Source organism: Diaphorina citri, unplaced genomic scaffold (genome assembly GCF_000475195.1).
Source record: "Diaphorina citri unplaced genomic scaffold, Diaci psyllid genome assembly version 1.1 scaffold592, whole genome shotgun sequence".
NCBI classification, from domain to species: domain Eukaryota; kingdom Metazoa; phylum Arthropoda; class Insecta; order Hemiptera; family Psyllidae; genus Diaphorina; species Diaphorina citri.
The window spans coordinates 96,355-159,800 of NW_007378026.1; the positions used below are offsets into that span (position 1 = coordinate 96,355).

The following is a 63,446-nucleotide window of genomic DNA, read 5'->3' on the forward strand; positions in this document are numbered from 1 at the left end:
ATCACTACGAGCACATTACTACATTATTTGATTTTCATACGACTCAACTGAGGTAAAATTTTCACACCGTTTGGCGATTAAGACTTTGTTTTTCATATGTACGTAGACTATTAGTTGCTAAAGCTTATCTTGTTTCATTAAGACCAAGTACCTGTTGAAACTTCTGAGGACGATAGGTAGTACACTGTTGTAAAGAAGAAGAAGAAGAAGAAGAAAAAGACGAAGAAAATCCGTCTGGACAGTTTGAAGTTTACATCCGGTAGCTCTGATATTACAAGCTACTAAATCTGACAACAACTTTATTCTTCAAATCAGAAGACATCACACATCATGTCTCACAAAAAACTTCCACTAACTACATCTCAACTGGGAAGAGTTTCAAAAGGTCAGTCCAACCCTGAAATGATTACGTACATTTGTAGACAAATAATGATACGGTTTTTTTTCTGCAACATTCTAAACAGAAGCGGTTTCTAGTAATGAGACACACTCTCATTCAGAAGGGAGCGCACAGGGCAATAAATAAGAGTCATTTCCCTCCAGGGTACTCTTTTAATAGCATTTGCCTTGTGAAGAACAAGAAGGCCTAATGAATGGTAAGGTACATTACTAATCAAATTTAGAACACATTCATTGTCCATTATGGTTCATATGAATGAGTACATTTCATATTCTTCCTATACCGTTGGTACGTTTGTGTAGAATAAAACTCACTGGAGAAAAATTTTCAAAGGGAATGAAAAGTTTCCGAGTTTTCAGGAAAACTTTGGGAAAAGGAAAAACATAGCGTATAAAACCCCTGGAAATTGTATCTGTGAAGTTTGTGTAGAATAAAACTCACTGGAGAAAAATTTTCAGAGGGAATGAAAAGTTTCCGAGTTTTCAGGAAAACTTTGGGAAAAGGAAAAACATAGCGTATAAAACCCCTGGAAATTGTATCTGTGAAAATACGTTGAAGAAGTATGCATAAAAATATTTCCAGGCGTTTTATAATAATAAGTTTTGAAGAAAGGAAGGTGAATGATGTTTGAAGCTTTTTAGATTATTTATCTACGATGGTTTCAATATGCTGATCTTATTTTCATTACGACCTGTAATTATTTTATTAATAAATTTGGAAGAAAAACGAAATTTAGATGATCTAGGCTCAAAAACCAGATTTCCAAACCAAAGAAGTACCTATGGGTATCTACATAATTCTTGGAATTAAAACTTCATATTAAGTAGGTACAAACGTAAAATTATCTGTAGGTAGTTCCTAAGAAGCGAATGTTGGAAATTACCAAAACTTGCAAATGAAGATTTTTTTTACGAGGATTTTATTTAATTGCCTAATATTAATAATAAAACTATTAGTTGTAAACTGTAATGATGAGAACAGTTATCGGTGGTTCATAAACTCTTTGTTATAATTTATTATATCACTAATTATTTCTGCATGCTCACTGATTTTATTTGAATCTTGTAGTTGAGTTATAATTGCCCTTGGAAGTAAATTTGACGTATGTTATGGGCATGATAGGTGGAAAAATGAAAATTGGAGATCGATGATTATTTATCTTTCAGTTTTGCCTAAATTTGTTGCAGTACTGCTAATATTTCTTGGGTCCCAGTTTGCGTTAATTGAGGTTATGTTGCAATGAATATTTGGATATTACCAATTCTTTTTCTTTTTTTAGAGTGCTCTGAGGGATATCTTGTCCAGTGATTCTTAACTTCTCTATTCTTTCCCTCAAAATCCTGCTCAACCTAACATCGCCACCTCAGTTTTGGTCCCTGTATTTTCAAACGTTCAATGTAGCTAATGGATAAGACATTTTGAACAAGAATGAGAACTGTCCTCGTATCCCAAACGAAAAGCTTGCACAATAGGTTAATATGGGAAGTGAAAGGGTCATAGGTATGCCGTTAATATTTTGGCGCCAAAGCACGAAGGGACTGAAATTTATACTACGGGGGAAAAACCTACTATAATTGTTTCCAGTTTTGTGGGCATGATGTGGAATTTGTAATGAGGTGTCCTCACTTCAGGCCCTAGTATATCACACTTTTGTATAAAACGTCTTAGAACTCTTGGAAGAGGTACCTACTTGTCAATTTGTGCGATGAAAATTGCATCTTTGAAGTCATTGCATAAAATTGGGGTATTGCAATTGGGTTGCATCCACTAATAAAGAATTCCAAATAATGCGGGCATGATGTGGAATTTGTAATGAGGTGTCCTCACTTCAGGCCCTAGTATATCACGCTTTTGTATAAAACGTCTTAGAACTCTTGGAAGAGGTACCTACTTGTCAATTTGTGCGATGAAAATTGCATCTTTGAAGTCATTGCATAAAATTGGGGTATTGCAATTGGGTTGCATCCACTAATAAAGAATTCCAAATAATGTTCCATTACACTAGAATCTAGAATATCCAATAACTAAGTAAGTAGATTTTCCTCTAATAGCATTACTACAAATCTCTCTGGACCATTTTGTCAGTGGAAAATGGTCTATATCAGCCCTAACCACAATGTCGCATTTCGTCTACATAGATTCTTTGGGTCACATCCTGAGAAGAAATTGTCTGCAGAGAAGAATCATGGAAGGAGAGCTGAGAGGAAAGAGATCAATAGGAAGAAAGAGGTTATATCCAATAACTAAGTAAGTAGATTTTCCTCTAATAGCATTACTACAAATCTCTCAGGACCATTTTGTCAGTGGATAATGGTCTAACAGCAGCCCTAACCACTCCTAACCACAATGTCGCATTTCGTCTACAGTCTACATAGATTTGTTGATTGACGGCCGTCAACTATGTTTGGTCACAGCTTAACGATCAAAATTCATAACAAATCGACACAAGTGTAAGGAAGTCCTCGCACCGAATTTCTACCGATTTCTCCCTCTGTCCGTACCAAACAATCGAGGAATTCTCGCTAAATAGCTATTTTACTAATTTATCTACCGGCTGCATACGGAACTCGCTACTCTTTTCATGCATATTTACCCACCACATGCTTCATGCTACCTATTTAATGGCCAGTGATGGTGATGACTGTAATAACTTTGTCTTCTCGCGAACGACTCGTCTTGGGAAATGTTCTATCCAGACTAATTCGTTGGAACATCTGGTTGGCAAATGTGAATGACTAGAGTTTCCCGGTGGTATAAAAGCCGTTCGCCTGATAATCGGGAGGTTGAGGGTATGAATTTCAGCAAAGGCGCGGAATCTGAGTAAATACCAGGCTAAGTTCCATTTTATCTTCAATTCGGGATTTGAAATTTTTAGAACTCGTCTTAGGAAATGTTCTATCCAGACTAATTCGTTGGAACATCTGGTCGGCAAATGTGAATGAATAGAGTTTCCCGGTGGTATAAAAGCCGTTCGCCTGATAATCGGGAGGTTTGGGGGTATGAATTTCAGCAAAGGCGCGGAATCTGAGTAAATACCAGGCTAAGTTCCATTTTATCTTCAATTCGGGATTTGAAATTTTTAGCAATTTTACATTAAATAATCATCTGGTTGATTAATTATTATACTTGGAGTTTGCCCTCTTGACTCAACTCCGTTCACAAAAAGCCCACTCTTAGGCTTAGAAGGTCCTTCAAATTATACTTACATCTAGAGTGAAGTAACTTCTTCAAGTCTCATTATAGCAGTTTAAATGAGCATTGAGCACTCATAAGCAGTAGTGTTTCTTAGACTTAGAAGGTCCTACGAATTATACTTACATCTAGAGTGAAGTAACTTCTTCAAGTCTCATTATAGCAGTTTAAATGAGCATTGAGCACTCATAAGCAGTAGTGTGGTAGGTTATTAACTCGTAATAAATTACTCCAAACAACGGTACCAAGGAGTCTCAAACAAACCACCCTGACCCTTTGATGACGAAGACAACCCCTACCCCCAGTCTGCAACGGGAGATAACAAGTCCGCCGTCTGGTAGAAAAAAGGTAGGTCATAAATAATATTTTTGGGTTAAAAAATCTTTTTCGACGACCCAATTCTTGTAACACAATCACAGCAATATTTTTTAACCAGTAATTGGCTAATTACTGGCGCATAGAGTTACTCGATTACCCTATTTAAATGTTAGACGTAATCCAATAGTCTTAAAAAAGCAAACAAATTAATAATGATTCTCCTTTACATGATCTTTTTTTTTGGGCAATAGAAAAAATCATAAATTTTGGTTAATATTTAACCTTGTTTCTGTGGGGCTATTATGTTGTCTACCTAGATTATTTTTGGGGATACCATTTTTGTGCCTAAAGAATTATACAAAAATAACAGTTAATTAGTATGCGTGCTACTGTTTGGATGTTTTTTAAGAAGTTGAAGAATTACTGAAACAAGATAATACTAGCAGAAATACGAGTGGGTAAACTACTGTGGACTTCAAAGCTCTCAGCCGTTCGAAAGAGATTAACTATTTCTTGGGCAGACTGTAGGGTTTACTCCGTAAAAGTTATAAGGAACAGTCAAGTGCAAAGTCTACGTGGGCATTTTCTACCACCTAATCTGATGAAGCAAAGAAGTCCCCAATTTTGGTAAAGTTGGTTTTGAAATCGGGATTGATAAGTGGCACACTGATAAAGTAAGAGAAAATAAAAGTTATATTAAAAGCGTGGAAGTTTTATATTAACTTGTAGCTTTAAAATTATAAACAATTCTGTGAGTCGGACAACAGCAGGTACTTCATGACTACGCAACATTGACCAATTCCCCAATTAGGAATATTCAAGGAATGATTCCAATGTGATTCAAAATATGAGCTACGGAATGAATGAGAGATTGAACAAAACATTCGCAATTCCAATTTTGTTCGAATTCCAAACACAGGTGATTGCTTTTCATGTTCTCGAAATAACAATCCTAAGGATTGCAAAGTATTCATTAGGAAGATATTAAGCCCAATTATCGCCATCAGAATGATTCATCAATGAGAATAGAATGCTAGAAATCCCCAAGCACCAATTCATCAAATTATTTCGTGAAATTTCCGTGATTTGACGGACGATTAACACCTGTAGTCTGAAGGTGGTAGATTGACTATCCCCTAATAAGAAGCTGTGGGGTTAGGGAATCATGGAATTTTGGGCATAGAGTTTTGACATTTAAATTTAAACCCACTAAAAATGCTATAATATACATTTTATTAAGCACCGATATTTTTAGTAGGAACATACCTAAATATCAAATAAAATACATAAGGATATTACTATCTTAAGGATATTATTATTTGTACTATCTCATAATTTTACAGACATTGCCTTAGATTTCTAGTTCTAACGTTCACGTGAAGAATGCTCAGATTATGACATTATTAGATAAACGGGTTAAAACGATTTTCCGCGGAAAAAAGCAATTTAAAATGGTTTTGCTTCTAGACGATTTAAAAACGTTATTAAAGAAATAATTAGAGAATAATTATATTTTCAAATTAAGTTCCTATACAAAATAGTCAGTGACCGTCCTAGAGGACCCTAAATGTGGCAGGGCCGAATATAAAATCTTTTCAGGGGATCTTTTTAAACGTGATCACAGAATGACTATTATTCGAACACAGAATAATTATGACATAATCCTTATTCGTGTGCGTTTTCGGCAGTGGTTTAGGTCCCAAACTCGAACCACCGACCTTCAAATTAGGAGACCATGAACCACCTCGACTTCTGACCTCTTGCGTTCTGCATATAGTCGTCATCGTCAGTCGTCACCAGAATGGTACTTCCAAACAGTCAGATGTCTGCAAATGTACATTAAATGATATGCCTGCAGGACAAGAACTTCTAAAAACCAATATTTTAATGCAATTATTTTTTCGAGGATTTCTTTGAATGAAATGTAAAGTTGAAATTAAATGTAACTTCTTAATACCAGGGCTGGTCTCTGCTTCTACAACCAGCTCAAGAAGCAAAAGCAATATTTGAATGTTTTTAACCCGATGCCTTTAATTGTTGGAAGTTTGAATGAAATGAAGGTGTTAAGCTGATTAGGTGCGCCACACATTGGGAAAATTTGTCTCAACTCTTAACGATTTGTGAATCGCTTAATAGAATCCCTTTACCACCTAAATGATAAGCCCGAGGGGGAAGAAGTTCCTGATATGGACGGACAAAAGAAAGATCTATTCTCATTTTTTCAGTTATGAAATCAAATCAGAAGACATCACACATCATGTCTCACAAAAAACTTCCACTAACTACATCACAACTGGGAAGAGTTTCAAAAGGTCATTCCAACCCTGAAATGATTACGTACATTTGTAGACAAATAATGATACGGTTTTTTTTCTGCAACATTCTAAACAGAAGCGGTTTCTAGTAATGAGACACACTCTCATTCAGAAGGGAGCGCACAGGGCAATAAATAAGAGTCATTTCCCTCCAGGTGTCAAAACAATCAAGATGTTCCTCTTGTGTCTCAAGTTTAAAAAACAGGAATTTTGGCGCCGTTCAAGAGAGAGAAAAAATTTCAGAGATAATTAGGCGCTAGGCGTTAATCAGAAATACTTAGGACAAATATTTATGCCTCTTGTGTCCCGTAATTATTAAATCTGTTTGGTGCATTCTTTGGTGAATCTTCTGTGTTAATGTCGATGTCGTTTGAATCTGTGTATTGTATTCTTTGGTGCTTCCAATTTCGGTTGCAGGAGTTCGAGCACGGGTAATCTTTTCGAAGAAGATGAGTTTTCTTCGAACAAACTGGCTGGAGAGCCACAGATCAGATGAAAAGATCCACTCAGTCTAGTAAGAACAATAGATTGTTTAAATTCTAATCAAAGTGAACGGCCTCGGCAAGATTTTCCGATTTGCTGAGGAAAACCATTAAACTCTAGAAACTGGAACACCAAAGGTCAGAACAGTAACCTTGTGTTATGCCAGGAAAGTCAGAAAATGAAGATTCTTCTCACCAAAAATCTCACACCAACAATGGAGGAGACCTCATTAGAAATTCATAGAAAAACCTCAAATTCTACATCCATGGCACACGAGAACCCAAGTATTAAGCGAGAAAACCAAAGTCTGTGTATTGCATTCTTTGGTGGTTCCAATTTCGGTCGCAGGTAGTTCGAACACGGGTAATCTTTTCGAAGAAGATGAGTTTTCTTCGAACAAACTGGCTGGAGAGCCACAGATCAGATGAAAAGATCCACTCAGTCTAGTAAGAACAATAGATTGTTTAAATTCTAGTCAAAGTGCACGGCCTCGGCAAGATTTTCCGATTTGCTGAGGAAAACCATTAAACTCTAGAAACTGGAACACCAAAGGTCACAACAGTAATCTTGTGTTATGCCGGGAAAGTCAGAAAATGAAGATTCTGCTCACCAAAAATCTCACACCAACAATTGAGGAGACTTCATTAGAAATTCATAGAAAAACCTCAAATTCTACATCCATGACACACGAGAACCCAAGTATTAAGCGAGAAAACCAAATGTTACGCCTGTATTCATGACAGTATTTAGTGTAAATAAATAATAATATGTTTTATTATTATTATGTTAAGGCGGTCTCTTCCTGATCCCTAATGTGCCGCGTCCATTTTAGTTTAGGACTATTGCACTGCACTCAGTCTAGTAAGAACAGTAGATTGTTTAAATTCCAGTCAAAGTGCACGGCCTCGGCAAGATTTTCCGATTTGCTGAGGAAAACCATTAAACTCTAGAAACTGGAACACCAAAGGTCACAACAGTAACCTTGTGTTATGCCGGGAAAGTCAGAAAATGAAGATTCTGCTCACCAAAAATCTCACACCAACAATTGAGGAGACCTCATTAGAAATTCATAGAAAAACCTCAAATTCTACATCCATGGCACACGAGAACCCAAGTATTAAGCGAGAAAACCAAATGTTACGCCTGTATTCATGACAGTATTTAGTGTAAATAAATAATAATATGTTTAGGATGAAACCATCAGATTTCAAGATAATTAAAATCCCTAATTATGAAATAAAATGAGGAGTAGTTTGTGTTGGGGTTGGGGGTTCTGGGGGAAAGAAAAGATAAGAAATCCGGAGTGTTAAGAGCATTTAATATTTTAAATTTTCTGAAGCACAAGGGACGAGATTATCAACTCAAAGCAGAGAGTAATGGAGCATTCACGCTAACCATTGAAAGCTCAAAGCATAAACATAACACCTGGTTTACAGGTCATTTTAGATTCAATTTTTGCCAGATTTTTCCCCTGTTGTTGACTTTTCTTCGGGTCTGTACTTGAAATTTCAGATTGCACTCAACTTCGTGAGGACACTCAAGCTTCTTGTATGTGTTTGCGTGGTGTGCCCTGTGCATCATATGAATCTTTATCAAGCGTCGCCTCAGACTATTTTCTAATCCCTTAGTATAAATATTTGCCAGATTTTTCCCCTGTTGTTGAATTTTCTTCGGGTCTGTACTTGAAATTTCAGAGTGCACTCAAACTCGTGAGGACACTCATGCTTCTTGTATGTGTTTGCGTGGTGTGCCCTGTGCATCATATGAATCTTTATCAAGCGTCGCCTCAGACTATTTTCTAATCCCTTAGTTTATCATTATTATTTTCATCCCTTTAACTTCTCAACTTTTGATGAGACTAAAGTCTAGAAAAAGTCAAACAGTGTGCTTTATTTAGATTGTCAGATTAGAACAAGACATCCCATCTCGAAAGATAAAATATGCGGTTTTGGGCCTTAACACTCTTAACAGCGCAAATCAAATAGGTATTTTCAAGCTTTCATGAATGGATCTGGTCTTCTAATGACCAGGACCACAATTTGACTGGTTGATTTTTAACTTTTTAGCCAATCAGATTTTCTTAATCTAATCGTTTATCTTAAAGCAAGGTTACATTCAGATTTTAATCCTGGCCATTAAGATCTTCAAGAACTGTCACCTCATTAATGAAAGGGATTTCCTACCACTATCCACGGGACTATGAGCTGCTATCTCCATGTTAGTGTAACTAATGCCATAATAAGCTCTAATGAAATGTTCTCTTTCGACTTTAGAAAACATCCTTTATTCAAACATTAAATTTCTTCATCCCATTTATTTTTCTCTATTGTTCACGAGATTTCAGACTTGTGAGTTGTGAGTCTTTTTTAATTGTGTCTATTAAATCTTTAATCGACCCCCTAACATCGTAACCACAAAGTTGAAACTATTATGGCTTCTTTAACTTTATTAATTGATCCTTTATTCAAACATTAAATTTCTTCATCCCATTTATTTTTGTCTATTGTTCACGAGATTTCAGACTTGTGAGTTGTGAGTCTTTGTTAATTGTGTCTATTAAATCTTTAATCGACCCCCTAACATCGTAACCACAAAGTTGAAACTATTATGGCTTCTTTAACTTTATTAATTATTTTTTTACATCATCAACTTGATACTTCTTTGTCTACGTTTCATCTTCGTCTTTGAACAGCATTGGTGTTTTGTTTTCTTGATGTTTAATAAGTTTAAAATGGTTTAATAGGTTCTTGATCGTTTTTATTTGCTGTTCATTGTTTATAATTTTTTTGTAATGATAATGAATAAATTCGTATATTGAGGGTTGATGTTCGTAGCTGTAGTTTCATCCAGGAATTCACAGACATGATTTCAAAAACCTTATTTTGATACTTTCAGAAACCATAGACACAAATCATGTAGTTTTTTTGTAATGATAATGAATAAATTCGTATATTGAGGGTTGAAGTTTGTAGCTGTAGTTTCATCCAGGAATTCACAGACATGATTTCAAAAACCTTATTTTGATACTTTCAGAAACCATAGACACAAATCATGTAGGCATCGATTCATATTTGACTGTACCAGTATTCGAACTCCAATACCCTTGCCTAAACTGTCAAGTAACCAATACCTACAAACATTATTCGCTTATTCTTTACCGAGTGATCTCTTCGTTTTTCCCTAATAGCTCTTCAGATATTGACATTAAATAGTTTCTTTGTGTAAACAAGTTAATTCAATTTGACCAGCAGAAAATTGGTAATGAAAGATAAGAACATTGGAAACAATATTTTATCTCTTGAGACAGCCAAGCCAGCGATAATAATGAACTAATGAAGAAAAACACCAAACGACAAAACCATTTGAGACTATAAATAAAATTAATTCACCAATTATCATACTAAAATATAGTATTATTGCATAGGAAAGAGAATAAATACATAGAGTTGACTTGGATTTTTATCTATTTTTTCGTGACGAACAGTATTGACAAAATGTGACATCAGTCTCTTAAAAGAACGAGTTCATGTTGTAAATACCGCTATGAAATGTAAGTTATCGTGGTTTACTTGGGACAAATCCTGGCTTAATTATGTGTCTCAGATATCATAGTTTCTTGGTTTGGTCATACCTAATTTATGATGAGAGATAAAATCGAAGAATAATGGAACTCTGCATTTGATAGATCCCTTTCTATCAACAAAACTGCTGCAACTTTGTTGCGAATCATTGATTGTGTTATAGAATTAACTTTGGACTTTTTTGAGGCTTTGTTAGCTCAAAAATGTTTTTCACATTTACCTATTTCTTCATTTCATGAACTTTTCATTGAGTTTCCATTATGTCAATTGTAATTCGCATCTTGCAGTCAACTCTCACTAATGTTCTGTATTTATTTTTGGATTTTCTGGCCAATTATTTTGTATTATATACGAATGTGTACAACTTTGTTGCGAATCATTGACAAATTGGTTGTGTTATAGAATTAACTTTGGACTTTTTTGAGGCTTTGTTAGCTCAAAAATGTTTTTCACATTTACCTATTTCTTTATTTCATGAACTTTTCATTGAGTTTCCATTATGTCATTCGCATCTTGCAGTCAACTCTCACTAATGTTCTGTATTTATTTTTGGATTTTCTGGCCAATTATTTTGTATTATATACGAATGTGTTCAGTCGAGTAGGACGGGGAAGATTGGGAAGAGCCAAGGTGAAGACCTAGTTCCCACCCTAAATTATGGGTATAGGGCGTCAGAGTAACGCAGGAGTTAGTCAAAACGCGGAAAATTTAGAAATCAGCCTTTCATAGGTGACTTGATTAGGACAAATTTAACTTCTTCTGAAGAAGTGACTATAAGGGGAAAACAGACAAGATTTTGCATGGACTTTGGATAAAATCAGTTAACGCAGAAAAAAGAAAAGGTGGTCTATAACCTACGAGTATATTCGGACAAAAACACTGACAAATGGAGATGAAACTAGTTCAACTTATTAGAATCCAAGTCAATTTTCATTTTAGCAAAAAACCCAGACCTCACTTTCACACACGCCTCTGGTACACACGCAGATCAAATTATTATACATTATCATTCGCTGGTATTATATCATTATGTAAGATTTTTACTCTAAGCTGTTTATAGAAAATTTGATGCTTTGAGTTTCGAACCAGAATGTGTCTTGACAACTTTTGGAAGTGTGGAATGTGCCAAGTTGGTTAAATATTTATCCGAAAAAAGAATGTCAATGTGTGGGCTATTAGGTTTTGCCAGCTACTGAAACATTGTAACATTTTTGAATGGGTCCACTTGCTACTTGAAGAGTGAAGGCAGTGGGTTGAGATTTAGCTCATTTTAGTGAAAGAAGAACAGATTTTGGAGAAGAATAGGTGTATTTTCTTTGGGGACACTACACCGCTGGAGAATTGACCACTGCTCCATTCAATTTTTATTGGAGCAGTGGTCAATTTTCCAGTGGTCAGTGGTTATTTTTCCGAAAGGAATACACCTAAGATAACCTAAAAATTGAAAATAAAATAAAATCAGTAAAAAGGGTCTTCTTTAAACCAAATAGGTTCCCTCATTATTTCGACCTAATTTCACAAATTCTACGAGTATTAGGTGCCAATTAAACGTCTGAATGGAAGAAGAATAAGTGCTGATTACCTTCATTACTCAAATACTCATAGATCATAGAATCCCCCATCTGCAAGAAAATCTCGAGATAGTGAACATACCGTAAATAAGTGGCTAATAGACCAAGGGAAGTACTCACATGAATATTGCTCATAAAATGAAAGTGTGTACGTCTTAATTATAGAAAAATAAATAATTTATTTTTCTAAAACAAACGTAAAACTGTCTCCTTAATATGTTATTTAAATTTGTCACCCGAGGTAATTGCTGACACACTACATATACTTGAGGGCCCTATACTTCATACCTCTTTAGTTTAGATAAAGATACGAGAAGAGCTCATTTTGAAATCCCATACCGGGTAGCTTCATTATTTGCGATTGAAAAATATTTTTGTCATAACTCATATCATACATACATATTATGACCAAGGGTAATGCCTGAGGCATAGTTTGTCATTTTTGTGTGTACCATTCAATTTTTACTTTCCTTATCCTATAGGAAGGAAAGTAATATAATCGGGTCAAATTTTCGATGGTCAGTTTTTAGTGCCAAAACACGTTTTGAGGTCCCTAGAGCCTAAATACAGAGTTTCACCATTGGTCCGTGTGTCTGTCTGTCTGTAAACAAAATATCTCGAGAACGGTAAGAGCTAGAGACTTGAAATTTGGCAAGCAGCTGTCAAATGTGACAAGGATGCGACACGAAACTTTTGGTTAAGATCAGTGCATTTCGGCCGCTTTTTGGCGGTTTTCGGTGTAATTCATTAATATCTCGGGAACGGTGTGAGATAGAGACTTGAAATTTGGTACGTAGTCCACAAATATGACAAGGATGCAACACAAAACTTTTGTTTAAGATAGGTGCTGCGGTTGGCGGTGTTTTGACCGCTTTTTGATGGATTTCAGCTATACTGACTAAACGGTTAGAGATATTGTAAAAGTTACAATAGATTTAATAGAAAGTCGTGTGATGTTCACACCAGATTTTTTTTTTTTTTAATTTCATCAACTTTATTCAGCTTATAGACGTGACGTCCAGTGTCAAGTTATGTTAGATCAGTACCAAAAAAAAAATAATAATAATAAAATAAAATCAGTAAAAAGGGTCTTCTTTAAACCAAATAGGTTCCCTCATTATTTCGACCTGATTTTACAAATTCTACGAGTATTAGGTGCCAATTAAACGTCTGAATGGAAGAAGAATAAGTGCTGATTACCTTCATTACTCAAATACTCATAGATCATAGAGTCCCCCATCTGCAAGAAAATCTCGAGATATTGAACATACCATACCGTAAATAAGTGGCTAATAGACCAAGGGAAGTACTCACATGAATATTGCTCATAAAATGAAAGTGTGTACGTCTTAATTATAGAAAAATAAATAATTTATTTTTCTAAAACAAACGTAAAACTGTCTCCTTAATATGTTATTTAAATTTGTCACCCGAGGTAATTGCTGACACACTACATATACTTGAGGGCCCTATACTTCATACCTCTTTAGTTTAGATAAAGATACGAGAAGAGCTCATTTTGAAATCCCATACCGGGTAGCTTCATTATTTGCGATTGAAAAATATTTTTGTCATAACTCATATCATACATACATATTATGACCAAGGGTAATGCCTGAGGCATAGTTTGTCATTTTTGTGTCTACCATTCAATTTTTACTTTCCTTATCCTATAGGAAGGAAAGTAATATAATCGGGTCAAATTTTCGATGGTCAGTTTTTAGTGCCAAAACACGTTTTGAGGTCCCTAGAGCCTAAATACAGAGTTTCACCATTGGTCCGTGTGTCTGTCTGTCTGTAAACAAAATATCTCGAGAACGGTAAGAGCTAGAGACTTGAAATTTGGCAAGCAGCTGTCAAATGTGGCAAGGATGAGACACGAAACTTTTGGTTAAGATCAGTGCATTTCGGCCGCTTTTTGGCGGTTTTCGGTGTAATTCAATAATATCTCGGGAACGGTGTGAGCTAGAGACTTGAAATTTGGTATGTAGTCCACAAATTTTTAATTTCATCAACTTCATTCAGCTTATAGACGTGATGTCCAGTGTCCAGTTATGTTAGATCAGTACCATAAACATACAATTCCTCTTTTCTATTCATGTATGAAAATGGCATCAAAATGTTCTGAAGTGTTTATACGAATCATTCTTTGGTAATGCATATTTTTTTTTTTTTTTTTAATAAGTCACCTAAAACAACTTTGGATGGATAGTTGATAAACCTCGTTTTTCTCACCATTTGTAATTTTTTGAAACCTAGATATCAGGTTTCAAAAACAGACTTATGATATTTCTGAGACATTTCATTTTGTGGTTTCTTTAAAAATATCGATACTTGAATGAAAATGCTTCAGAAAAAAAATACAAATCCGCTTTTTTTGCCTTTTATGTACTATCTCAGTGCCCGTAATTTGAAAGTTATTATGTTGTTGTAGTGGCTTTAGCTTTAGTTGAATGGTGATAGCAATTATGCTTTTGATGTAACTTATTCCACTCAGATTAGCAGTATTAGACATTTAATTGTTCTACTGCTAATTTAAATGACATACTAGGAAATCCCCTGTATGTTAAACTCTTAAAAATGATAACCAGATACAACTGCGTTCGAAAGAAAGTGTGTGCCAAAATTTTCAACTCTTTGTTAAAACCGTACCATCACTGGTGTATCTTCCTGTGACAAACTATATCTGTGTATATGAAAGGCTGATGAGTTATTACGGTGTAACATAACACATAAATCACAATACAAACATACGGCGTGTATTTCTCATATCCTATTCGTTTACTGGGTATTACATGGTGCCATATTGTCATCCGTGTTGACTGAATTGTTAGTGGAGGCGCTAAAATTACAAAACATATCTTCAAAAGTTGGTTAATTTATTTAAAACTTTGTGAAAGCATTGGCCTTTATTGACATTAATTAGTGTTTCGCTGGAAGATACTTCCGAATATCTCTGAGGTAAATACCTTTTTTCCCCAAGTATTCTCAGAGAAAAATACCGTGGAAAACTATCTGATCGTTCACATCTCAGTACTTATAAAATCCCTACATTTGAAGTTTTAGTGGAGACGCCAAAATTACAAACACCAGGATATTAGAGATTATAATTATACGGGCACGATGATAGGTAACTCCTAATTAGGATTTTACACAAAATTGTTGATTAGGTTGTCAATGTCATTGGTGTCATCTAATGAAGAAACAGGGACACAAACATGGTTCATTAAAAGACACCCCACCAAATAATATAATAAACAATTTTGGTCCCCAAAAATAATACCCTGTAGTTGGAAATAATAAAATAATATGAGTAGGTGAAAGTTCTCAATAAATCGAACTTCCTTAAATTTCCATAAATCCTAAACCAACTGCTCCCAGTCATCCATAATATGGTTCATCTCCACCTGACTCACGCCGTATTGTAATACGGCAGGTATCCATATAATATTATTACAGGTCTAGTTAAACCAAATAATAATACTCTGATTCATCACATTGTAAGGAGTTCCATTTCATGTAAACTGTAACATTAAACGAGATAATTCTTTTATTTGAGTAAGTAAATTGTAAATTGGAGTCAATAATGTTTGAACCGCGGAGGAAAATTGTTTTCAAACCATAAAATGTAATAATGGTGGAGCTATCGCCGTGGACGCTTAACTTAATCCAGTTCACTGCAAGCTGTAATTTCGCTCAACTGTTAACCGATGTCGAGACAAATCTACGGGATCAATAAATTACTTGTGTCAGATAGAATTTTATTGGATAAAGTGACTGTAAAAGGACATAGTGAAAGATGTAAATTTAATGCCATTGCATAGCCCAAACTTACCAATAACTTTGTCCCGTAATGGACAGAATACACTGGCAAAAAGAAAGTTCTCAATAAATCGAACTTCCTTAAATTTCCATAAATCCTAAACCAACTGCTCCCAGTCATCCATAATATGGTTCATCTAAGGATATTAGAGATTATAATAATTATACGGGCACGATGATAGGTAACTCCTAATTAGGATTTTACACAAAATCGTTGATTAGTTTGTCAATGTCATTGGTGTCATCTAATGAAGAAACAGGGACACAAACATGGTTCATTAAGAGACACCCCACCAAATAATATAATAAACAATTTTGGTCCCCAAAAATAATACCCTGTAGTTGGAAATAATAAAATAATATGAGTAGGTTGTTTCATAAATGCATAAATTATACAATTTAAAAATCTAGAAAACCATAATTCTTTATTTTTAAATTTAAATGTCTTTTAAATACCATAAAGTGAATCTTGTATACAGCTTGTGCTGAAAAGTCAGCATTTGCCTAATAACTCGAGAAAAAACTTTTTTCCAAGTTACCTACGTAGGTGTGTCACAAATTTGGATAAATAATAATAAATACCTACCTAAAGTTATTTTGGATTTGGATAAATAAAGGGTGCGTTTGTGTTCAAGCTTTCAAATTGCATACAAACATTATTTGGGATTAGGTACTTGGTAATTTTGGCATCTCCACTAACCATACTATCTCTACACACCAACCACTCCACGTACTATCATGACTAAAAAGTTATTTGGGATTTGGATAAATAAAGGGTGCGTTTGTGTTCAAGCTTTCAAATTGCATACAAACATTATTTAGGATAAGGTACTTGGTAATTTTGGCATCTCCACTAACCATACTATCTCTACACACCAACCACTCCACGTACTATCATGACTAAATTCATTTTTAAGGTGGTATTCATCCCTCTTACTATTTAAGTTGTTTCATTTACTCCATTATTCACATACATTCTGTGTTGAAATTTTATCTAAATATTTGTTCATTTTTTTATGTATCTACTAATTCTTCTGTACAATGTTTTCCAACGAAAAAATAACAAGATAATTACGTGTTAATTTATTACATCTCATGTTCGTTTAATTAATTTGTATTCATTAAAACTAAGTAGAGTTGTTATAAGGTGGTATTCATCCCTCTTACTATTTAAGTTGTTTCATTTACTGCATTATTCACATACATTCTGTGTTGAAATTTTATCTAAATATTTGTTCATTTTTTTATGTATCTACTAATTCTTCTGTACAATGTTTTCCAACGAAAAAAATAACAAGATAATTACGTGTTAATTTATTACATCTCATGTTCGTTTAATTAATTTGTATTCATTAAAACTAAGTAGTGTTGTTTAATGATTGCACTTAGTAGAATCTAGTGGTTTAAGAAAATCATCTGCTTGAATCACTTTCTGCAACGTTATCATCTTTGTAGAGCACATCACAGCAAGCTTTAATTTCATCAATAGCATTTGGTTAATATTTTTTTTTTAATAGAATATAGAATACCTACCTACCATATAAAATCTTGAAATCAGAATCTGATGTCAAACCAGTGAAAACGTGGTATCTCAAAAAGGTTGAAGATAGAAAAAAGTCATACATAGTTGGAAAAAAAAATCCAACAGCAAAATAATTAGATAATTATTTTAGTCCTGGACAACAAAGTATAAAATTAGTGGAAATGTCATATTACCCAAACATTGAAAATAGTTTGGGTAATATGACATCTCCACCAATTCTAGTACAATGTACATTTATTCTTTTGCCACAATAATGAATATTATTGCCTCAAGAGAGTTTTCAATATTCTAAATTCCTAACCGAAAATAAATGTTCAAAACAATTTTCCCGCTGAAAGATTTTCTCTTCATTTTTCTCTAACCCTACTGTACATAGTGTAAAATACTGTAAATAGCATGTAGATATTAGTAATTATGTACTATTAGAGTTGTTTTTCGTTGGGATTTTCTCTGTTTGAAAAAGCCAAGACAGAAAAATTGTAACAAATTGGAAATTTATTTTTAACTTTTTACTTATTCAAGTCCGAGGATATGGTCATCAAATTTTAACAACACGCGAGAGGTCACAAGTCAGATTTTGAACATTTGGAAACGCTAATGAAATACAATCATAAACCGCCTTGTAAACTTTTATGGAAAACGATTTGCCAAGGAAAATAGCTTTATATTTTATTAAAAGGGAACCACTACTGTTGGAAGATATGATTGAAAATGACCAAATCCAAAGCATTTAAAAATTACAATCACTAGATTACTGAATCCATGATAAACTTCCCAAAAGACACTCTTTATTATCTTGAAATCTTGAACATGGTTTACTTGGTATAAGTTTGCAGGTACTTTATAAAGTGCGCTCTGCAACTCTACATATTATCACTCTGCATGTGTTCAGCGTATAATGTTAATTTACCCGCAGACTAGGAATGTTGAGGAGTCTAGACAATGCCGCTCCAAAGATAATAATTGGCCTAAATATGCCAAGAGGTATTTCCATAAAAATTATTTTGATTTATCATTGAACCAAAGTTCATATCACTCTTGTCTTGGTTATCGGAGAAAAGAGTATGTAAAAATTCTTTTCTTTTTCTTTTAGTAGCTACATGCCGAACATTACACTAAAGAAAGAAAAATTATAAAAGAAGAAGAAGAACAACAACAACAAGGAGAAGACTCTTATATAGGGATTATATTATGATTATCTTGACGCCAATATATGATAACAAAAGAAAAATAACAACAATAAAGAAAAATAGAAAAAAGATAAAGATGCTGCATACAAAAGGAGCAGTCAAAGATAGTTAATTAAACACAGGTTATATCTATTAAAAGTTTTTTATATAGTACGTTATAAAGACTATGTTAATTACGATTATACACACTTATAAAAGTCTTTATTTAATGATATAATCTATATATTATTCAATATCATACAAGGTGATATTAAAGTACCCGAGGTGTTCAATATCTATTGTTAACTTCTAAGAGTTTATTGAATCGTGCCTTCAAAGCGCCAACTTTGTTCATGATCACAACATTACACCAACAACATGGATACAACATTACACCAACAATGTAGGAAGTAGCCATGATTATCACGAGTTAAATAAGGTATTAACTACCTATGAGGGGATTTTAACAAACTTAAATGTAAATGTACCTACTGTATACCTCTTGGCTCTTGGTCCTTTGAATGTTTCATATTTTACTTCAGAGAGAATTATAAGCTAGTAATGTTGTTCTGTTCTCATCTGAAAAACATTGCATGATCTCATTTTCCAAATCCACAAGATACGTCTTCAAACGATTAGCTAAATGAGCGTGAAAAAGTGTCTGGCTATGTTGGATCCATAATAGTAAGAACAAAGATTCATAGGTATTCCTAAAAAATAAAATGTATCGATCTCCTAGCAAGATCATTAATCTATTTCCACACTGTATGTTCTTGGTGAGAGCCGCACTATTTATAATAATATTTTTTCTATTGATGTTTTTGTCTATTCAATAGATGCCTTTAATACATAGGAGTATAACTATTATACATTTTATACAGACTAGCTACTGCCTTCCTTACAGAAGATACCTTAGATACCCCGCCAAGACTTAATGATAGTATTGTAGTAGTCTGGATGGTGTTAATACTATTGGGCCCCTACATAAAGGTAAAGTCAAGTACAATGATGAGCTGTTCACAGAGTGATCATGTTAATTAATTTTTCAGTCTTGCGCTGATGAATTGTTGAAATTAGTGTTTAGTAATGTGGAGCTTTGAAATTTGAGTTTGATCCATCTTGGACCTTAAGATTGTTTCAGATCGTTTAGAAGGCTTACAATATTAGGTGCAGAGGATGAAAGAAACTACCGTCATTATAAATAATATTAGTAAAACTGTTCTAAAAATATGATCTGGACCTTACACCCAACTTTATTAGTCACCACAGCATAGGGAGATTTTTTGGGAGCCCATTTTTGCTTGTAATGCTGCTATTTGTTGCTAACTTGCTACTCTTATAAAATGGTGTAAAATTGTCATCACAAGACTTGAGAATAGCACTGAGACGAAACTCCTGGGTGCTAGATTAGTGTGATTAAATCACCTAGAAGATGGGTATTTATTTTACTTTCTACCAGACCTATTAAAATTATAATTATTTTATAAAAGTTTCATTCATCTAATGATATTAGTCTGTTAGCAGGAGTTAAATTTAACAAAGTATGTAGTCTGTTTCTTCTCTAAGGAATAGACTGTTCACCTTGTTCGATTGTCAATATGGTAGGCACAAGAGAAATTGCGTCCTGTAGGGTATTATTGTATTGGTTATTTATTTTATTAATCTCTTCTCAATTCGATCAATGTCATGGATATAATCTCTAATTTATTTATAACTAGCACCGTTTATTATAGTCATACAGAGATAGTGACTGCGATTTCGAGTGTATAGGTATATTAAATTTTTTTATAATGTCTATCAAATTACATCGAAGTAACGCTTTAATCAGTTCTTAATCTTGTCTCTCGACTGCATAATAAATTCAATTAAATCATTAATATTGGCAATTATGGTAGCGTATTAAGTAGTTATTTAACTTTATTATAGAAACATCTTCACGCATTTTAATCGCTCCATTGTACCTGTACCAGACGAAATAAATTGTGAGAAATCGATGCAGTATTGAAACGCTGGGAATCGTGTTTAAAATATTGTTAGACTTTGAGCCCCAAGTACCAAATGATTGCACTTAGTAGAATCTAGTGGTTTAAGAAAATCATCTGCTTGAATCACTTTCTGCAACGTTATCATCTTTGTAGAGCACATTGGAGTAGGATTTCAGTTTCATAGAGAAAAAACAAGAAAGGAGTTTTCAGTGGATGTGCCAAAAATACCAAATTTTCTAATACAACTAGGAGAGCTGTACTATACCGTTGGTCAACAGGATTATTTTGTGTAATTATGTAGAAATCAAGAGCATAAGTCACACATTCACTAATATCTCTCACGTTGAATCACTTTCTGCAACCTTATCATCTTTGTAGAGCACATTGGAGTAGGATTTAAGTTTCATAGAGAAAAAACCAGAAAGGAGTTTTCAGTGGATGTGCCAAAAATACCAAATTTTCTAATACAACTAGGAGAGCTGTACTATACCGTTAGTCAACAGGATTATTTTGTGTAATTATGTAGAAATCAAGAGCATAAGTCACACATTCACTAATATCTCTCACGTTCTCCTCTCTCATTTGATCTTATATTGAAACTCGGAAGATTGTTATTACTACCTGGTTATTAAAGTCAAGAAATGAGGTATCTCTCACGTTCTCCTCTCTCATTTGATCTTATATTGAAACTCGGAAGATTGTTATTACTACCTGGTTATTAAAGTCAAGAAATGAAATGACCATAACTTTATCGACTTTGTAAACCTACCTGTGACATATCATGTAGAAGAATCAAGAATGTTAGTGATATCAAGCTCTCCATTGAAAAACTAAATGATTGAATTACGTCTTTAGCTTGTTTCACATCAGTAAAGATTTCAGTGTAAAATAATTCCTTCATGAGAAATGGCGTATGAAAAACAAGTTTATTAGATTGAAATAAATCCATTTCTTGTAGAATTTTATAGATTTATTTACATTTACAGATTTTTATTTACACGAATATTCAGTTACATGACTAACATTTTTCCTCATTATGGTATCAAATCTGCGGTTAAGATTATCTAGTTAAGGAAAAACATTTAGTTTGTTCATTCATTCATCTAATCATTCTAGCTTTGTCCAACCATCCATCCTATATGACTCACGAAAATAATAGTAATGGATGTTTCCTGTTTCCTGCTAACTCAGGACATTGCGTCTATTGTATGACAAATTGTAAGCCTAAGAGCGTAAAAAACCGCAATTAAATTAATATTTTAACCGTGATGCCCCTGGTTTTTTGTTGTTATTTTCTTTTTACTTTTTTTTTTAATTATAATACATGCATTAATACTGTTTCATTTGACCGCTAAAAAACAAAACTAAATAGAGAACACATGCTGCATTAAATTAATTATAATACATGCATTAAAACTGTTTCATTTGACCGCTAAAAAACAAAACTAAATAGAGAACACATGCTGCATTAAACTCTTGTTTATGTGAGAGCATAGCGACTAGAATTATAATACATGCATTAATACTGTTTCATTTGACCGCTAAAAAACAAAACTAAATAGAGAACACATGCTGCATTAAACTCTTGTTTATGTGAGAGCATAGCGACTAGTGAGTAGTAGTGAGGTAATTGTATCTGTCATATTCTCTATTCATTTAGGCATTGTTATCCTACAAGTATGCACTGAACATTTTCATTTGGAGTTTAACAAATATAAATGTCAATAAACGTATTATTATACTTAATAATTGAGTTTGCTGCTTGATCGTTTTGAAAACGAGCCTTGCATCGTGAAGTTGTTAGAAATAGACTACACGTGGTTTTGTCTTATTAGCTACTTTGGGATGAAACGGGAATGTCTTGTGTGAATTGTGACACTGAACAGCATGAATCTGATGTTTTGTTGTCTTATCTCGGTATCAATATCATCAGCATTACTAGAATTTTATTAATGAATATACCTAGTTTTTTTATTTATTTTAATTTATACCTAGTTTAATTTTGAAGTCAACTGTTTACTTTTATACTCGTACCTACAATTATCCCTCTGCATTAACAGCAACAAACGGCCACCCGATTTGTTCAAAATCTCTTACAGTACATACCTCACAGTAGGGACCAAGTTTCTACTGCTATTCAAAGAAAAAAAGGAGGTCCTCTTCCACGGTCCAATTAAACTAGATCGTCACTACTACTAATAATAGAATGATAATAACCAAAGTGTGTTGATACTTCGTATTAGCTTATACTTTGGGAACAATATCTTGCCTTCGTTCCGATAGGTATCGCTTTACATGGGCTGACCTTCGAGATTTTATTATTAAAGCCACTTGTTTAATTTTACAGTGTTCAGCAAAAGTTGCAGGCTTACAGCAAGCTTTCATTTCATCAATAGCATTTGGTTAATATTTTTTTTTTTTTTAATAGAATATAGAATACCTACCTACCATGTAAAATCTTGAAATCAGAATCTGATGTCAAACCAGTGAAAACGTGGTATCTCTAAAAGGTTGAAGATAGAAAAAAGTCATACATAGTTGGAAAAAAAAATCCAACAGCAAAATAATTAGATAATTAATTTAGTCCTGGACAACAAAGTATAAAATTGGTGGAAATGTCATATTACCCAAACATTGAAAATAGTTTGGGTAATATGACATCTCCACCAATTCTAGTACAATGTACATTTATTCTTTTGCCACAATAATGAATATTATTGCCTCAAGAGAGTTTTCAATATTCTAAATTCCTAACCGAAAATAAATGTTCAAAACAATTTTCCCGCTGAAAGATTTTCTCTTCATTTTTCTCTAACCCTACTGTACATAGTGTAAAATACTGTAAATAGCATGTAGATATTAGTAATTATGTACTATTAGTATAGTACTGGTACTCTTTTTCAGTTGGATCCATTAGTGAAGATCTCGGAAGATCGTTAGAGATGAAATTTGTTACACCCCATATGTTATTGAGTTTCATAGACTAATATGATAGCCTCAACGTACAGGACAATAGAAAAGTTCGCTTCATTGTAGAAGAATATGGCCAAGATGAGACTGGGGGTTTTAAAAGTGAATACTCATTTGTTAGTTTAGTTCATTTTTTATGAAACCCCCCTTTTAAAACAGTCCCTCTGAGAATCTTTAGATTCGTTCCAAACGGCATTGGGTGGTTGGATCCATAACTCAAGAGACTGGGGTTCGAAACCCAGGACCACAATCTGGGTTTAAACTCAGTTCTGATTGGTGGATTTTAAACTTTTTAGTCAACCAAATTGCTCACAATAGTCACAATGCCACATGTAAAACTCATTTGACATACATACATTCTCAAGTATTCTTCAATTTTCCGTAAAAAAACACCCTAGTGACTGTCTGACGGATGATGTACTGACAAGCATGTCTCAAGTTGCTGTGAAGAGGTCTATTTCATTTCCTTTTTTTTTTCAAGAGTCCTATGTATGATAATCGGCAAAGAGTGGTAAAACTTTTTGAAAATGTATTTATTCTTGAAGATTCTGAATATACTCGGATTCTGCTTATTGACACCATTGGGAATCGAACACAAATTATTTTACATCTCCAATGAACCCCTTATTGTCGTCTCACATTGTGCAAAAATTTAATGTCTGAGAATCTGAAAATTAGCAAGAAATCGAAAGAGAAAATGGAATCGAATAATGTTTAGAATGATTTTCTTTTTTATTAATTTAATATTATTTATATATTTATAAAATGTCAAATCTTGCAAAGGTTTAATGTTATTTTTATCTTAGAAAGGATATAATTACTTTATAATAAATATATATAATGTAACATAAAGAAAAAGTACTATTTATATAAACAAAATTCAAATAGATTTTTCCATCAAAAGGTTTATTCAAAGTTCAAAAAATTGAACAACAGAAACAACATTTAGAAAACCTTTTAGAAATCTCCTGAGGGAATTATTTCGTTTTTTGAACAAAATGCACTGGCCTGAGAAGTTTTTCAATTTCCAATTAGTTCTGGCCTAGTGATACGAGTACTGGTAGGTAAGTAGATACCTACTTCATGAAAGCACGCACTCTTGAAAATTAGAAACAATTTTAGATTTAAAGATGTTTGAATAGTAGGCTCCTACAGTCAAGTTTTTTGTACGAGTAGGTATATTTTTACCTATGACCTTATCTGAAAGTAAAAGAGAATACTTGAGGTAGGTACCAACCACTAATTAGATAAATTGTATGAAAATCATTACTGATTCCGAAGGATTTTGGGTCGTTTATTTTAGGGAAAAGGAGTTAATCAAATATCCTTACTAAATTTCAAATTTGAAAATAATTAATAAACAAGAGGCTAAAACATAAATAATAAACATAAATTAATAAAAAACTATTTTTGATTCATTGTACCGTTGTACAAACAGTTTGTTGAGTAAACAACGAAACATAATATTTTTTTTTACCTATTTGTTCATCAATTGAAACTCACGATTTGTATCCTTTTAGCAATGATTCACGAAGTAAATTGAATTATAGCATGTCTGTTCAGTGTTCATGTTAATTAATTTTAACTGTTGCCATCATATCCCCTAGGTATTACGGTGTACCTACTTTCCAAAAATTTCTCTTTCTTTCCAAATTTTCCAACAACTTTTCTTACTTATAAAACACTATAAACCGGTATTTTGCCACCCTTTTTGTCAATTTCAAATGTTTAAATGGGCATTTGATATATCATTTGATGTTACCATGATTTTTCAAGATTACCTAACATCAACCAATAATTATGATGGATCAGAGCTAAGTAGTTAGGTAAAGCAAAATATGTACATAAATATAGTGGTTTCATTTGTTTACTCAGAATGAATTTTTAAACAACTTCCGACGTAAATTACACAGGAAAAGTTCAGTGCACACCTACACTTCACTCGAGAGTAAGTAAACAATATTATCTCTATGTTGTTTACTCTTGATAAATCGCAGGTAATTTTTGTAAACATTAAAATAATATTATGGAAGAATGTTATTTAAATGACACTTTTCCTTCTTCACTATTTGTTGTATGAAAAAGGGTTATTATTCGGTGCCACTATCTGTCGTATTTTCTTCCTAAGTAGTAGAAAAAATGAGTAGGTAATAATTATATTTTCATGGCCTCTTACCAACTGATATGTTATGAGGAAATAATGTAATGGTAACATGACAAACTAATACTTATGTTTTGCTGTTATTATTTCTTTTTGTCGTTTAACGTTCAAAATAATAGCATATAATTTTCATTTTAGCTGGTTACTTAGTAAAGCGACCAGTTTAACATGAGATGATAATATTTTAGTCGAATAACTAGTTCTAGGTCTAAATTAAAAGTTAGGAGGCAACTATTTAGTTCCATATCTTATTCAGAAAGTATATGAACCTTTTTTAATAGTTCCCTCCGTTTGAATTAATCCTAATGAGTAAGGAATATGGCCAACAATTATCTATTTTATAATTTGATTATTAGAAAGGTCAGATTTAATCTATTTTAAACTATTTTAATTGGCTTTTATGGAGGAGACCTTATTTACCACAAATTCATTGATACCTGAATGCTATTTTGTTGTAATTTCCTTTATCTTTGAATCAAAATCACAATATCATAGTTGGCCAAATGAAGTTTTTTGTATTCCGCATAATTATCTTTCGATAAAGAATTATTTGAAGGTTTAAACCATTGCGAGTTACTGAGTTGAAACAAAACCAATGTTTATTCTTCTTTGAGCTGTTATTTATTTTAATAAGAACACTGGAGACTATTAAATAAATTATTGATCATTTGTAATTGTAATGTAATGGGACCATTTTGTAATCGGACCTAATTTTGTTGGCGCTTTATTATTGCCTCAATTAAAAAAATTCGTTTTGTTAAAGACATTTTAACCTGTAGTCCTGGTTTCATTGATAAAAATATGATCTATTAGTCTTTCATCTTTATAGTTTGTGGTCTGCTAATAGGTGCTGATAATTGACTCTCATTGAGAGTATTTAACATTCTTTGTATAGTAATATTCCTGCTATTTTTTCTGTTCTTAAAATCTATTTAATTAGTGTTATTCTATTTGGAATTAAGTCATTGATAAATATGATCTATTAGTCTTTCATCTTTATAGTTTGTGGTCTGCTAAATAGGTGCTGATAATTGACTCTCATTGAGGGTATTTAACATTCTTTGTATAGTAATATTCCTGCTATTTTTTCTGTTCTTAAAATCTATTTAATTAGTGTTATTCTATTTGGAATTAATGCGAAAAAAACTCAAGTTCAGGAAATGAGCAAGACCCATTTTTAGAGCAATCGCAAACACATTAGAGCCCAACTTTTATTAGATATTACTTCAAATTGCTCTGTAGCTTTATCATTACAAATTTCAGAATCAAGATTATACGTTATTCATGTTATTCTTTGTAAAGTAACACGAAAAGTTCAGACAGAACATCAAGAGTCATACATTCATCATTGGAGGAATTCATAAAACCACACAATGGGAACGAAAAAAACACACTGGAAAAAATATTTAAATGTGGAATACGTAATGAATTACCTCCGATTTGTACCTACTTTATAAACATTATTACAATGAGAGGGAATATTAGTTTTCATATTTTTAACGTGCCTACACTTCGTACAGGGTACTGAGGAGATTGAAAATAGTTGACTGAACAAAGTAAGGTTCAAGTTTTAACTCAATACTTTTGCATTATAGTTTTCAGGTCTGTTTGTCTGATTGCCCAGGTCAGTAACGCTAGAATTGACAGTCCGATTTGGATTGAATTTGGCCGTACTGAAACTAAATTTACCATCTTCTGGTGGAAACTCTTTTGGTCCGATTTGAGCAGTTTACATTGACAATGATTAATAGTTAGCAGTTAATATATCGGAAGCTTTTGTTAAGCATTTTATAAAACTTCGATTGTAATTTTTAATAGGCGCCGGTTTTAATGAACATACGCAATCATCGATAGAATTTTCTTTTGTGTAAACTTTTCCCTTTTTCTTTCGTTTAACACTTTGAATTTTCCTCGTCTGTATGAAAAAGAACGTGCTTACTTTGAGTTTCAAAAGCTTGCCAGTTGGTGATTGGTGCCTTATTGGTTAGAATAGAAAGGTTTTTATGTCCTCTTCTGATGTAGAGAGAAATACCAACAACCTCAGAGTCGGGTAATCATGAGCAATTAGTGGAAAGTCACTTTGCTCAAATGTAGTTCGTCCTACCAATTAGGTAATAACTAGAAAATATTTATTTGTGTACCTTGGAATGAAACTTTGCCAAAACCTAAAAAATAGAACTTCTTCGTAGTAACAAGTGTGCAAGATGCAATTAGGTAAATATTTATTTACCTAATTGCTAGAAAATATTTATTTGTGTACCTTGGAATGAAACTTTGCCAAAACCTAAAAAATAGAACTTCTTCGTAGTAACAAGTGTGCAAGATTGACAACACTTTCCCACTTCCGGCCAAATATTTAAATATGATTTTATGTTACAAGAAAATAAACTGTAAGTTAGGCGATATTTCCTGCAAAAGTCTCCACAATTTTTGTATTCTACTGATTTTGATTGATTGCTTTTGTTCCCAAGTAAGCCTATAGTATAATGAGCATGTCACTATGGGAAAATTCTATAATGATTCTCTTAATCTTGGTACACATGCCACGATTTTTCTCACGGGCAGATCGCTCGAACGATTAAATCGCACAGTTTTGTCCGACTGTAGGTTAGGCGATATTTCCTGTAAAAGTCTCCACAATTTTTGTATTCTGCTGATTTTGATTGATTGCTTTTGTTCCCAAGTAAGTGTTCTTCGGAAGTAATCTAACTGGCACATGGCAGAAAGAAGTTAGCATGAAAGTTTAACTCAATACTTTTGCATTATAGTTTTAAGGTTTGTTTGTCTGATTGCCCAGGTCAGTAACGCTATGACAGTCCGATTTGGATTGAATTTGGCCGTACTGAAACTAAATTTACCATCTTCTGGTGGAAACTCTTTTGGTCCGATTTGAGCAGTATAGAATAATGAGCATGTCACTATGGGAAAATCCTATAATGATTCTCTTAATCTTGGTACACATGCCACGATTTTTCTCACGGGCAGATCGCTCGAACGATTAAATCGCACAGTTTTGTCCGGTGTACATAGCACTAAAAATTTACACAGTTTTATGTCCACACGAAAGGTTTATCGATTTTTCCGATCTAATTTCAGGATCATATCGGAAAAATCGAGACGTGTGTCGGAAAAATCCAAGCTTTAGAGTTCTGCTTGTTTAAAGCCGAATAGATTTATCAGGGTTATACCTAAGCGACTATGCCTATATTTATTTTTTTTCTACTTCTTCCTTTCTCCCTGTCCTTAGTTTCACAAAGTGGGGAAAAAATTAACCAGTTTACAGACTATCTGGTCTGTATGCCAACAAACCCTAATCATAAAAAATAATAATAATAAATAAAAAATATGGATATCATGCCTTACTGATAAGCAGCGTTAAAAATTCGCATATAATGATCAATTAAATGGCATATAAACCATTATGGGTGGGATTAAATCTTTAACAGGATCCTATACGTTGAGTTTCATACGTTATTAACATTATATTGTACGAGGTTTTGTGTTAAAATGGTTAATTAGAAAAGATGCAAGCAATTAACGTTGGGTTAGATTTAAGCGTAGAATGGTATAGAACTATACAGTGTTACTCCTACAATATCAACTACCGGCAGGATTTTTCATTTGATGTCCATGTTTTGTTTCTTGTCCCACAAATTTCGTATTAACACAGAAATGAAAATAGGTAAGTAGGTACTCTCCAACAACCAAAAAGCCTGGATGAAGTGCTTGACAGTTTTATTTTAAGCAATCGAATGCTACTAAAGGAATTCTTATCGATACATTAAAAACATTTCAAATGGTATAAATTGAAACTAATAGTAATGTAGTAATGATTCGATTAAATTAAAAAGTTAGTTATTGAAAAACGAGAGAGGTGTTTCAGTTCGATTTTTTTTAGGTATTTTTAAGAATCCAGAAATCAATCTTCTTTTCCAATTTCTAATCAGTTTTCCTCGTTTAATTAAGAACTACCTCATATCCCAGGCTTATATTACAGGGCATACAGTATACATTCATATTAGGGACCTACTTAATAATTTATAATTTGCGGTTATTATCAGCTACTAACACTTTAGAGACACTTAATCTATCATGATTTTGTGGACTTATATTTACACCTTTAGATACTATTATTTTCAGGAAAAGCTCATCACAAAATCTTCATATATTTTATGATTCTCACCTTCTCATTTGTGATTGGACAGTACTCGGAATACCTAAGGGTTAATGATCTTGATGAACATGTTTTCGTTAGCAGCATCAACAAAAGAAGCAAAGAAACCTCAACACAACGCCAGGGCATTATAGGATAGTCAATTCAATATTGTCCATTATCTACACAAATAATCATTTTATTGTGTGTTCTCCTTGTAAAGAGTCTACCGCGGTTTTACAATAATATACCTACAAGAAGCGATTTTCCTTCACCACAGTATGATCAGGCTAAGAGGTGATAAAATTGTATGTAGATGTAGAGTGTGATTGTTATTGTGAAATGGAAGTGAGGATTTCAAGAAGAGTATACATATTGGGACAATACTTTTAGCTGGAGGGAGAAAATCTACCAGTTTCATTTTGAAAATTATATTTGTGAAGCAATTTTCAAAGTGTTAAAATTTATCCTATGTAGATGTAGAGTGTGATTGCTATTGTGAAATGGAAGCGAGGATTTCAAGAAGAGTATACATATTGGTACAATACTTTTAGCTGGAGGGAGAAAATCTACCAGTTTCATTTTGAAAATTATATTTGTGAAGCAATTTTCAAAGTGTTAAAATTTATCATAAATAAATAATTTCTAATAATTTAATCTTCTCACATTAAACACCATCCTAATATTTGATCAAAAAGATCATGAAAATTATGACGGAGCGAAAAGAAAATAATTCACTTTTCTACATTTGATACAAAGTAGGTACTTTGGAGTTTTAATATTTAATGAAGACAACACCCTCCTTTTTTGAGTAGAAAGTTTATATCTTGCTTTACAATCACATTACACTTCTTATAAGTAGTTTTCTTTGAAATGTTCTGTAAGATGAGGAACAAGTAGTGGAGATCTTCATTTCTCTCTCCCATTCAGTCAGCTTCGTATATAAACTATATCCTCTAGCTGGAATAGCCCCTCCACATATCAGAAGATAAGTAGCAGCTGAGGTAGAAAGAAGCAAACAATCAACAGATGAGCGACACCCTCTATACCTACGGTCACGTAGAACAAGCAGCGAGACTAAAATCTAGGAAAAGCTTCCTCCAAACTACTCACCAGCTAAACTTAACACCCAAAGAATGCAGAATTGAACTTTGGAACCAGCAAGTACAACAGCCATTGCTTGAACTCAAAGAGGAACTACCTACTGGGAGCAGCCAACCATTCCTAACCTGGAAGGCCCTAAATCGCCTTCGGTCCGGAGTCTCCGCAGAATTGAACTTTGGAACCAGCAAGTACAACACCCCCTGCTTGAACTCAAAGAGGAACTACCTACTGGGAGCAACCAACCATTCCTAACCTGGAAGGCCCTAAATCGCTTTCGGTCCGGAGTCTCCTGCTGCAAATATAACAAAAAGCTATGGGGGTACGAAGAGGATGCAACCTGCGGATTCGGCAGTGACCAGACGCATGAACATCTCCTCGTATGCGGCCAAATGGAGACGACATGTACTCACGCAGATCTCCTTGCGGCAAATGAGCCAGACGCATGAAAATCTTCTGGTATGCGGCCAAATGGAGACGATCCGACATGCACTCACGCAGATCTCCTTGCGGCAAATGAGAGGGCAATTTACGTCTCAAATTACTGGGGAAGAAAGATTTGATGAGAAAGCTACAGCCTGAACGTTAGAGAAATCATTTAAAAATATGGGGGCTGGGGGTTCAAATGAAAATTCTTTGATAAGGTAACAAAAAGTACAATAGGTCTATTTAAGAATCCAGAAATCAATCTTCTTTTCCAATTTCTAATCAGTTTTCCTCGTTTAATTAAGAACTACCTCATCATATCCCAGGCTTATATTACAGGGCATACAGTATACATTCATATTAGGGACCTACTTAATAATTTATAATTTGCGGTTATTATCAGAAACCAGTAACATACTAAACGGAAGTATTTTGCATTCCATAATTTTAATGTTTCTTTCCTATGTTAATTTCATAACGTGATGTTTAATTATAATTTTATAATGATTGTACCACTAGTGCCTAATACGTCAAGTACCTAGTAGAGAAGGGTATACAGAGTAATTGAAAAGTTTCAGTTAAAATCAGTAAAATATGGAAGGAGTTTTTGTATAGAAATTAAATTTCTTTCTTTTTTGGAGCAAAACATAGCCCATGAGTTCAACAGTTTATTTGGTAGTTTTGGCATCTCCACTAACAAGGATTCTTCGTAGAGGGGTAGTATTTTGACGTAGGAAGTATTAATAATTCTATTATACTCAGAAGATAATTTTAACTTACACTTAGGCATGTCTTATGTAAATGATTCCGGCCTTACATTATGAGATAGAGTCGAACATAAAAAAATCTCATAGAAAAGTACAAAAAGACAAAACATATTCTTATTTTTTACACATCTATTTTGTTATTTGAAGGTGAGTCGTTCGAAGATTCTTCTACGTCTACTGATTCCGGCTGACTGTCAGGCGTGTGGGAGCCTCTTGACCCGCCCATAGCGTTGTCAGGGGAACAAGACCGCGTGAGATTGAGGTTATTATAGTAACTAGATATTGATGACAAACTGGTGGCTGCAAGGCCTGGAGGTGAGAGACTATGAGATGCATTGGCTGTGGCAGGTACCCCAGGGTATAATCTGTATGCTAGGGGCTTCTGTAGGGTACTAACTGCGGCAGCTGCCACTGCTGCTTGACGGTAATATAGATCAGCGGCACTAGGCTGAGTGGTGCCTCCACCTTGGTAAGGCCAGCACCCGTAAGTAGGACCTCCGTAGAGACGTTGAAACGCAGCATAGTTGCCTGCTTCTGCTAATAGTTCTAGACCGACGGCAGTTTGTCGTTTCCATTTTGTTCTGAAACAGAGAAAAATCAACCGTACTGATTAGATTAGAAGAACACAAAGCTTATTGATACACAAATTCGTTACCTACTGTCCTCTCTAACAACTTAAGTTGTATTGCCTTCACAAAGACTTAACTGCAGTCAGCCACATGTAGCAAAGTACTCTAGTCCTCGGCACTAATGGATGGAAACAACAACTCAAGTATAAAACGATTTTGAATGTCCTCTCTAACAACTTAAGTTGTATTGCCTTCACAAAGACCTAACTGCAGTCAGCCACATGTAGCAAAGTACTCTAGTCCTCGGCACTAATGGATGGAAACAACAACTCAAGTATAAAACGATTTTGAAGAGAGGGCAATTTACGTCTCAAATTACTGGGGAAGAAAGATTTGATGAGAAGCTGCAAATATAACAAAAAGCTATGGGGGTACGAAGAGGATGCAACCTGCGGATGCGGCAGTGACCAGACGCATGAACATCTCCTCGTATGCGGCCAAATGGAGACGACATGTACTCACGCAGATCTCCTTGCGGCAAATTAGAGGGCAATTTACGTCTCAAATTACTGGGGAAGAAAGATTTGATGAGAAAGAAGAGGACACGGAAAGTAAGTAAGTAGCTTCGTATATTTCCATTGAGAATCTTTTGAAGGCAGACTTAAACTCGCAGATATTACATATATGTAGTGGCAATAAAGAAATATATTACAAGTTTGACCTCATATTTATTATTGAGGAAACCATTACTTTGAAAGAGTTCAAGCTAATTTTAATTTGAGCCAGATCTCTATCATCTCATTGCCAAAACTGCTAAAGAACTTCTTTGCAGTGAGAGTGAGCAATACAAGCATACAGACAAATAGATATCTAAATTTATTTGACACCGTGTCAGAATATGTTGACAAATTCCCTCTTTAGAATGTTTAGAAGGGACACTAAACCATTCACTTAGTGAATTTTTGGCTCGCAGTCCAAAACTCCAAAGCCTGTAGACATAAATGTTTTCCCCCGAATTCTACGCTGCTCTGTGATTGGTCGAGATTTTATTTGATATGTTCAACTAAAATGTGAACAATTTAAAACTTTTTTCTCTCTTCAGATCTCGAATAGGTCGGTATCTATATCAAGTCAGAGAAGACACAGAAAAAGAAAATAATAAGAAGGAGAGAAAGAGAAATAAAGAGACACTTGTAATGAGCTCAGATAATGAAACTATAGTGAAAATAAAGAAGAAGATACCTACTAAACTTGTACTTTCATATTATGCCAGAAAAATGAAAATATCAGGGTGGAAATGAGAAATATTAAATTCCAGAAAGTTATGGAAAATTTGGTACATGGTCAAAATGTTGATCACATACTCACATAGGTTATAGGGAATCGCAGCTCGAAGTTAAATAGGTACCTACCTAAAACGTAGAAACTTGGCACCAAGCTACCTATCTATAACGCACAAAAAACGAAGCATTGAACTACTACGAGTCTGAAGAGGTTGTACATCTCCGCCATAGTTTAACCATTATTTTATTTTAAATTTTTCCTATTTAAAGTTATTTATTTCTACATGTAAACGGAAAGATCCAAGATGGCGTCTAATTGTACAGAATCTCGGAGCTAAGTGATGTCATTAAATTTGTTGCATCCAAAGATGCTGATGAGGATGTGCTGGAATCTTGTTTTGTATCTTGGCGATGTACGAGTAGTAACTTCATTCTTAAATTTTTCCTATTTAAAGTTATTTATTTCTACATGTAAACGAAAAGATCCAAGATGGCGTCTAATCGTACAGAATCTCGGAGCTAAGTGATGCCATTAAATTTGTTGCATCCAAAGATGCTGATGAGGATGTGCTGGAATCTTGTTTTGTATCTTGGCGATGTACGAGTAGTAACTTCATTATCATCATGTATGTTGCTCAGAAGCGGATTCTAAATATCAGCTGATGACTTTACTTTCCTTAAGGATGAGGAAAAACGGATTCCTGCTCGCCAAGGGTAGTATTTTGAGGACAATTTGAGCAGCTACTATTACCTCGGTGCTGTAGTGGTTGCTTGCCTGGTAAACAGAATGGCTGTTTGTCCAATCCCAGCCGAAGTGTAGAATTGTGTCCTCAATATTATTTGAGAATTCGACGACATTAAAAAGTTGTCTTTGATCATTAGTATTAGTATGTAAGATTACATTAGTATTAGTATTTGTATGTAAATTATGCATAATATTTTTGTAAATGAGCATGATAAATAAATAAATAAATAAATAAAATAAATAGCCTCCTGCTGAAGCTGGTGTAAAGGGACTCTTAGGTCAATTCAAGTGTCACCCACAAATATAAATAGCCTCCTGCTGAAGCTGGTGTAAAGGGACTCTTAGGTCAATTCAAGTGTCACCCACAAATTCATTCCTACTTCAAGTTGGATTGTTTGAGCACTGTCTACACCCGCTGAATCCCCTACTGATGTTGATATATCAAGGCACCTCACTATAATTTGAATCGGTTTTAAAGCTAACTTTTCGAGCTAATCTTTTCCTTTCGTATCTTACCATCAGAGTAATCTTCCATCTAAATAGTGTTGGTCAAGTTCATATGTATGATAATCGGCAAAGAGTGGTAAAACTTTTTGAAAATGTATTTATTCTTGAAGATTCTGAATATACTCGGATTCTGCTTATTATCCGTGGACGCTTAACTTAATCCAGTTCACTGCTAGCTGTAATTTCGCTCAACTGTTAACCGATGTCGAGACAAATCTACGGGATCAATAAATTACTTATGTCAGATACAATTTTATTGGATAAAGTGACTGTAAAAGGACATAGTGAAAGATGTAAATTTAATGCCATTGCATAGCCCAAACTTACCAATAACTTTTACAAGTTAGGTACTATCTACTATCTAGGTATCATTATGTCAATTCATCTCAATGATTATAGACCCGAGTATTACTTTTTGTTATAGCTAATTAATAATTTAATTTTATCTCTTGCACTCGGTACTTTGAGATTAGACCTCATCTGAACAACTTTGTCCAAAGAATAATTCTTTTCTGTTTGAAATCAACCCTTTAGTAATCACGCTTCGTGATCGTGAAAAGAAAGGAATTTATTTCATTTAATTTGAATTTAATCTTATTAAATAAATACTTGGTTATTTCCCTTTGACTCAATTATTCAACTCTACTGAGATTCGAACTTCAGCTCGTGATCGTGAAAAGAAAGGAATTTATTTAATTTAATTTGAATTTAATCTTATTAAATAAATACTTGGTTATTTCCCTTTGACTCAATTATTCAACTCTACTGAGATTCGAACTTCAGACCCCTTGGTAATGAATGAAAGGCCTTACCAACTGTACTACCGACTGAAATTGTTTATAAAATAAATTCAAATATGCCAGATCTAATGAAGTTGTATCAAGACCCCAAAGGTCCTAAGTTCGATCTTAATCGAGATTGAGAATTCATCCTCAAACATTTAGGTTCTCAGAATATAACGTACTAACACTTTAGAGACACTTAATCTATCATGATTTTGTGGACTTATATTTACACCTTTAGATACTATTATTTTCAGGAAAAGCTCATTACGGTGTACAGCCCATGGAAATTTAAATTACCCACAGAACTATGGAGGACAAAATTTTAATCAGTTCTAAATAGTTCACATTGTTTCAAATAAAATTACTAGCTTTGTGGCGGTGGGCGGCTTGGGTTGTTTTGGATGAAATGATAGCAGTTTTCCTCAATGTACAATTATTTTTAACAAATCCCATGAACAGATTTCCTTATTTTATAAATTAGTTATTATCAAGCCTCTTTAGGACCCTATACAGATATACACCCGTGGATATAAAAGTTAAAGGTTTCTGGTAAAGGTATCTAGGGAATAAATGTCGAAATTCCCCGCAAAAAGGTGACGGCTGTTTTCCTCAATGCACAATTATTTTTAACAAATCCCATGAACAAATTTCCTTATTCTATAAATTAGTTATTATCAAGCCTCTTTAGGACCCTATACCTACAGCTATACACCCGTGGATATAAAAGTTAAAGGTTTCTGGTAAAGGTATCTAGGGAATAAATGTCGAAATTCCCCGCAAAAAGGTGACGGCTATATCGTAATTTTGCTAAAAAATTCATGTATTCTGTCGAGATGGAAGTTTTAATTTTTAACTTTGTCAACGTTACCGAGCCACCTCTGTTGGTATGGTCTAGTTTCAGTTTTTATTGTTTTTTAATTTGCTTTGTTGTTTTATTCAGATTTAAGGTTAGGAGTTGTTTGTCCTTTCACCTCGACTGTACGAGTTACAATAACATCAAAGATAACTCTAACATTATGGTGTTTCTCCATTCTCCCGATTGGTCTGAAATCTCTAAGGAGGAGTTTGAGATGTTGAAACTATTCTTACCCAACATTTATTTAGAGGGGCTTGAAAAAGGGTTCATAAGATATTCAAATTTAAAAATCACAGGGATCACGTTGCTCTCTTTTCATTTCCTTTAACATGAAGGATATGGCTCCTCTGATCTCCTTATCATCACTCAAATCATATCCTTCACAGTTTATTTTTTAAGATAAATGATACATGAAATTCTCATGTTACACCCCTTCCAGTACTTTCAGAACTATAAAGAGACTTGAACGAATTAATCACAATTAGATTATCTCATTTGCTGTTTACATTCGTTGAAACCTCTCATTTCTTTCTAATTTAAAATCGATGAACGACTGCTGAACTTGATAGATAAGTACCTAATTCATTTATTAAATTTTTTAAACCTTTGTCTACTTTCATTTCACAAATTTTGAAAAATTAAAAGAAGAGTTACCTATACTTACAAAAATATTTTAAACATTTTTTAAAACAAAAAGAGTAAAACAATAATAATAGATTAAAAATCACAGGGCTCAGGTTGCTCTCTTTTCATTTCCTTTAACATGAAGGATATGGCTCCTCTGATCTCCTTATCATCACTCAAATCATATCCTTCACAGTTTATTTTTTAAAATAAATGATACATGAAATTCTCATGTTACCCCCCTTCCAGTACTTTCAGAACTATAAAGAGACTTGAACGAATTAATCACAATTACATTATCTCATTTGCTGTTTACATTCGTTGAAACCTCTCATTTCTTTCTAATTTAAAATCGATGAACGACTGCTGAACTTGATAAGTACCTAATTCATTTATTAAATTTTTTAAACCTTTGTCTACTTTCATTTCACATATTTTGAAAAATTAAAAGAAGAGTTACCTATACTTACAAAAATATTTTAAACATTTTTTAAAACAAAAAGAGTAAAACAATAATAATACTCGTAAAATCATACGAATAAGTTTACACAAACATGATTAAAACAGAAAGGCTGTAGACAAAATGACATGAAAAACTATATAGGAAAAATTACCAAATTAATAGACAGTAACTTTCAGTAACATCTAAATATTGTTTGTACCATTGAATAGTGAGTTTACACAAACATGATTAAAACAGAAAGGCTGTAGACAAAATGAGGACATGAAAAACTATATAGGAAAAATTACCAAATTAATAGACAGTAACTTTCAGTAACATCTAAATATTGTTTGTACCATTGAATAGTGAGTTTAGTTGATAAAATGCAACCTATTTGCTATCCATATTAAAAGCTTATAATATTTAGACCTACAAAGGACACAAGTTAGTAAATCATGCTCTGACTCAAATTTATCGCTTACCATAGGAAGCAAGAGCCAACGACACCTCACTCAATCTGTATACAGCCTGAACGTTAGAGAAATCATTTAAAAATATGGGGGCTGGGGGTTCAAATGAAAATTCTTTGATAAGGTAACAAAAAGTACAACGAATCGCCGTAGGAACGATTTCCATACCGATTCGAGTCCTCTTCGGAGCGATTGTATCGATTTGTCTCATCTTGTGACCGATACCGATTCGATTCTTCTTCAGATCGATTATACCGATTTGTCTCATCCTGCGATCGATAACGATTCGAGTCCTCTTGAGATCGGTTCCCATCGAAATGTCTGCGGGGCGGGTAGGGTCTATCATAGGGCTTCGCGTGGTGAGGCCGCCTATCATTCTCATACCGATTGCCATAGCGACGGTTTTCCGCGTTGCTATGCGCGTCGTTCCTGTAACCCTCTCAGGTCCTCAAACTCGTCAGCTCCCATGGTGTAGTGGTTACTGCACTCGCCTTGCACGTGGGAGACCCGGGTTCGATTCCCGGCGGGGTCAAGCAATGTGTATCATGCAAATGATTGATTCTGTGACTGGCTGTTGCGGGGCTCACTCAGCCTCGTGAGGAAAATGAGTTAAGGTTAAGGTTAGCCCCACCGACACCTACCTATACAGGCAAGGGCCTCTTTCAAGAGCCAAACAAATGTTTCCTTTTACTTATTGAAGAAATTAAATGTAATGTAATTATTTAAATGCGCATAGCCAGGGAAAATCAAATTTCCTTCTTTTCTTTCTATTTATTTATTCACTTTGGTCCCGTTTTTCCCTTTGCAGGAGATTCGAGAAGCTGAAAGCGAAAGATCCCAAGTTTGAGGAGAGGTGGGCCAAGCTGGGAACGTTGAATGAGAAAACGGAATTCAACTGGGATCAAGAACTAGACGAAGAGCTTACGGAACAAACCAAGAACACGAAATAGTTAGCGATCTACTGAGAACCAGCCTAGTAAGCTGGCAGTGTTCAAAGGGTTCTCTCTGCTCTTAAAGAACAAGCACAAGTCCTCACAATGGTTGACTGTGGTTGAGGACGAGCCAATTAAACATGGCTAGAGACCATCACCCCGGTGTATAGTAGATAAGAAAGAAGATGTGCTTCACGATAATGGTAAAATTTTAACTCAAAGGAATTAGTTTTTGGGCCTTCAGGGAGCCCCGTAGAATTCATTGAACCCCTAGCTACTTGACAAAGTATCCCGTGTTATAACAAGCTGGGCCCGTCCCTCCGGGAATTTTTTAGCCCGTAGTTTATTCGATCGTGGTTAAAGAAAATCAGTACATAGTTTTGTTTAATATTCAGTTTATTATTACTATTGATTTGATTTTTTATTTTACTTTCATGTAATGATTTAAAATCAAGACTAGAGCCCGTTCTCCCTTTATTCCTTTTAATGTTTCCTAATAAATTACCTAACATCAACCAATAATTATGGTGGATCAGAGCTAAGTAGTTAGGTAAAGAAAAATATGTACATTGTACATATAGTGGTTTCATTTGTTTACTCAGAATGAATTTTTAAACAACTTCCGACGTAAATTACACAGGAAAAGTTCAGTGCACACCTACACTTCACTCGAGAGTAAGTAAACAATATTATCTCTATGTTGTTTACTCTTGATAAATCGCAGGTAATTTTTGTAAACATTAAAATAATATTATGGAAGAATGTTATTTAAATGACACTTTTCCTTCTTCACTATTTGTTGTATGAAAAAGGGTTATTATTCGGTGCCACTATCTGTCGTATTTTCTTCCTAAGTAGTAGAAAAAATGAGTAGGTAATAATTATATTTTCATGGCCTCTTACCAACTGATATGTTATGAGGAAATAATGTAATGGTAACATGACAAACTAATACTTATGTTTTGCTGTTATTATTTCTTTTTGTCGTTTAACGTTCAAAATAATAGCATATAATTTTCATTTTAGCTGGTTACTTAGTAAAGCGACCAGTTTAACATGAGATGATAATATTTTAGTCGAATAACTAGTTCTAGGTCTAAATTAAAAGTTAGGAGGCAAGTATTTAGTTCCATATCTTATTCAGAAAGTATATCAACCTTTTTTTAATAGTTCCCTCTGTTTGAATTAATCCTAATGAGTAAGGAATATGGCCAACAATAAATTATCTATTTTATAATTTGATTATTAGAAAGGTCAAATTTAATCTATTTTAAACTATTTTAATTGGCTTTTATGGAGGAGACCTTATTTACCACAAATTCATTGATACCTGAATGCTATTTTGTATATTAAATACTTGGATACTATAACGTTTAAGTTTGCTAGAGATTTTTGGCATAGGAGTAACACGCTTCAAATAAAATATAATTATAATAATATCTTGTTAATTGTTATGCCCTTATAGGTCAATGACACTACTAACCCTTTAGTTTCTACTCTTGGAGAGTTTAACAAGATAGGCGTCAGCAATTTGGTCATTTACACACTAAAATAATATTAGGTAAATTTTTAATATGTCAAGATAAACTACTGAAGAGTTGGTCTAATGCAACAATAATTATACCAATACTATCTTTCATTTGATCCAGTAAACTGTAAAATATGATTTTATATAAATGAAATCAAGTGGATTTATTAATTACCTAATTCTTACTTTATCTATTTAACTAGCTGAATTCCGTCGCTTCGCTCCGGAATACCGCTAGTTCATCCCGAGGCATGGCCAAACTTGTGGAAAAGGCATGGCCAAGGTACTCCAAAATTTGAAAGGCAATATACCTGAATAAAACTAAAAATTCGACCCATTTATGATATTACACTGTTGAAATCTAAAGCCTTTCATTGCATCCTACAAATATGAGAGCCTTTCAAAAACTTTACAATCCTACTTATTCCTGCTGCTTATTTTCAGAGTGGAAGGAGTTTTTGTATAGAAATTAAATTTCTTTCTTTTTTGGAGCAAAACATAGCCCATGAATTCAACAGTTTATTTGGTAGTTTTGGCATCTCCACTAACAAGGATTCTTCGTAGAGGGGTAGTATTTTGACGTAGTATTAATAATTCTATTATAGGTACTCAGATTCTATTATACTCAGAAGAATTCTATTATACTCAGTAATTTTAACTTACACTTAGGCATGTCTTATGTAAATGATTCCGGCCTTACATTATGAGATAGAGTCGAACATAAAAAAATCTCATAGTAAAATGACATAGGTACCTAAGTAAGTTATTTCAATTATTAAACCTACTTGTGCAATTTTGTATATTGGACTTTCATTAAAGATTAATGTTCATCATTGTGGGTAACTTCTAACCAAACGTTGATATCTTTATAGTACGAACTTCCCTTTTCGTAACAACGTTGAAAATACAATGTTGTATACAGGTAAGTACGATTTAACAGAGAAAATGATTAGCTCGAAACATTATTTAAATGTTTATAAGAGCAATTAAAACCATAAAAGTTAACAGCCAAGTGTAAGTTTTTGTATGCTCAAGTCTAAATACTTTTCCTCATTATAGCTAACATGAGTTTGTTCTATGATAAAATATGGGAACGGCACCAGCTGTGGTCAATTAAAGCTGATTGTTATCTGCGCGAAGAAAATTAATAATACAGAAGGGTATTAAATACTTGGATACTATAACGTTTAAGTTTGCTAGAGATTTTTGGCATAGGAGTAACACGCTTCAAATAAATTATAATTATAATAATATCTTGTTAATTGTTATGCCCTTATAGGTCAATGACACTACTAACCCTTTAGTTTCTACTCTTGGAGAGTTTACGATTTTGAAGAATGTTTGATCATAAATCAAGTGGAAAAATGTAACAATACTTGGTAAATAGGAAAAGCTTATTGCTAGGTCATTCAGTCAATTTGTTTATGGAAACAAATTATAAATTTGAAATGCACAAATTGGTGTTTTTGAAGGTGAAATAAATTAAAATATTATAAACAGCTAGGCGTACTAGGTATGTTGTATTATCAAATTATAACTCAATATATTTTCATAGATTTTAGACACGAACAACCAAACTATTATTCTTGTTAGTTTGGTGCTCTAGATTTGTATCCAATATTGCTCGCTCTTTTTTTTCCTACTTTCCAAAAATTTCTCTTTCTTTCCACATTTTCCAACAACTTTTCTTACTTATAAAACACTATAAATCAAGTGGCCTGTTTGTTTATGTAGGCCAAGATGTAAATAAATGAGGCCTGTTTAAACTGTTGGCATAATGGGACTTTTTAGTCTTAGCCGACAGTATAAATAAGGTATATTAAATAAATAAATAAATAAAATATAAAGAGGTATTTTGCCACCCTTTTTGTCAATTTCAAATATTCAAATGGGCATTTGATATATCATTTGATGTTACCATGATTTTTCAAGATTACCTAACATCAACCAATAATTATGGTGGATCAGAGCTAAGTAGTTAGGTAAAGAAAAATATGTACATTGTACATATAGTGGTTTCATTTGTTTACTCAGAATGAATTTTTAAACAACTTCCGACGTAAATTACACAGGAAAAGTTCAGTGCACACCTACACTTCACTCGAGAGTAAGTAAACAATATTATCTCTATGTTGTTTACTCTTGATAAATCGCAGGTAATTTTTGTAAACATTAAAATAATATTATGGAAGAATGTTATTTAAATGACACTTTTCCTTCTTCACTATTTGTTGTATGAAAAAGGGTTATTATTCGGTGCCACTATCTGTCGTATTTTCTTCCTAAGTAGTAGAAAAAATGAGTAGGTAATAATTATATTTTCATGGCCTCTTACCAACTGATATGTTATGAGGAAATAATGTAATGGTAACATGACAAACTAATACTTATGTTTTGCTGTTATTATTTCTTTTTGTCGTTTAACGTTCAAAATAATAGCATATAATTTTCATTTTAGCTGGTTACTTAGTAAAGCGACCAGTTTAACATGAGATGATAATATTTTAGTCGAATAACTAGTTCTAGGTCTAAATTAAAAGTTAGGAGGCAACTATTTAGTTCCATATCTTATTCAGAAAGTATATGAACCTTTTTTAATAGTTCCCTCCGTTTGAATTAATCCTAATGAGTAAGGAATATGGCCAACAATAAATTATCTATTTTATAATTTGATTATTAGAAAGGTCAAATTTAATCTATTTTAAACTATTTTAATTGGCTTTTATGGAGGAGACCTTATTTACCACAAATTCATTGATACCTGAATGCTATTTTGTTGTAATTTCCTTTATCTTTGAATCAAAATCACAATATCATAGTTGGCCAAATGAAGTTTTTTGTATTCCGCATAATTATCTTTCGATAAAGAATTATTTGAAGGTTTAAACCATTGCGAGTTACTGAGTTGAAACAAAACCAATGTTTATTCTTCTTTGAGCTGTTATTTATTTTAATAAGAACACTGGAGACTATTAAATAAATTATTGATCATTTGTAATTGTAATGTAATGGGACCATTTTGTAATCGGACCTAATTTTGTTGGCGCTTTATTATTGCCTCAATTAAAAAAATTCGTTTTGTTAAAGACATTTTAACCTGTAGTCCTGGTGTCATTGATAAATATGATCTATTAGTCTTTCATCTTTATAGTTTGTGGTCTGCTAAATAGGTGCTGATAATTGACTCTCATTGAGGGTATTTAACATTCTTTGTATAGTAATATTCCTGCTATTTTTTCTGTTCTTAAAATCTATTTAATTAGTGTTATTCTATTTGGAATTAGTGCGAAAAAAACTTAAGTTTAGGAAATGAGCAAGACCCATTTTTAAAGCAATCGCAAACACATTAGAGTCCAACTTTTATTAGATATTACTTCAAATTGCTCTGTAGCTTTATCATTACAAATTTCAGAATCAAGATTATACGTTATTCATGTTATTCTTTGTAAAGTAACACGAAAAGTTCAGACAGAACATGAAATCCACTGACAGAAACATTTAAATGGTTTATCAAGAGTCATACATTCATCATTGGAGGAATTCATAAAACCACACAATGGGAACGAAAAAAACACACTGGAAAAAATATTTAAATGTGGTACGCATGTTATATTTCCCATCATAGCTTCTGGTCAGTTCATATAATCATGTAAATATAATTTTGTTTAGCCAAGGTAAGTTGTAATGTGAGAAGCCAACGTGAATACACGCAGACAGGCTCATTGTTTGTTCTATAACAATTTCATTAATTGGTTTATTATCATATTATAATAATTCATACATTTGTTGATAATTATAATTGACATGTTGAAATTACTCGAGTAATTCCCGTCCCGTAACTAGGGGCTAATTTGGTCAGATAGTATGATGATGAACACATTTACCATTGTTTTTATGACGAGGGTGAAATTTCGTGATTTCAAATTTCACTGTCTTTCTTCTACAAAAATTTATGTGCAAGATTGACAACACTTTCCCACTTCCGGCCAAATATTTAAATATGATTTTATGTTACAAGAAAATAAACTGTAAGTTAGGCGATATTTCCTGCAAAAGTCTCCACAATTTTTGTATTCTACTGATTTTGATTGATTGCTTTTGTTCCCAAGTAAGTGTTCTTCGGAAGTAATCTAACTGGCACATGGCAGAAAGAAGTTAGCATGAAAGTAAGTAGGTACGCATGTTATATTTCCCATCATAGCTTCTGGTCAGTTCATATAATCATGTAAATATAATTTTGTTTAGCCAAGGTAAGTTGTAATGTGAGAAGCCAACGTGAATACACGCAGACAGGCTCATTGTTTGTTCTATAACAATTTCATTAATTGGTTTATTATCATATTATAATAATTCATACATTTGTTGATAATTATAATTGACATGTTGAAATTACTCGAGTAATTCCCGTCCCGTAACTTGGGGCTAATTTGGTCAGATAGTGTGATGATGAACACATTTACCATTGTTTTTATGACGAGGGTGAAATTTCGTGATTTCAAATTTCACTGTCTTTCTTCTACAAAAATTTACTGTTTCATTCGGGTAGGTAGGTACAAAGTGATTTGTAAAACGAAATTTTCGAGACACCAAGTTGGAAGGTAAAATAACTGTATGCATTGAGTCAGGAAACAAAAACTGTTCCAAGTTACCTATTTCTACGGTACTATTTTTATATCAAAGCCTATTAATTATGAATCCACACTCCACACATTGTATTATATCTAGATTAATACCAGTAGTGTGGAAGTTTGTTATTTTAAATCCCTAAGTAGAATAAGATGAGAGTTAGCAATTCGGGTAGGTATAGGTACAAAATGATTTGTAAAACGAAATTTTCGAGACACCAAGTTGGAAGGTAAAATAACTGTATGTGTTGAGTCAGGAAACAAAAACTGTTCCAAGTTACCCATTTCTACGGTACTATTTTTTATATCAAAGCCTATTAATTATGAATCCACACATTGTATTATATCTAGATTAATACCAGTAGTGTGGAAGTTTGTTATTTTAAATCCCTAAGTAGAATAAGATGAGAGTTAGCTTAATGTTATATAATTATTATTTTTATTGCTGAGTGTTAATTTTTCATGGTGCATTCATATAAATCAGGTTCATTGGAATAAGTACTCCAAAATTTGAAAGGCAATATACCTGAATAAAACTAAAAATTCGACCCATTTATGATATTACACTGTTAAAATCTAAAGCCTTTCATTGCATCCTACAAATATGAGAGCCTTTCAAAAACTTTACAATCCTACTTATTCCTGCTGCTTATTTTCAGATAAAAGCTATGTAACAAAATAAATACCCATCTGGTACATGATGAAGTAATGAAACTTCTGCAAATATTGGAGCTACAATTTTTATTGACTTTTAAAGTTCAAGAGATGAAATCCAATAGGACGGTTTCTTAGCTTTCTACTCTTTCAACACTCTAATTTAGACTGGATATCCAGCACACAATAGAAGAAGAAATATTAAACATTGTACCACGTGAGTTAAAACATCATTTTAATGACATTAGACACTCTATAATACGGATACAGGGTAACTCGAAAATTTCGTCCACCGGTCTAAACATAACGAGAATTTCCTGAGAGTAAGAAGATGAGAGATGATACTTTGATTGAAGTAATGAGTACCTAAATTTGAATAAATTTAACAGGAAGTTATGATGTGTGAATAAATAAGCCAATTTTGAATTTACAAAATTAACTACCTGAGAATTTATCAGTACACCTGATTGCAGGCACAATAATTGTGGCGCATCCTGTATTACCAAACACGTCTGTGGTAGATGGATTACAGGCCACGGGTAGAGTGTCTATAGAGAGGTTTATTATAAATAAATTAAATGTTTGTCTTCTTCAGTCCATATTTTTATTTTTTAGTTCAGGAGGAATCATTGTACCTGTTGAAGTTTGGATGAATCATTTAATTAGTCCAAGTTGGACCATATACTGACCTCCCATTAGAGTCCTAGTTAGATACCCCCGTGGAAAGTCGTTAAAGTGGGAAAGGCGAAAGTCGTAATAGCTTTTAGCATTTCAGGTTTGTTATTTTAATATTTAGTGTAAACTATTTTCGAAAGCGTCTAGTACAGTCTCGTATTGAGGAATACTACTTATTTACAAATCTGTGCTATTAGTGTGTGCAGAAATTAAACATCAATTTTATCACTTGAAATCATTAGTAGAAGCTGGAAAATTTCCAAAGGCATGACTTTGCTATTTACAAATCTGTGCTATTAGGCTATTAGTGTGTGCAGAAATTAAACATCAATTTTATCACTTGAAATCATTAGTAGAAGCTGGAAAATTTCCAAAGGCATGACTTTGCTGAAGGGCAAATTTAAAGTCGCATTCTTTTGACATTAATTTTATTACTTCATACCTAATTATGTATAATTTTAGAACTGTAATGACACCGATTTGATGGACATAAGGTACTCAATAAAATCAAGTTTTGTTCGGTCATTGCCTAGATCCTAATAGATGAATGACGGAAGAAACTTAAAGGCGGAAAAAAGGAAAACCCTAATGTATATTTCAAACAAATTTTCCGATTTTCCACTGAAAAAAGTTATATCTTTCACCTACATAAACTCCCTAAAATTCGCCACTATTTTCAACTGGAAAACCCTATATAGTGTAGATTTCAAACAAATTTTCCGATTTTCCACTGAAAAAAGTTATATCTTTCACCTACATAAACTCCCTAAAATTCGCCACTATTTTCAACTGTATTTTACACCATTACAAATTAAGAGACAGCAAGCTTTTGTGTTTCAATGGCATGATATATTAAGATTTGCTGTTTAAAAATCTACATAATAGAATGAGCTTTTAATAGGTCCAAATAAATCGCGTGACTTTAAAAGCACACATTAACAACTACACCTCGTTATGAAGGAAAACATAATAGGGAACAACTTAGTTATTATTATGTCGTGTTAAGTGTTTCTGTTAAGTGATCTTTATCGTTTAGGAAAAAAGTGAACGTACATTGCCTACTAGAATAAAATACCTAGGTGAATAATATGAGCCTTCAAAAAGGCTAGAAAAAAAGGAAAGTAAAGTGAACGTACATTGCCTACTAGAATAAAATACCTAGGTGAATAATATGAGCCTTCAAAAAGGCTAGAAAAAAAGGAAAGTAAAAATTTACAGGAAACAAGTGGGGTTTAACGTAGAATAGGTTTACTTAGTTAACTCTTTCAAGGGCGGTGGTTAATGTACTGACCACCTTTTTAGAGCGCAGTAGGGGCAGATATTTTCAAGCTTGTGGAACCTTTAGGAAAGTAAAAATTTACAGGAAACAAGTGGGGTTTAACGTAGAATAGGTTTACTTAGTTAAGGCAGAAATGTTTTTCAAGATGCTTACTATCGCCTTAAAAATATGAAAGGAAATTCCAAGTGTCAAGAAAGGGGGTTTAACGTAGAATACCTAGGTTTACTTAGTTAAGGCAGAAATGTTTTTCAAGATGCTTACTATCGCCTTAAAAATATGAAAGGAAATTCCAAGTGTCAAGAAAGAAGGAGATTTCAGTGATTTTGTAAGAACGACAAAGTTTAAGGGGAAAACAACCAAAACACGTGTTCAATTTGTTTAGAACAAGGGGCAGTATTTCCTTCGTAAGTTCCCAAGGGGAATTTGAGGAATAAAAGAGGGAGTGGAAGACTGGAAGTTAACTGTAAAAAAATTCAAACGTACCTACAGGAGAAATTATATTAAAAAAAAAAAAAAAAAAAAAAAGGGGAAAATCCTAGTTCATCCCAAGGCATGGCCAAACTTGTAGAAAAGGCATGGCCGAACTTGTAGAAAATAATAAAAATACGGTCGCGCTGCGCGCTCCCGGAGTATTTTTTTAACAGTCGTTAGGGTCATACCTCGTGTACCTACTTTATGCTCTGTAAAACTGTAAGTGCATAATTAGTGTTACTTTTGATGATGACACCTACTATTATTATTATTATTATTATTTTTGTACGAGGTATAGTGTAAAAAATGCTAAAGAGCATAATTCTTCTCATTTATTCTAACATAAAAGCAACAAATCAGAAGGCGTGAGGGCGTCACTATGTTATAAATATATTATTTAAACAATAATAATAAAAAGGCCCTACCAAGAATTTTCGGAATATTTTTCCCCTTTTTCCTTCATTTACGGAAAATGGATTTTTCAACGGGTGAAATGATAAGATTTATCATTGAGCTGGTTTTACAGGATATTTGGACACAGAGGAAATAAAAATCTTTCTGTTTTTCTGATTTCCATGAGTATTTTTGGTTGCTTAGGTAATTGACTTATCGACTGCTTTGTCATGTCGTTCATCAGTTGCAATGCACGACCGACATTTCGAGATCAATTCGGCCTTTGAGGAACCCTAAAGACCCTTTTTCGGATTTATCATTGAGCTGGTTTTACAGGATATTTGGACACAGAGGAAATAAAAATCTTTCTGTTTTGCTGATTTCCATGAGTATTTTTGGTTGCTTAGGTAATTGACTTATCGATTGCTTTGTCATGTCGTTCATCAGTTGCAATGCACGACCGACATTTCGAGATCAATTCGGCCTTTGAGGAACCCTAAAGACCCTTTTTCCGCATGTTATATTTCCCATCATAGCTTATGGTCAGTTCATATAATCATGTAAATATAATTTTGTTTAGCCAAGGTAAGTTGTAATGTGAGAAGCCAACGTGAATACACGCAGACAGGCACTTGAAAAATCCAGCACAATATTCAAAAGGTAGACATAAAAAGATTTCTAAATTTTTTATATGATATCTCTTTAGTATTATGAATATAGATACAAACGAGACGTACAAAATCTCACTTTACATTTACACGCTTTCCGTTCTGATATGGAAATTCTGTTCAGGACAGACATGTACTATCTGGGTATGTTTGTTTAGAAGAGATCGAAAAAACCTCCGAGATTTCAGATTTTTAGATGTTCCATGTGAACTCACACAGCTTTTAACCTTTGATCTAAATTATGTTAGAGTAACAGTACCGATCATTTAGAAATACCCTTTTTCTGAGAGATTTCTACAGTTCACTAAACCACTAGCCTGCCAAGAGACCACTAGGAACAAATTCACTGCACGACACTGATTTAGCTTTATCAAATTATATTTTACTAATGCTTTTGTTATTGAGTCTAATATACAATCCTCCTCACACCCATTTGAAGACAATATAAAAACATGAGCAGCATACATTACAATTTTACACAAAAACAAAAGAGATAGCTCGAATAATTTAATAATGGTTAGTAATGAGAACGCGTGAGAGTGGGTGTGTTAGAGGAGGTGTACAGATATTTGGGTATGGATTGTTTGAGGGGAAAGCATTAACTAATTCACCCTCATAACACGGTGACAATAGACACATGGTAATTGTCATTAATATCTGTTCAATATTCATAGAGTCTTCCTTTCCGTTCTGATATGGAAATTCTGTTCAGGACAGACATGTACTATGTGTGGGTATGTTTGTTTAGAAGAGATCGAAAAAACCTCCGAGATTTTAGATTTTTAGATGTTCCATGTGAACTCACACAGCTTTTAACCTTTGATCTAAATTATGTTAGAGTAACAGTACCGATCATTTAGAAATAGAAATCGATTGGACCAGGGAGTCTGTCAAACAATCTCAAGTTTTGCTACATCAGTACTTTCTGGAAAGGGATGTTTGGTTTCGATGTTGTGCAAAGTTTTGAGGGAGTGTGAAGTGATTGAAGAGGCTTCAAGTTTATTTCAAGATAGGTGTGCGAGGGTGGAAGATGGCTTTGTAAAAGCCTGGTGTGTTTTCATACAAGAGGAGGAGTTTAGATGAAGATATCTGAGAACACTTGACAAGGGGTTGTTGCACAACTCATGTACCTAGCTGGGATTTTTTCTGAACTTGGAAGAAAATCCGTGGTCTTTTCCTAAGGTAAGGGGATTATCTTGTCGGAAAATCTTGAAACAAATAATTTTTTAAGTAAACGTTTGCATCTGTACTTTATTTTCAAAATATGAAGTCCAAAATTCTCATTTTTATCCTTTATTTCGTAAACAACAAAATTGAATACATCTTTCAGTAAGAATTCAGCTTCTTTTCTGCCCATCAAAAAACCCACAATACCATTTCCTGAAATCCTTTTTTATTCAAGCTTTTATTCAATTTTGAAAGCTTTTCTTCCATGAATACATGATTTTCCTTAAAAAATAAATGAGCTCTTAGAGCTCCTCAATTAGAGCTAGTAGTTAAAATTATTGAAATGATGTTGAATATTTCAATTAGAATATGAATCGGGTTAACTCTTTACCTTATGGATGAATCTAATTTGTATGTAGGTACTACTTGTTTGTTATCCTGACTAAGATCTGAACTTGAAATTTTAGTACTTATTGTAGTGATGATCCCTTGAACTTAATTCGATACCTCCTTCCTGATGTTATCCTGACTAAGATCTGAACTTGAAATTTTAGTACTTATTGTAGTGATGATCCCTTGAACTTAATTCGATACCTCCTTCCTGATTTAGTTTTATATGACTGGTTTAGTCTTCGGCAAAATTGATATTGTTAACAAATGCGAATAATCTCTGTGCAATATTGCCTAACTTTGAAACATGTTATGTATGGAACGATAAATTGCAGCTGAACATTGCTAGTGCCTATTATTACTTCATTTTTATCTAAAAATAAATAATACCAGGAAATAGTATTTACCTGCTGCTTGTTTATTTAAAAGGCACCTACAACAATTTGGCAGTATAATCAAACATTCAGGCTTTTGATTTATATTTATTCGAGTGAAACATTCAGACTTAAAAAAGGAAATAGTAGATAATGAAAAAAAGCCAAAAGGACGAACCTGTTAGAAGCTAACATGGGTATAAAAAATATGAATAATCAAAATGTAGTAGCTGGCCAGATTTTCTGCAATATTGGACAATATCTTTCAGGTTTTCTTGCCTTTTAGACAAAACGAAAGATCTTCACAAAAAATTCTGGAACTAACTTTGGAGTTTCATAAAAGTGAGTGTTACCAACATTTCTCTAACTTGAGTGAAGAATTTAGACGAATATTATCACAGCTGTACTGGTCTAATTGTCTATTTTATACCTAACATTTATTTAAGGTAAGGTATCTCTCATATCTTGCTTTCTTGTCCATTTAGACTTAAATTAATTTCAAAATAATTAAAGTTATAAACACACAGACTGTTCAAACATTTAATGAACTCTTAATTTTTGAGTTCAGAACTCATAATTGTTGGTCTTAACATTAGATTATGTTCGTGATCAACAGGCAAAACAAAGTCTAAAAATGGGAAGAGAGCAACAAAACAAGCCAATGGATAGAAACATTTTTTTGTAAAATTTGGTCCATTCGACCTCTACAGACCGAGTGTACACATATGTGTACACAATTTTAGAAGTGCTAGATGCCTGAAGAAAAAAAAATTACTCCCTTCATTTCTTCTTAGCCTATCACAGTTTAGAAATAACGTGTTATTATAATGTATCTCATGTATCTTTTACGAATATGAAAGATGTATGCTGATCTTAGCCTATCACAGTTTAGAAATAACGTGTTATTATAATGTATCTCATGTATCTTTTACGAATATGAAAGATGTATGCTGGAACCAAACTGAATAACATTAGTGGATATGTCAAAATGCTCAAAACGTACAAAATTAGTGGATGTGCCAAACAACCAAAATAACAAACTCCACGACTCTCCTGAATTCAGCCCTGGGTGACTCATTATTTTCTCTTCGAACATACTTATTTTACATTGACATGTATGCTGTGTTTATTATTTTGAGATATTTTTATTCTCTCATCTTCCAACAGACATAACTTGTTTTTAACTCCTTACAAAATACATCAACTGGCAACACCATCAAATTGCTTTAACTTCTGCTTCTCGTATTGCAGACTTTAAAATATTTAAAGTTATCTACTAGATTTTGTTTGAATATTCAACTTACCTCCTATTTTGGTACCAAGTTTTCACTTGGGTATCCGATAAACTTAGTTTGGCCGCCAGCTCCATTCTATCTTGTACACTTAAATATTTTTGTCTTTCGAAACTTTTTTCTAATGTTTGTAATTGATGATCCGTGAAAGCTGTCCTGGCTTTCCTTTGCTTTTTACTGAGACTCGAACTTGAATGGCCAGACCCTCGTCCTACGTCATCATCCTTGTGCCCTGGAACAAACAAAATTAAAATTAAAATAAGGACAATAAAATCAAAATCATAAAATAATATTGTTCTGGTATGGTAATATTCAAGGCCCAAGCCAATATTAGAAAACGGTCATTTGCAGCATGTAAACATTAACCAACAAAAGAATTATCATGCACCTAATTCTTCGACAAACAAAGGATTCTATAGATTGGAAAACGAACAAAATAGGAGACCTTAATGTAACCTAAAGTGTTTGAAAATTAATGTTTTCGTTCTGATATGGAAATTCTGTTCAGGACAGACATGTACTATGTGTGGGTATGTTTGTTTAGAAGAGATCGAAAAAACCTCCGAGATTTTAGATTTTTAGATGTTCCATGTGAACTCACACAGCTTTTAACCTTTGATCTAAATTATGTTAGAGTAACAGTACCGATCATTTAGAAATATTCTTCGACAAACAAAGGATTCTATAGATTGGAAAACGAACAAAATAGGAGACCTTAATGTAACCTAAAGTGTTTGAAAATTAATTAATCTTGAATAGAATTAATTATACAACCAAATGTGTTTTCCTATGCAGAAGCGAGTTTTAAAGATCGTTTCATACGATCATCAAAGCTATTGTTTTTAAGACTTACCGGTTCTGCTATAAATATTGATCTATTTATTCGAAATGATCTAGGTATTCAGATATTTTTTGGGAATAAATTATTCAAATTTTTGTCCAAAAAGAGATATAAAGCTTGATCAAGGACAGGGTCATTGCTTGAAGAATCATCCACCTCGCGTTCTCTCCGATCTATTCAGATATTTTTTGGGATTATTCAAATTTTTGTCCAAAAAGAGATATAAAGCTTGATCAAGGACAGGGTCATTGCTTGAAGAATCATCCACCTCGCGTTCTCTCGGTAATCAACAATATAAAATTAGGTAATTTAGCGTCATTAGTGCTCACACACTCATTTCCTATAGGAAACAGAGAGGAAGTAGGAAAAGATGTATCGCTCTATTAGTTTTCACCATTGTATGAAATGACGGCGCGGTGAAGTCTTTAAATCTAAGCTTCTGCTCTTTTTCCTTTCAAAAAGATTAGGTTTGACTTCAAATGCCAAGAATTCTAATGAGGATATACAGGACAAACAAAAATTTCCGTCGAAATTTTAATTGTAATACAGTTTGAACGAAATGTGTGGTTAAAGTCCCAACATCTTACTCATTTTACTAACACCGACATGTCTTTGTCTGCCTTAGAATTCTCCAAAAGTTGGGACAAAAACACCAAATAATGTCACAGACAACAGAGGCTTTTTAAATGAAAAATACAGCTATTCCAAATAGAACTTATGGGAAGACTTCAAGGCATCTCAGAAACGATCGCTATGTTAGAAAAACCTACTGCAGATCAACCACAGTTTCATATCTAAATAGAGCACCGTCTAAATGAAGCGTTGGAAATTTGTACTCCAGGATACAATGGTAACAGGTGTGCGAGGGTGGAAGATGGCTTTGTAAAAGCCTGGTGTGTTTTCATACAAGAGGAGGAGTTTAGATGAAGATATCTGAGAACACTTGACAAGGGGTTGTTGCACAACTCATGTACCTACCTAGCTGGGATTTTTTCTGAACTTGGAAGAAAATCCGTGGTCTTTTCCTAAGGTAAGGGGATTATCTTGTCGGAAAATCTTGAAAATATACAGGACAAACAAAAATTTCCGTCGAAATTTTAATTGTAATACGGTTTGAACGAAATGTGTGGATAAATTCCCAACATCTTACTCATTTTACTAACACCGACATGTCTTTGTCTGCCTTAGAATTCTCCAAAAGTTGGGACAAAAACACCAAATAATAATCTTGAAACAAATAATTTTTTAAGTAAACGTTTGCATCTGTACTTTATTTTCAAATGAAGTCCAAAATTCTCATTTTTATCCTTTATTTCGTAAACAACAAAATTGAATACATCTTTCAGTAAGAATTCAGCTTCTTTTCTGCCCATCAAAAAACCCACAATACCATTTCCTGAAATCCTTTTTTATTCAAGCTTTTATTCAATTTTGAAAGCTTTTCTTCCATGAATACATGATTTTCCTTAAAAAATAAATGAGCTCTTAGAGCACTAACGAAATTCCCATGTATCATTTTCATGACCGCTTATATAAAAAAATGAATTGTCAACCCTTATTTTACTCATGAGTCCTTTTTTCCTCCGTTTTCCTTTCTTTTACTATGAAAGCTGTACAGACTGTAAGGAGCTATTCCAAATAGAACTTATGTGAAGACTTCAAGGCATCTCAGAAACGATCGCTATGTTAGAAAAACCCACTGCAGATCAACCACATGAAGACTTCAAGGCATCTCAGAAACGATCGCTATGTTAGAAAAACCCACTGCAGATCAACCACAGTTTCATATCTAAATAGAGCACCGTCTAAATGAAGCGTTGGAAATTTGTACTCCAGGATACAATGGTAACATTACCTACCGGTTACCTCACTGAGTTTATCAACTCATACCCTGTAACTAATCATGAGTTAGCAGGAATAGCAAATTGTGCACCATCATGCAGCTTACAACTCACAACATTGATTCAGAATTTTTTAAAATAATGTGTAAGAGTCTATTTGTAAAGGATTTCGAGTTTTTGTGTACTCTTTATTTGAGAGCAATAACGTACTCTTTTTTTGTGAAAATAAAAACACATTTATTATATCTGCTATGGCTTCGTCATTTTATGCATTCAAAAGTTTTTTTTGAAAATAAGATTCACAACCGGTGCACCGGCTAGAGTCCACCGGTTGATGAACACTGGTGGATTGGTGGATTAAAAGACTGTAAGCTGAGACAAAAATCAAAACCAAGAAACAAAAGTACCTTATCTTCGTCAAACTCGATTTTCTACTTAGAAAAAATCTAGAGGACTGTAAGCTGAGACAAAAATCAAAACCAAGAAACAAAAGTACCTTATCTTCGTCAAACTCGATTTTCTACTTAGAAAAAATCTAGAGAAAAATGTTTAAGAACCAAGATATCTTGCCGGTATTTGATTTCAAAATGGACTTCACGATTTTCCTAACACAGTTTGGAGCATAGCTGTTTTCAATTTAATCTCCCCTATTCTAAGCCAATACTTATTCAACTATTGAATAGATACAAACATGTGCTAGATTAGCTGATATTACCTATTCAAAATATTATCATCATAAAGATGTTTTAGAAAATAGAAATACGGTAAAAATGAGTTTAACATTTTTTAATAAAAAGCAATTACTCAGCAAAAAATCTAAACACTGCAAAGTCGTCTAGTCTAATTAAGGTGTTATTTTTATTTAATAGATATTTTTATAAAGGACTTAATTGTACAGTATATTAAGTAGCATAGAATCACAATAATTGAAGGAGGAAAAAGAACTAGAAAAAAATCTGCCCCCAGTTTTTACCTTTTCTTTCCATTGAATTTTTCAGTCTTTGCGTGCTGCCTTCAATATAATAACAGTAGGGATTTCTGCCCCCAGTTTTTACCTTTTCTTTCCATTGAATTTTTCAGTCTTTGCGTGCTGCCTTCAATATAATAACAGTAGGGATTCAACACTGCAAAGTCGTCTAGTCTAATTAAGGTGTTATTTTTATTTAATAGATATTTTTATAAAGGACTTAATTGTACAGTATATTAAGTAGCATAGAATCACAATAATTGAAGGAGGAAAAAGAACTAGAAAAAAATCTGCCCCCAGTTTTTACCTTTTCTTTCCATTGAATTTTTCAGTCTTTGCGTGCTGCCTTCAATATAATAACAGTAGGGATTTTATTTTCTAATATACAGAATGAATGGTAAAAGTGGATTATGAATGGGTAAAATGTTTTCATCGGAAACCTGATTGATAAAATAAATAAATGATTAAAGGATATTAAGTTTCTAAACATCAAGTATTCCCCTTTCCTGGCATTTAAGTTGTACGACAAGGAATAAGTATCTATTTTATAATTGAATTCACTTTCCTATTGAAAGGTACTTAAATATTTGATTTTACTGATAATGTCATTGTAAAAAACAGTTGGTTAGACGTGGAGTCACTCTTTCGTTGAAAAATTAAAGTAAATGAATACGAGTAAATAAAGTTGTGACAAATATTTAACTGGATCGAAATCTGTGGAATATCTGTGCCTTTCTAGTGGAGACGCCAAACTTCCAAGTCCATATGTGCTTCATTCACGTGTATTATCGATCAAATTTGTCGTAATGTAATATAATCTCTGAAATGACCATCCACGAATGTGCTAAGAGAATATCCGACTGTGATTCTAATAAATCTAATATTTTCGCAGACTTTTCCGTTTCACTCTGTAGGGGATATGAGTAGCTAAGTATTTTTTAATTCACTCACTTAATATAAAGGTACAATAAATATAATCTCTGAAATGACCATCCACGAATGTGCTAAGAGAATATCCGACTGTGATTCTAATAACTCTAATATTTTCGCAGACTTTTCCGTTTCACTCTGTAGGGGATATGAGTAGCTAAGTATTTTTTAATTCACTCACTTAATATAAAGGTTCGTAATACAATTTAATCTCTGAAATGACCATCCACGAATGTGCTAAGAGAATATCCGACTGTGATTCTAATAACTCTAATATTTTCGCAGACTTTTCCGTTTCACTCTGTAGGGGATATGAGTAGCTAAGTATTTTTTAATTCACTCACTTAATATAAAGGTAATAATCAAAACTTGAGCCCCCTCACTGAGGGTGATAAATTATGTGTTATACCTTTTGTTTAGTGTAGGTTACAGTGAACACCACGCTAGAGTATGATTCTCCTCCCCTTGATAAAAGAAATCAAGGAATTACCACTTCCTTTAGGTGGTTGGTGAGTGTGAATGTCTATTATACAGTTTACACACAGTGCAGGTGATTATTTGGAAGATTTTGACACGTAGCTGTCAATGCCTTCCTTTATCTTATAATTTTGCACACAAAAATACTCCGCTAAGTGTCTAGTAGTGAGGAAGAGTTATCCTTTATCCTACCCAAATAAAATTGGGAAAAGGCGCAGTAAAGGGAGGTAAGAAAGTACAAAACGGCCGATAATTATCCACAAATTTCAACATAGGAAACTGTGGCCTCTTTGAAATCTAAGCTTGCACTTATCAACACCCTACATCATTAGACTGATCTGTCCTGGGGGAGATGGAGGTGGTTTGCCACTTGGATTAAAATGTGTGGGTGGTGCCAACCATTCATTTGTATCTCTCTATGATTTTTATACTTTTTTCATTTTGTTTTTTAAATCTAGCATATAAGAACTTAGATAGGGACCTTTGTAAAACAATGGGTAGTTCCCGTTTATTTAAATAAAAATAAAAAAAAAAATAAAAATTACAAAGTCAGTTTTTTATATTGTACCTACAATCAAGAGGATTTATACCTAGTTATGAAACTAAAAATAGGTAGTAATAAGTAATAATAAGAATAATAATAAAAAAAAACTTCATCTACAGTTTTTTTTTTTCTTCTTCTTTTTAGGACAGTACCCAACTGTGTCATATAAAATGTGTTTTGTTCCCATCCACTAGTATGTATGCGAAGAGTTCTGCTCCTCTATTTCTTTATGTGTTAAATTCACCGGTTAGTCTTTCAGAATTCTTTTAAAATTTGTATCCTGTTATACCCTATTATATCAAAAAATAACTGAGGTTATATCTATAACTTACCATTCGAGCACACAGAATTGGTTTCACCGGGTAATCCACTATCTGTGCCACTTTCATGGCCATCACTTAAAGGCGTATTTGATTCTCTACAATGAACACTAAGGTCTTTGGGAACTTCTCCCAGTGAGGATGGAGAGGGTGGAGATCTGCTGCCGGCTAAAATGTCTGTAATCATGAAGCGAGATCTTGCAATCCCTTGGTGGTGCGGCATTACCGCCGTCATTCTATCCACAGTCATTCGTTTCTCCTCGTTTAGTTTATCGTTAACTAACGATGACCATTTGTAAAAGTCCGCCACTGTTACCAAGAGTTAGAAGAATACAAGATGAAACATTCACACGTCCTACAAATCGTTTCAAAAGCTTCGAAAGATCAATGTATAACTTGATTTAAAATACGGAATAAAGGTGTAGCACTTGAAAAGCTGGCTAAATTAAGTACAAAAAAGTGTTACAATTATTTATAGCACAACCCTTCATCGTTAAGAGTTGACGACCAACAAGCGGAACATGGCCAACAAGCCAACACATCAGTTCTCATTAGATGAAGTAGACCCAAGATCTGGTGAACATTTTGTTTTCATAACTGCTATTCAATTTGTGATTGTAAACCGACTATTATTTCGACTTAATTCGATCAGGATACGATAAGGAGCCAAATTGTTGTAGGTGCCTTTTAAATAAACAAGCAGCAGGTAAATACTATTTCCTGGTATTATTTATTTTTAGATAAAAATGAAGTTATAATAGGCAATAGCAATGTTCAGCTGCAATTTATCGTTCCATACATAACATGTTTCAAAGTTAGGCAAAATTACACAGAGATTATTCGCATTTGTTAACAATATCAATTTTGCCGAAGACTAAACCAGTCATATAAAACTAAATCAGGAAGTATCGAATTAAGTTCAAGGGATCATCACTACAATAAGTACTAAAATTTCAAGTTCAGATTTTAGTCAGGATAACAAGCTACTTACCTAGTTAGTAGGTACATACAAATTAGATTCATCCATAAGGTAAAGAGTTAACCCGATTCATATTCTAATTGAAACGGTCAAACTTTCTTGACTTGGCGGGGCGGAGCGCTACCGCGCTCCTTAATATTCAACATCATTTCAATAATTTTAACTACTAGCTCTAATTGAGGAGTCGAGTTGTACAATAAAATTAAATTTAATACGTTTTGTTGAATATCTACCAATTAAAAATTTAGTAATTACCTACATCATCGAATACCTTGAGATTGTAATCTTTATGATATGCTAAAGTTTTATTTTTTTACTTTATAGTATGTACTTGTACATACTTCCCAAAAGGAGTCAATGTGTTAATTTTAAATTGTCACTTTACCCTGATTTCGTTCATACACAATCTTATTATGGTCTTACTTAACTTTTTCGTAAATGGAGTAAGCAAGAACATAATATTTTTTGTTTTGATGCATATCTTGGAGAAAAAAAAAAAAAAATCCAACGAACTATGACCAGAATCTAGGAACTTGAATGACGAACAGGTGCAAATTTATGTACATGAGCATAATGTTATCAAAATTAGTAAGTAGGTACTTAAACTGAAGGAGCAGCAACAGAGTGTTTAACCTTTTGGTAAGTTGGTTGGTTTTAATTGCTACATGATGGACACTGCACTGATTTTTCAAAAGGTAAACTGGTATAGGAAAATTAGGACATAATTTTCCTGGTAAAGTAAGTAAATACCTACATGGTAAATTCGGTACTTCGTAATAAAATAATCACCCACAATTTTAACTCGGAAAAAGTTTTATTTCTATTCTTACGAAGTCTTGCCCTAGTTGTTGTAACTTTCGGCAAAGTTAACAAAAAACAATGTTCACAACTGAGATACATTACTTTAAAATTGACCTATATTTTTCAATTCATTCAATTTATGTTTGTAAATTATGAGATCAATAATTCTTCGACTCGAATACCTTGAGATTGTAATCTTTATGACATGCTAAAGTTTTATTTTTTTACTTTATAGTATGTACTTGTACATACTTCCCAAAAGGAGTCAATGTGTTAATTTTAAATTGTCACTTTACCCTGATTTCGTTCATACACAATCTTATTATGGTCTTACTTAACTTTTTCGTAAATGGAGTAAGCAAGAACATAATATTTTTTGTTTTGATGCATATCTTGGAGAAAAAAAAAAAAAAATCCAACGAACTATGACCAGAATCTAGGAACTTGAATGACGAACAGGTGCAAATTTATGTACATGAGCATAATGTTATCAAAATTAGTAAGTAGGTACTTAAACTGAAGGAGCAGCAACAGAGTGTTTAACCTTTTGGTAAGTTGGTTGGTTTTAATTGCTACATGATGGACACTGCACTGATTTTTCAAAAGGTAAACTGGTATAGGAAAATTAGGACATAATTTTCCTGGTAAAGTAAGTAAATACCTACATGGTTTAGCACTTGAAAAATCCAGCACAATATTCAAAAGGTAGACATAAAAGGATTTCTAAATTTTTTATATGATATCTCTTTAGTATTATGAATATAGATACAAACGAGACGTACAAAATCTCACTTTACATTTACACGCATTCAAATTATGTACACATGAGTATGAAAAGGAATATGATACTTTAAAAGGTTGAAGTTTATATTTGAATAAAAGTTCACTTTACTGTAGGTACCTATACACTTTTCACAGATAATAGGCAAGTCTCAGCTTAAATCCATATTGGAAAGATGTACTTGAATTTCTTTTTAAAAATATTATTTATTTATAAAGAAACGATGCTTAAAAGGTAGAACTCTCACATTAAATTTGGTACTAGATATTAGAAAATCTAAATATTGTTTTAAATATGATTGTAAAAGATGTACCTAAGTTGTTGGTTTGGAGAACTCTTTTATATTATTATAAATATGTTATTTAGTAATTTAAATAAATTATTATGGAGGTGTAACTACCAAAATAACTCTCCAATTTTTATTAAAAAGTGGTTTTGTCACATCCACCAATTGGACCATGGGTAAAAATAATATTATCCTTAAGGGATTTTTGGTCTTAAAATGTTGGCAGTGTAACCAAGCTATGATATAGAAAAGAGATTGTATGAGATTCTTTTAAATGACATCCCTTTTAATTTCTTCCCAAAAAAATAATAATAATAAAAATAAAACCAAATTACTCTTTAGGATGCCTGTAAAAATGTTTCAAGACAATTCAGAGATTTACGTACTGAACAGTAGGTATTATTTGTCTGAAATTGTGTGACGAAAGTTTATACCTTCTTGCACTCAAACTTTTCACGCCTCTCCCCCTCTGTTTTCCTTTTCCTCTACGTGACTACATTCGTCAAATATGGAAATGATAAAATGGGACGCTCACAGCTTTTCTCCTGTTTTAAAAGATTGCTCTGTTCCCGTTCATTGTACAAATGATCAATATCACTTATAAAGGCAATTTGGAGAGACAGAAAAGGAAGGGAATTCAGAGAAGTTTGGATAATGGAGGAGAAAGTCGGAGAGGAAAAAGGAAAAACGTATATCCTTCAAATGACAATGTGTCAAGATGATTTTCGAGAAGGGAAAATGCCTCGACGAACTTAGACGTTTTAGAAATAACACCCACATGAGAAAATTTGCAACAATGAGAGGTTTTATACTTTTCATACGTGGGCCTTTTAAGCGAAATTTACCATGATAGCCAAAAGATCCTTCGATGATAATAATACCTAGGTAGTCTTAATCTTAGCCTTTACATAATGATTAAAAAAATAAATCGAGAAAAAATAATTATACCTAACTATGATAAAAACAGTGGAGATGACAAATTTCCTTGTTCAATTCATCAAGTACTGTAAAGCAAAAGGTCTGTACTTGAATTCCTCAAGAAATCCCATGTCTTTTGAGCCTACATTTTCTTTTCTCATAATAGGTATAACGGAAAGCAAGGTCCAGAAGTTCAACAGAAAAATCCAGCCTCAGTGAGATAAACAGTTGAATACTGGTTAAACAAGTCAGTCTTATCGATTCTTACAGTGCGTAGGATAATTGAAAATTGCAAACACAATTTTTCCCGCCCCTAAATGCGTCACTTTTCTCTCAAAGGTGACGATAATATAACATAATATAAAAACATTTTCAAGTTTTGCAGATTGGGTACACAAAAAATAGCTATAAAATGTTTTAAATTAAATTTTGAAAGATGAAAGTGAAGCGAAAATAGGGGACAAAAACATTGAGGGAGATTTTTTCCGAGAGAAAGAGGTGTATTGAGGGAGCATTAAAACCCAAAAAGTGGATAAAGAAAATAAGAAAAGCGTAAAGCGTCAGGACTAGTATTAAATAAATACAATTACTTGTGCAGACTACAAATAGGAGGAGTTATTTATCACATCAGATCCACTTTGCTATTGGACAAGCTACTCTAATACAACTCTCTTATTGGTTGTATAAAATTTAGCCAGCGCAAGATGGCTCCATTGTGATTCTTGGAGGGGTTAATTTTTTTAAATCTTTTTTTATTATTTTTTTATATCGTTCAGTGGAATTTTTGAATAGTATATCGTTTAGCAGTTGTAATCTCACCTTTTAACATGAATTCTAAACATTCATAAACAATACCACGCTCGATACAGAATCTTAAGGACCGACCTACGATATTGATGAAAATTTTAAATTTTAAACCTAGTTTATCTATATCACTTCGTGTTTGGTGGTTTAATTTTGTGATATTTTTATTTTAATTTTTTAATAGTTTATTTATTGGACACAGTGTTTCTTTTACCGATTTTAAAATAATTTAATAAAATGTGCATAAAAAGTCTAAAATAAAATTATAACT

The 63,446-nt window shown here is 33.2% G+C and overlaps 1 protein-coding gene across 1 annotated transcript; it reads right to left on the minus strand.

Moving 5' to 3' along the window:
* Window positions 1–31,336: 31,336 nt before the first annotated feature.
* On the minus strand, window positions 31,337–59,020 carry LOC103510386 (homeobox protein B-H1-like). The gene is made up of 4 exons (XM_008475039.3): window positions 58,619–59,020; window positions 52,699–52,918; window positions 32,049–32,538; window positions 31,337–31,418 (listed from the first exon to the last, which is right to left on the minus strand). Exons 1-3 carry the CDS (start codon window positions 58,854–58,856, stop codon window positions 32,079–32,081), a joined length of 918 nt encoding a protein of 305 aa, XP_008473261.1. The 5' UTR covers window positions 58,857–59,020; the 3' UTR covers window positions 31,337–31,418; window positions 32,049–32,078.
* Window positions 59,021–63,446: the final 4,426 nt, after the last annotated feature.

What these genes read in the sequence shown, in the direction of transcription:
- LOC103510386 (XM_008475039.3), bottom strand. Translation starts at nt 58,856, where the DNA reads ATGACTGTGGATAGAATGACGGCGGTAATGCCGCACCACCAAGGGATT. An exon ending in CAATTCTGTGTGCTCGAATG is followed by an intron (nt 52,919 to 58,618) that starts GTAAGTTATAGA and finishes TGTTTGTTCCAG; the next exon opens with GGCACAAGGATGATGACGTA. An exon ending in ACTTGGTACCAAAATAGGAG is followed by an intron (nt 32,539 to 52,698) that starts GTAAGTTGAATA and finishes TCTCTGTTTCAG; the next exon opens with AACAAAATGGAAACGACAAA.